This window comes from Diabrotica undecimpunctata, chromosome 5 (assembly GCF_040954645.1).
Source record: "Diabrotica undecimpunctata isolate CICGRU chromosome 5, icDiaUnde3, whole genome shotgun sequence".
NCBI classification, from domain to species: Eukaryota; Metazoa; Arthropoda; class Insecta; order Coleoptera; family Chrysomelidae; genus Diabrotica; species Diabrotica undecimpunctata.
This window is the reverse complement of record NC_092807.1, coordinates 82,095,603-82,167,691: the sequence shown is the minus strand read 5'-3', so window position 1 is coordinate 82,167,691 and position 72,089 is coordinate 82,095,603.

Sequence of the window (72,089 nt, the reverse complement as noted above, 5' to 3'; positions counted from 1 at the left end):
TCAAATTCAACTAACAAATTGCTACCAGAGTCGTGTCTTAACTGAACTTCTGATATTTTAGGTTTGCTAAATGGTGTAGCATTTTTTAATAGATTTACAAAGTTCTTTAAACTTGTTAGTTTGGCTTTATAAGAACCTCTGATTCTTATATTGTTGGCTAAGCTACTCACTTTTACGATTTATGGCAATCTTTCAAAAATAACACTTAAGAATAATAATTAGAAATACCTTGCTAGAATACTAATACTATCTGATTGATAATCTATGGCGTTATACAATCAAAATATGGAAAAATCTGTTTATGGTAATTTAAATTCAAATACACTGTTTGATCAAATCTTAAAGATAACAGAAATGGAACTAACTCACATGTACTGATGGATTTGGATCCTCTAAATGGTAAATCACTCACTCACACTCACAAATACCTATGCTCAGGCTTATATTAGGAGATTTCAATAGTCACAACCCAATGTGGGACTCAACAAATTTTAATACCAAAGACAGACTAATCACCTTTTAAAAACAGCAAACCTGAACATTCCTAATTATGGACGAAAAACCAGACATAATGTACATAATGGTACAACATCGGTAATCGATCTATAGATTTAGTGACGCAAGTCTTTCAATCGCACTTAACTGGGATCCTCTACCCTTGTTATATGAAAGCGATCTTTACCCAATAAAAGTATTTGTATTTTCTAATAACATTTCTCTGAGTACCAACCAGTCCAAAAATGAAACCTGAAAAACACTAATTGGAATAAATACGCTAAGGCCATAAACATTAGCATACGTTCACTAGACTAAAGTTTTGACAACACTGATATAAATGACTATAACTATAAACATTTTTACCAATGTTGTTATATACGCGGTAGAAACACATATGGGAAAAATAAAAAAAATTAATGAAACACAGACCTCTACAATAGTGGAACACAGAATGTCAAAACGCAATGAAGCAATATAAAGTATATTTCAACAAAATGAAAAAACATAATAACGCACTGACATTATTAAATACAAAAAACAGAGAGCATATGCTAGATATATACCAAAAGCTGCTCGAAAAACCAACTGGAGGAAATTTGTTTCAAATATAAATAGTTCAACACCTTTATCTACAGTCTGGGGCAATTGTCGCAGAATATCAGGAAAAAACAATTTTTATTAAGTACCCTTAATTACTTATAATTCTAATTTAATAACAATACCCAACGAAATAGCCAATGCTTTTGCTACATATTTCAAAACAAGCTCCAGCAACAGCAACTATTCCCAAGAGTATATAATACACAAAATCAACACAAAAAAACAACAGCTTGATTGTAAAGATAAGGATAATAATTCCATCAACATCCCTTTAACCTTAGATAAACTTAACTTTGCACTTAATACTACTAAAAACTCTACTCATGGACCTGATAATATACCTTTAATATTATTGGAGGTAATCTTTATTCTGATATGGTACGGACACGTCCAGAGGATGGATAACTCAAGACTCCTAAAAATAATTATGCAATGGATACCACCAAACCGCAGAAATAGAGGAAGACCCAAGAAATATTGGAAAAAGAGAGTAACGAAGGCGATGAGCGCAAGAGATCTGAGAGAGGGCCAATGGGATGATAGAGTGTCATGAAAATTAGGCATCGGAAAACGTCGCAAGACATTTTAAAACAGATATATATATATATATATATATATATATATATATATATATATATATATATATATATATAGTATTCTTGGAGAAAATGCCAGACAACGCTAAATGTGTTCTAAAAATATTCAAAAGGATATGGTTAAATAATATCTTTCCAAGCTGGAGCAACTCAATACCTATTCTCAAACCTAACATTTCACTCACCAATGTAATCTGTAAAGACATGGAAAAAATAGTTAACAAAAGATTGCTGTGGATGTTAGAAGAAAATCACCTACTGGAGTAGATTTCGACAAAACCGAACTACTACTGATGACCTCATTGATTTAGAGTCTGAAATTCTGGAATCTTTTGCGAGCAAACAGAAAACTATTGCAGTGTTCATAGATATTACCAAAGCATTTGATACTACAGGGCGTTATGATATTATCAGAACACTTGATACATGGAGTTTTAGAGGTAATATCATTAATTACATTTCAATTTTTTTTAAACAACGGAATTTTCGAGTAAGAGTTAACCACTGCACATTTTCAAGGAGACATCAAGCAAATGGCATCCCTCAAGAATCTGTAGTAAGTGGCAACGCTATTTTTAATTGCCATGAATAATATTATATCATCAAAATCTAGCTTGGTTCGAGGCAGACTATATGCAGATGATCTGGTGTTAATATTTTCAGGGAAAAACATGTTCTCAGTTCAGCGTTACCTACAAACCGCACTTCATGAACACGAAATCTGGTTGAAGAAAACAGGATTTCAGTTTTCACTTAGCAAATCAAAGTGCTCGTTATTTACAAAAAAACGTGACCCAATTAAAACACAGCTAAAAGTATATAACCAAATCTTACATTTCGCTGATGACATTAAATTTTTAGGAATGATCTTTGATACGAAATTAACATGTAAAAAAACATATACTGCAAATTAAAAAAACGTGCCAAAATGTAATTAATATTACGAAAATTCTCTCTAATAAAAACTATGGAGCTGACTATAACTGCTTAATCCATGTTTGTAAAACCCTAATAAGATCTAAAATAAATTACGTTTCCTTAGTATATGGATCTGCCAAAGAATCTGTATTACATCACCTTGACGTTATTCAAACTACGACATTAAGAATGGCTACAGGAGCATTCCGGACCAGCTCATCAGAAAGTTTGAGAGCAGAAACTGGAGAGGCACTACTTTAATATAGAATTATGTATTAAACTCTCACATATGCATTTGCCGCTAATTCTAATCCGAACAATCCAACTAGAAACAACATATTCACTGATCGTTTTTAAAACTTATATACCGAAAATAGGAATGTGAAATCACCATTCTACGAATGAGTTAGGCAAACTCTTGTGGCTTTACAATTTCCTATACCAAATACCTATTCCAACTTTATAGGAATTCCTTCTCCTTCGACAATAAGCATTCCTCAATCCGACACATCCTTAAATATTTTTAAAAATAACGATACTCCCTACTCCTTAAAAAAAATACCTTCGTAAGAAAACGTACAAAATTTTCTAACTTCAATCATGTATACACATATGCCTCTAAAACATCTACTAACGTTAGGGAAGCTGTCGTTACTCCCAATATTACACTTAAATATAAACTACCATCCTTAAGCTGCATACATACCGGCGACCTATATGCCATTTACCAATCTGTCATAACTCCGGTAATATATCCAAAGCTCATATAATTACCGATTCCCTCAGATCCATCAATACCATTTACCAGCTTTACACAAAAGATTCAATTGCTCTTGTAATTAAAAAAAAACCTAGCTCAGGGAAAAATAGACAAAAACAAATTTTGGTAAAAAATAAATTTTGATGTAAAATATCTTTAACTAAAGTTAGTAGTTAACGAAATAATAAATAAAATAAATATATCAGCAGTATAATTATTAACATGATTTGACAAAATAACAGAATAATAGGATTTTACATTAAAAATTTTATGTTTTATATTAAATTAAAGTCACAATCCAAACATTTTGTTTACAAACCAAATAAGATATAGTTAAACTAAATGACATAACTTTTTGTCAAAGTAACTGTTCGATTATGTCCACCATTTTCTTTAACTCATTTGTCAATATATTCCATAAAAGATCGTCTCATATGAAATAGCATCATTGGTTCTAAAGAAACTGCTGCAGTATTTATTTCTTCAAATAGTTGGTTGCGAATGTTTATGTTAAAATCAAACGGATTAAATTCTGGGCTACGTGGTGGGTATAATGTATAATGGATGAATATATTCTTTTGGCTACATATCCAAATCTTATGGTATACTGTGGAACTACATCTTATTTGTCGCAGAGGTTAACTAATGTAATAAACTGTGATGTATCTCGTTCATTGTTTACTTATATACAAATGGAATAACTTATCGATGATATTACTTATTTATATGATTACGTTATAGCTTACGAGTAACTATAATTACATTTCGAACAAATGGACTATTATTATTTACTAACGAACTAATATTATGGTGAACTAAATTGCCTGTGTAATGAATAATAAGTATTTTTTTGAGATTTTTTGTGAATAAAATAATTACATCAATATCTTACCACATTGCCAAGGAATATGACTACCACGACCAATTCAACGTTTAGAAAAGTTGTATTTAAGTATGTTCTCACCGCCTTCTCTCTAGAATGTGGAGGTATACCATCTTGCATAAACCACATATTTTGAGTTTTCAGCATTTTACAATAGAGAAAAAGTACTACAACGCCCGTATAGAAACTTAAGAAGCGATAGAAAAGGGAAATTGTAAACATAATGACGGCCAACGTCTGAATACGGACACGGTACCTAAAGAAGAAGGTGAAGAATCTTTTCTCCAATAAGACATTAAGCAGCCATAACAAAGCATTTTGTCATGTAACATTATCATCTTTGAGTTGTTTTAATAAGAATAAACTATGAATTATGCTTATCTACAGATATTCAGTGCTTTACAGCACAAATATTATTGTGCAGCTGACTTATAAAATGCGATTATCTCGAAAACAGTTAAATTTTGAGGTTATTAACAGATATACATTTTCTTTGTAAAAATAAAGTATTTTTAATATTTTTTAACACAAAAAGAGCTAACTTAAAGAACAAAAAAGTTAAGCGCAAATTTATGCAACACATGTGATATATATGTGGCGCGATCTACCACACACATTAAAATATGTATAAAATTATCATTTATCCTACTCATACGCATCCAATTATAAATTTTTATCTAAAACTATTGACAAACGTAAAAGTTATAGCGAAAAATAAAATTTTAAATTTCCACCTTAAAACACCCTGTATCTTTCTTAATATCAACATTTTATTAAAGCAAGTTGGCTTAAATCGTAATATTTTAAAGAGCAAAATCTACAGTTTCCATTTGTACAATTACTTAAGGACCACCCTGTATAGGTCATCACGAAGAGATAGAGTATAAAATTTCATATATATACAAGCGACTATGGTAAGTTTAAAAACAAAAAATTGTAATATTAATGTTACTTTAATCTATGGCTGCGAGTTAAGAATAATATTATATTATGAGTTTTTGAGTACCTTATTACAGGAGGAGACTTTGAATTGAACCAACAAAGACGCAATCACTAAAATTTTCAAAACGAATAATTTCAAAAAGCACTTCTAAAATAAAGAAAGGTAAAGAAGTTGGACTTGATGATATACATAAAGCGGTGTGGATAGGTTGTCAACATATGCAGCGGAAACAAGAGATGAAATATTGCTTACAAAAATATTGATGAGAATTACAAAAATAAAAGAATTAAGAACCATAAGAGGAATTTCTCTAAGATGTAGAATAAGGATTGCAACATCACAAGAGCTGGGATGATGCAATAACTAGTACCATGCCCTACATGGGGAAAAAGAAGAAGCAGTATATGAATTATTATATACATGCATATCGCGATATACCCTAGTAATATTGATGCAATAAATCTGTAAAATAAAAAATTGCACACGTACTTTTGTTTAGAATAACAAGCCAATTTGTATGACTTAGTACATTGGAAATTCCACAATATCGAACGTAAAGTATCTTGCTATGTATATGGGAGACAACTATAAGTAAACAAAAATGGTTCAGTGGAAACTTACGCTAAATATAGTAGATTGAAGGACGAAAATCGACTATCTTTGAAGATAAAATTAAATAAAATAATATTCTACTTGAAAGAGCTTATATTTACCCAATGAGCAGAAGTATGAGAAGCACCAAAAAAACTCCAACATTAAAAGTACTGAAGTTGCGAAAAACAACCCGAAATATAACTTCGCCTAGACTGCATGACCTGCCTCGAACAAAAGAAAAACTGTTACGGTAGAAAATAATATGTGATTTTTGTTTAATATTAGATAATTTTTATTAGACTTTCATAGACCGATTTGATTTACTTTCATTAAAAATATACATTCAAGAAGCACCAAGCTTAGATGTGACAACTTGCAAAGTATTGTAATAATATACAATGAAAGAATAGAAATATCAACAAAATGTTTTCAACGCAATCTGCAACACTAGCTATTATAAAGATTCACAGATTATTCTAATACCAAAGCTGAAAAAAACGTAACAAAAACTAACATTGTATGGGACTATAAGTTTCTTGCAAATTGTATTAATGATATTTGAAAAAATGTCGAAATTGCTGTCTCCAATAGGAAATAAACTTAGTCTAGACCATTAACTCGAACTCAAGACAAAGTATTACCCAGTTGAACAGAGACTGGAAAAAATCCTGCCTATTACCAAAACGTGGATGCAAGTCACACCTTCGATAAGATTTTGCACGGAAAGCTACTTTAAAATAGAAGTTACCTACTACTTTCGCATATGACATCGCAATGCTAACTTATATTCAAGCCCCACAAAACATAAAAAAATGCAACAAGTGGTATAGATAGTTCAAACACTCCTGACCATGGAGCTGCGCGAAGGCGGAGTCAAATTCACGTAAAGGCAGAGAGGTTCTATTGTAAGTGGAATTATACAGTGCATAATACAATGCGTTTCGCATGGAAGTGGGGACTAAACCAAATTTCGTCTACTGCGCCGTGGTCAGGAGTGCTTGCACGATCTCTACCAAGTTACAGCACTAAATAAAATGAAAGAATAAATACGTACCTACTCCAATACACTTGCGAGACAATTGTTAGACAATAATAGTAACGATCAAAACATTTTAAACCAGTTGACCTAATAGACAGATTTGTTTAAATGAAATCTTTTTAAATAATAGTTTAATAATTGATTCCTATAAATTAGTGCCAGAGTAGTTTCAAGTAGTGCCAAGTAACGAAACGAGATTCTTCAGCCGCCCAAAACTCTAAATATTATGTAGAATACAAAAAAAAAATAAAAATTACATAGTAAAATAAAACACAGTTAATAATATACAAGCAATAAAGTTATTTAAATAATCAGTGTAAACTGATTATTTATTTTAAATTTATTCTAAAACACACTTTTGAATAGAAGGAAAATTATATATAATTGAAGATATGAAATATTAGTTTTTATATTTGAAAAATTATTGTTAACATAATATTTATTTTTAACTTAACATAATATCACATTTTTAGATAGTCGGTATATCAGTGTTTTCACTATTTGTTTATAAAAAGTACGAATTATGAAAATAGGTTAGCACAGAAAATAGTACCAACAAAATATTATATCCATTACTGTATATATTTACGCATGAGTTGCACAAGTCACCCTTACAATAACAATCTTCGACAATAACACTTCTTTTGGCATTATTCAAAATATAACAAGTCTCTTCGTATGCGTCTGTAATAACTCTATAATCATCGAACCATTCCTTGCCAATTTGGTTTTTAAACGCAAACGTTTGTCTGGCACACCCTCTTTCAATACCGCCTATCACTTCCCCAACAGATCCTCTCAAAATTGTTTTTCTGCAAAACGTAGAGTTGCCACAATTCTTAATAAAACCACTAGTACCATCGAAATGTTTGCAAAGTTTATGCCGGTATTGTTCCCATGGATTGTCGGTGATAGCCACTATAGCGCACTCATAACACTGTATTAATATTACGCTTTTTGGTAAACAAACAACGAACCATAATAAACATGAGAATTTCATGACGAGTTTATACAGATACCTGTTAATAATAAATAAACGATACTATAATAGACAGTGGCGATGATTGTTATAAACTTATCGAAATACCAAATTTACCAGTGGCGTGACATCAAATACACTATTATGTAAAAAATAATTCGCAAGTGCGCAAATACAACCAGTTTATATGATTTCTAATGGTGATAATATTTTAATGATATTTAAATGATAACAGATTTAAAACTTAAAAGAAGTTATTTATTTGGGACATGCATTTATTAACTTATTTTGTATTTTATTTACTTAAATAAATTACATTATAGTGCACTAAAACCATTCTCTCTGATATTGCTATTTTACTTTCCTTTTTTAAATTTTTGAATAACCTCTTTATGTCAAATTTTATATTTTCGATCGATAATACCTAAGATTCTTACTTATTTTTAAAAGCTATATTTACTTTGATACCTGTTGCTATGCTATATTTTATAATATAACCGTTACTGTACTCATAACTGTGAATTCTATGCTTTTCTCTGTTTGTTTCTGTATTTTTTATTTGCTTATCTTATAATAATGTTATTCCTGTTAACGTGTTATATACAGCTTTGTAACGTAAACTGAACCTGGATTTGAAGAAAGATGCCCAGAAATTAGGTATTATTGGGGTAACAAAAAAATTCACCCAAGGGGAAGGTTAGTCTTTAAACTTAGGTTGGTGAAAGATATCTAGGTTCAGATACATTCACTACGCAACCGGCAGTCAGGTATTTTGAAGGACACAACGGCGAGCTTTGGGACATGGGTCCCAAAAGGTCATCCTCGTTCCACGTCAAAAACGTAGAAGTAAAAAAAAATGAAGAAGTGAATTGTACCAACTGAAATGGAAATAGACAAAATTTGATACTACATAAAAGCAAAAAAAAGCGAGAACTAATCTTTTCTTCGAAAGACGAGAAAAACTCAATATCTTATATATTAGAAGATTGGTTTAAAAAAGAAAAAAAAAATATGACAAGTATGCTTAACCCCTCTTTCAAACCAATTTACATATATAGCCAAAAAAATCAAGAAACAATTAAAATTACCTTATATGGTCGTTGCAAGAGAAAAGAAGATAGTTAGAGAAAGTAAACAATACAAAATCTTACATACGGGCTGTATTTATTTTTAGCTGAATCATCAATTTAACTGGACATGTTAATTTACATCTTACAAAAAAAATGCCCATTACAAATTGATACCTTTTTACATTTTTTGTAAAAATATTTTTGTTAAAGATGGTCTTAATAAGAGAGAATATTTTAAATGATTAAAAAATTTAGTGCTGTATATAAAAACAAAGATTATTCAAACATTTAAACAATTTAAGGGATGTATCTCTTCAAAAAACCCTAGCACTACACATGTACTGCATACATGTAAAGAAAAATATGTTTCCTTTTTCATCGTTTTCCCATCAGAAAATATTCAGCATTGTAACTGAAACTGTCCTGACAGATTATATAAAAAAAGTAAAGCTCGCGATGAACTTGTGCTTTCGCCATCATTAAAAATGAACTAATATTTTACAATAAATTGAAACTTAATTTCTTGCTGGTACATTTGACGTTCAAAGATGCTTTCAAATAACCAAGCATTGCTTGTACCGGGATGTTACAAGTTTTTACGGCCTAACTCGTGGACCGCCACCTGATTTCCCCAAGATCTAAGCAGGGAATGATTTTGTTTCGCCGGTAAAAATTCCCTCAGCTCGCAAAGTGAAGAGTCTCGCCTTTTAAACTTAAATAGCCTGATTGGCGCTGTATGTTGATATCATGCCAATTTTGATTGAAAACCAATTTTCAAAGTTTACATAGGCGGAACCGAGAATAAACAAATTAAAAAGAGATACGGAAAATAAACATCTTGGTAGCGTTAACTAACAAATATGAACCAACACATATTAATTTTATTTGTGAGACGCAATTCTTACAGAGAAAGTGATTGACTCAAAGTTTTTGAAAATAAACATTTAAGTTTTGTTTATTCTTGTTCAAATAGACACTAAAGTGTTTTTCTTCAAAGATCTTTTAAAACGACAATTAAAACCTTATACAGAATAGGATTTGAAATACTTGCATTTAAACTTCATAAAGAATTGAACAAAAAAAAAATGCTGCAACTTTATACAACAATCTATAAAGATTTAGTTAAACAGATAACCCCACTTAGATAAAAAATAATCAACTACAATATAACACAACACCGGAAAAAAAATACGAATTCTTCCCAAATAATAGCCAATAAATAAGAGACAATAAAAATTCACAGTTAGTATTTTAAGCATTGAAAATTGACAAACACCACTTACAATCTCAACGGCATACTTATTTCCAGATCATGGGCTTAAAAAAGAAAATTCTGAAGCATTATTCGATATTTTGAGAAACAGATTTCCAGTTGCTTTCGACTATAACGCTATATATGGGTAGGAATTACGACTGATTACATAATAGATAAAACTATCTATCATTGTTTAACATAATTCAAAGTCCAATAACTAGCCTACTTAAAGAAACCAAGTGTCCGATTTATTTGATTTTAGTGATACTAAATCTATTATTGGCTAAGTATATTAAGTGCAAAATCTTGCTTCGTTCTGAAAAGTCTCTGAAATAAACATATTAGTAATAAAATTGAAATGATCTCTATAATCTAATACCAATAAAAGAAACTAGACATAGCCCTTGGAAAGGTTCAAAATACCAAACCCCAAAGCAAATAATCGAATCCTTCTGATGGAAAACGAAAAGTGTATTAAAAGAAACAGCATTTGGATTTGCCAAACACCAAAAAAATATTTTCACAGCACATAATCAATACAAATTCCTGAATTTACTGAATGATTATGTGAATAGTTGATTAAGTTATTGATTATATCTGGATATACATACTCCATTTTGGTGGATCAATCAAGAGATCTTTGTTGTATTTTTTTTATTTAAAATCTTTTTATATTAGTTTTCTGTCCCATGGCTTGCATTCCAAACATAATAAATCTTACAGGTCTTAAAGGCCTATTAGATAAACTATTGGCTAGGTTATCTTAATTATTCACAAAACTACTGGTGGACAAATTACAACCAATCAAAAGCACCTAGTACCTATTTAATAAGCTTTCTTAAGTAGAAAGTAGGAACAGGTAGAAATACCCAAAAACGGGGGGGGGGGTGACAAAATAATAATCAATAAAGATTTGGAGTAGGAAATGTATTAAGTAAAAAAAGAATTAATAAAGTCCATTCCATATTTCGAAGGCTTCTAACTTGTTGGAAGCCTTCGAAATGTGGACCTTGCGAAGAATGTTCCGCATACCATGGACAGATAGGGTGAGAAACGAGGAAGTCCTAAGAAGAGCAAATACTGAGAGAGAATTGCTCAGCTTGATCAAGGCACGAAAGATTGGATACCTGGGCCACATCCTGAAAGGGGAAAGATTGAGGGCAAGAGAGGAGTAGATCGCAAAAAAATGTCGTGGCTGCGAAATATAAAGAACTGGACAGGCGTAACTAACACTGGCGAACTTTTGCATGCCGCAAAAGACAGACGTCTGACCTTAAGATAATTCGCCAACGCACTATAGGTGCACGGCACCATAAGAAGAAGATTCCATATTTATCATAGAATATTTAAAACACTTATCATTTAAGATATTGCGAATGGTAAGCAGTACCATGACTCACACCTACAGTAAAGTACAAGCACAGTCTATGAAGACCGAGTGATTTAACATTTTTTTACTACTTTGTATTGTCTTTAAATATTATTCTTTAAGCTAATAAAAGTGCAAACTTTTGTTTTCTTAGGTATTGTCCTACATGACCAAATTCTGAATATCCGATTTGTTTGTTGTTGGTTTTTTTTAACAATTTGCAAATAAATTTTCATTAAAAAATATGTGTTGATGAAATTCCCTCTATATTATGATAGACATAATTTTCTAGTTTTTGGGTCAGATATTTAAAATTGCACTTTCGTGCCAGTACTATCCAATAGTATCCAATTTAAGCAGAGTAGAATGTGCAAAGAACGCTGACGTTTAAAGGCCATTTTTTTCATGTTTATAAAACGGTGGCGTTTAAAGGTAATATACATATTTTTACATTTTTTTTTTCATGATTGTAAGGCTGTTTCGGAATTTTTAAATAAATCGTTATATAATCGTCGCAATAATCACACAGTTATTATCACAAAGCATTTACAACACAGATAGACATTGGTATGGGTTTCCTTATGGAGCTGTGCAAAAATTTGTAATATAAATATCTATTTAATGATTAACATCCGTGCTACGTCCGGTAGGAAGTAATAACATTGATAGTATGAACACAATTCTTACAGGACCAACCATACTTTAATCGGAAGTGAAATATGTCATGAGACATCTCATCCTAAAAATGACAAGACAATATATGCTAGAGCAGTGGTGCTCAAAGAGTCGATCGCGATCGACCAGTCGATCGCCAAAGTTTTTGAAGTCGATCGCGATTCACGGAGAAAATACTCTTCACCCGAAAGTTGCGATAATGCCGATTTGGCATATCAACATTCATAGATAAATTATGAAATGGGAGTGTACTGTATCAACATTGTATTGCTGTTAGTCAAGCATTAATCATTCATTACTAAGTTATTACTAGTAAAACATTTTAGTAATATATTATTTACATTAATTTTTGAAACTCGATATGAGTGCCGCGAAAAAGAGCAAAACATATCATTTAATAATGCGTGGGAAGAAAAATTCCAGATAAGTGTGTTTGTCGGTCTTTCGTTGCTCTGCCCAACGCGGAAATTTAGAACGGCATTATAAAACTTTGCATAAAAACTATGAAAATGATTTTCCGCAAAACAGTTTATTTAGAAAACGGAAAGTACTAGACTTGAAAAGTAGTTTGAAGACGGAACAATCAATGTTCACTAGGCCTGTTAAACAATCAGTAGCTGCAACAATTGCGTCGTTCAAAATTTCTTATATATTGGCATATCATAAAAAACCATTTGAAGGTGGAGAGGTAGTGAAGAAAGCATTCATTGAGGCTACGAATATATTATTTGAGGACTTCAAAAATAAAACAGATATTATGTCTGCCATCAAAGAAGTCCGAGAGTATCGAAATCATGGGCAAAGATTTGGAAAGCCAAGTTAAAAGTGATATTATGAAGTGTATGTACTTTTCTTTGCAATTTGACGAGTCAACCGATATGACTGATACCGCCCAATTGTGTATTTTCTAACATGTTGGCTAAAGAACTGTTAACAGTGCTGCCTCTGAAAGACAAAACTCGCGGAGAAGGTATATACAACGTTTTTATAAATTTTGTGAAACAATACGAGCTACCGATTTACAAACTCTTGTGTATTACAACATATGGTGCACCATCCATGACTGGCGTTAACAATGGATTTGTTGCATTATGTCGAGCTAACGATGACTTTCCATCGTTTTTTCATTTCATTGCATCATTCACCAGCAAGTTTTGTGTTTCAAAATTTTGACAGTGAAGATGACAACAAAAATTGCGAATTCAATCAGAGCGCAAAGCTTGCAACGGCGCCTTTTTAAAGCGCAATTAGAAGCTAGCGACTCTCTGGAACACACTGATTTACTTCTGCACACAGATGTGAGGTGGTTGAGGCGTGGAAAATTTTTAGATAGGTTCCAGGAGTTACTTCCCAAAATAATTTCTTTTTTAGAAGAACGAGGAGACGACACTCATCTACTTCAAAACAAAAAATAGCTCCGTGGTCTGGCTTTTCTAACAGATTTAACAAATCATTTGAACCTCCGAATCATTAATTAATCAAATAATTAATTAATTAATTAAATAATTTATTAATTTTGAACTACAAGGTAAAAATAAAACAATTATCGATATGATGAGCGCAATACATTCTTTTGTCAACAAATTGAAATTATTGCTACTACTACTACTTGTCGGTTTATAACTTTCTCTGCCGTTTTCCGACTTCCAATCGCCACTTAGATCGGTTGTTCCATAGATCTTCTTCTATGGCCCTCTCTCTCAGTTCTTTATTTATTCCTTCGCTCCAACTTTTTCTCGGTCTACCTCGTTTTCTCTTTCCTTCTGGTTGCCACTTTAGTATTTCTTTTGGCATTCGTTGTTCGTCCATTCTTTGTATGTGTCCGAACCAGATAAGTTGTTTTGTTGTTAGGTCATCTGTGATTGTTCGTTTGATTCCCATTATTTCTCTAATGCGTTCGTTGGTAATCCTTTCTCTTCTAGATCTTCCTGCGGCTCTTCTCCAAAAATCCATTTCCGTCGCTTTCAGCGTTGACAGTGTTCTTTCTTTCAGTGGCCATACCTCACAACTGTATAAAGTGATACTTTTACTATAATCTCATATATCCTCTTTTTATTTTCTTTGCTGACGGATTGGTCCCATAAAATGGTGTTTAGCATTGTGATGGCTTTTCTCCCTGACGTATTTCTCTCTCTTATGGCTTTGTCTAATGTTCTATCTTATGAAATAGTGATACCTAGGTATTTGTAGTCACAGCAGTGCTTTATCGTAGTGTTATTGTCTAATATGAGATATTTTTGTTCTGCTCCAATGCATAGGTATTCGGTTTTCTTTTTATTTACTTTTAGACCCCATATATCATACTCTTCAATTAATTTTCGTGCCATATAGCTTAAATCGTTATAATCTTGAGCCATTATTACTTGATCGTCTGCAAAGTTAAGCGTATATACCATAGTATTGGTGAGCGGTATCCCCATTGTCCTGCATTTTTGTTTCCATCTCTTTAAAGCACTTTCGAGGTATATTTTAAATAAAGTGGGAGACAAGCAACATCCTTGCTTTAATCCTTTTGATGTTATAAATCCTGTTGTTATTTGTGTATTGAAATTATTGATTAAGTAAATTAGCAGAAAGGATTTAAACAACTTTCCATCGTGGAAAAAAGTTAGCCGCTGATTTGAATTATGTTTATTACGAGACGGAGCTGCAATTACTTCATAGCGAGTTTGAAAGACGCTACGCTAATTTTAAAAAAACTGACAGATATTGTAACATTCATGTCTAATCCATTTTCTTGTCAAGACGTGGAAAAAATAGCCTCCGAAATATCCGTTACGTTCAATATGGAGATCATTTTCGTCCAAAATAAGGTATTGAAAATAATTTTGGATATACACCTTAAATCCGTCTTTAAGACAAGTAGCTTACAAGACACCATACTACACCATTCCCAAACGAAGATAAACGGGATAAACTTACGACGCAAAAAGAGAATAGATGATTTTTGAGATTACTTAATCAGGATATTTTATTTAAGCTAAAATTTTCCAAATATGCTATGCAAATGTCGATGATACAAGTTTTATAATTTAGTTGCATATAATGCTAATTATATTTATCTATTTACTTACTTCCTTCTAGTGGGCAAAAAATCGTAATCTACGTCTATGTTTTGTGAATAAGGTTTTTCCACAGAATAATTATTTTCTATCTACAGGTCTTGGAAGAATACTACAAATGTAGGGAATAACTTACATAGCATTAGACGTAAATATTATAAAAATTTTATTTATTAATTATTTTATCAACCTTGAGTTTAAATTGAATCAATGAAACAATTATTTTTACGTTTTCTATATTTAGAAAGGGGCCATATGACCGGCTCGAACTGTTTGGTTTCTAAGTAATAGTTATTATTGTTTAATATGACATTGTGTATCAGGTACAACAGCTACGTCGCTGATATATATTTTTACGAAATAATACCATTAAATAAAATAAATAAAATGTAAAATTTATTATGAATAACTGATAAAGTGTGTGGTTTCTATGGTTACCGATTAACGCAGAAACAACAATTCTGACGTAATTATCAAGGATAGAAGATAAGTGTAGATAATATATATCGTTTTTTACAGGGTTTGCTTAAATTTAAACTTATCTAACAGATTGTCAGAGAACAAGTCGCTGCATTAGAACAAAAAAGTTTGGTTTTCCATTATGTTGTTTTTCAAACATTAACGTTTACTTCGTGCATACTTTTCAATTCATTCAGAAACTTTTACATTACTATAAAACTAGTTTTTTTGTTTTATTATTTTACTAAAACATTCAGTGGACATAGACTACTGCTGCATCAGAATTATTAGTGCAGAAGTAGCTTATCTGGACTTACGCTAGTTCTACACTAACAATATTCTTCATTTTTACAAAAACACGCAGTTGCTATTTAAGTAAAGCCGAATGAAGAAATGAATAAATAAATTACTACGGTTTATAAAAATACAAATATTTTACAAAATATACAATTTTACAAAATAAATTATAAAAACAGTGATTTCTTTAATTAAGTTCCCTTATGACTTTAAATTCAAATAGAAGTCATTAGTATAAAGAAATTAGAGATAAGTCCTCTAATTTCTTTATACTAATAGGTAAACTTTTAGCATTCAACATTTGCAGGTCACTATGTACTGAAAAAGTTTTTCTTCTTGTCCTACGCTCAGTATTATTTCTGATAAAATCCACATCATTATAATTGTATTTTATAAAAACAGCATTGGGGTGATCGGACTCAACCATTATAACAGGTACCACTTGACCTTTTCTTCATTTTCATTTTTGTCCATTTCGTTATACCTAAGTATGTTTTCTGAATTCAACAAAATCGTAAAAGTCATCCATTGCAGTAACATTGTATGGAATCTTTCTACATGCTGTTCATGCAATAAGATACCATTGACTTGGCACGTATATAGCAACATTTTTTAAAGCCCTCTCAACATTACTATGTATACTATCACCTTCGTTTTGGGTTTGTCTCTTTTCCAAGAAAACGTGGAAAATTTTAATTTTATGTTTAGCAGCTAGATCTTTATAAATTACGACAGCATTTCTGTTGGGATTTTGTCCCCCTCAGTTATCAAAAAAAAAACTCATTTCTTATTTTCCTTCCAGAGCCTTTTTTTATGAAGATCATAAATACTCAGATTGTAAACATAAAGCTTTCTACGATAATACAACTGAGATACATCTAAATGGGGCGTTTGAAGAACCTGTTGCATATTAAAAACTGCTGCAAGATAGCACATAATTTTCACATCTCTTCTTTGATTTTTATTTTGTTTATCTTGCAATCATCGTCTTCAATTAAATCTTTCATTTCATTCCTCTCTGCTTCATTGCTGTTTTTATGTTTTTCGCGTATGTCACACAAATCCTTTTTTGGTGGTTTGAAGAATTCAAGGTTAAAATTTGTGTTGAATAAAGATATATACATTGACAACTTCGCGAATTGTTAAATATTTTTATTTATACAGTCTTCTTTATATAAATCATACATTTTTGTAATATTTAGATTTTAATCTAAATATTGCCTCTGTGAATTTTTTTGGCAATAACTGTTTCTAGCCTCGGAAACATATTGAAATGATCCATCACTGACTGTTTTATTTTGTCAGATAATTTTGTAGCACAGTCATCTCTTGCTCTTTGATCTTCGCCAACTGTATTCAGTATTTTATCTCTTTTGGAAAATGCAGTTTTTTCCATTTGACTTGAAAGACACAATGTATTCAGAAAAAAACATTTTACAAACTCTTTCCTTCTTTTCAGAAGTACAAAGATAATAGAAATAAGACATAGACCTGAGTGATTGTTTTCGACTACTACCTGTCGACGTTTCTTCATCATTCTTATCGTCAACACATTCATCATCAGTGCAGTCATCAGTTTTATAATTCCTTCACTCGAGCGCATAATAGGCTTCTCCTCTACATTATTTCTAATAAAATCCTAAGGTATAGGCCAATAGCAAAAATTACTATTTGATAAAAAAAGGTAATTATAAAAGTAACCTACATAACCTAAAACGTAAGTTAATAAAATTAAACTATTTGTTGTGACAGTACTTATAATTATTTGAATTATCAAACAGGAAAAAAGATTGATTTTTAGAGTACAATTTTTACTCTTAATTTTGAGATATAAATATCACAAACTAACCTATGTTTACCAAAACTAGACTATTAGTTTTATAGTGCTGCCACGATCTGGTGAGTGTAGCACTAGTCTATCTCCAGATATGCTAGGTATGCACTCAGTATATTTGATTTAAATTAACTCAGATGAGAAAAAATACTAATAATTGTTGACATACACTACTTCTGCACCAACGAAATTAAGATAATGGACATAAAGTACTTCAGTATTAGTTGAAATGCTTCAATAATTTTAAACTTGGACTTGGACCAACTCTGGAAAACGTGCAAGAACAATATTAAACTAAATATTCTATTTAAATGGGATTGAACCACAATAATTATTTATAATGAAAATTATATTTTATACGCCAAACAACGCCCCATTTTATTTTCACTACAATCAATTGTGGCTTAATTCTACACCCATCCTATCCTTAAACAAAATATTTAGCTTAGACATACCACAAAGTGTGTGAGTGTGAGTTTTTACTCGAAGAAAAAATGCTGCATGTAAACTTATGCAGCAAGGAAAGGAAATCAACAAAATTATAAAGATCTTAAAAGATAAGAGAAGTACTTACATAGAAGGAACAAGCGAGTTTTTAAAAATGGAATATTGGAATAACTTGAGATGTCAAAAACGCAAAAGCAATAAAAAAATTCTATAAATCTTTAATAATGCAATAAAAGAGTTAAAACCAAGGCAGATAATATATAAGAATAAGGAGAGATGGATAGTCATTCCTTCTCGATGCAAAAGAGAACGTATTAGATAGGTAGATGGAACATTTTAAAGTTTTTTTTTTTTAATTTTTTTTAGTATTCAGGTACGATAAAATAATAGCAAATGCTTGAAATGAAGAACAAATCCCGATTAAAAGGTATAATAATAATATAAAAGAGGAATAAAAGAGTAAAATTGTTTGTCCGTTACACAAAAAGGGTGATCAATTAAAACACAGAAACTATACAGATATAACACTTTTTAAAGCGGCATATAAAATATTTTCGAGTATCCTATATGATTGCCCACGTTTGCATTTATAGGGGCTTTTTGACTCACCATATTTTTGTACTGAGGCAGATACTGGAAAAAACCAACAAATTCAATATTAATACCTACCACCTACTTCATTGATTTTAAATCAGCCTATGATAGTGTGCTACAAAGTAAATTGTATCAAGACATAGACCAATTCTGCATTCCTGATAAACTAATAAGACTGGTAAGGGCTGCAATAAAGTAAAGTTATTTGCAAAGTAGAAATACAGGGTGAATAATCACAACTTTTTAAAACGCATGTCGGACTGTGGTAGAGAGATACGCCGAGGTGCCTTCTTGTCAAGATAGTATTGTAAAAGGGGGTTAAAGACGCCAGACATGCGAAAGACAGCATATGAAATATTTTTGACAAATATTCACAGATTAAGATCTACGTAAATAATTTAAACCTAACTGCTCATATAACAAACTGGAAGAAATATACACAGCCCTTTCTCAAATACCTAAAAAAACATAGGCCCCCAAATAAAGAAATAAAAACGAAAATGGTAGTATAAACACAACTAACAGAGTCAGAAACTGCCTTAACTTTACTGTTAGTAACTCTAACAAATTCACATGCTTAGGTTCCGTGATGACTAATAACTCCATAACCGAAATAATCAAACGGAGAATAATTCTGGCGAATATCTATTTTAGACTGCGTAAACACATGAATAGTAGAAATCATGAATGTGTTGCTTGTGTGAGTCCATTTCAAAAGGTAAAAGAAATAATAAGTTAGACTTACTCACAATCAATTTAATTTAACTAATCGGACGACCGGTTTCGCTTTCTATAATATGCAAAGCATCTTCAGGTCACGATACAAAGTTAAAATGCTGAAAATAATAATCCCATATTAGGGTGTTGTCTAATAAAGATAAAAACAAAGATAAAAACATAGGTAGGTGATATAAATTATATAAATTACAGTAATTATGCCAATATTACATGTCTGTGGTTTTATAAATGAATAAAAAGTTTAAGCAGACAAGGTACGACCCACAAATTGGTAACATAGTCTATTAAACTGTAATGAATTAATAAATAAACCAATATTACTTACATGCCGGTACTCTATTAGTTGGTGGTTGAAAGAACATGGTTCAAACTATCTTGGATTGTAGATTGGAGAGCTCAGGTCAACTATTGTAATTATTTAACCATAAACGGGGAAGTTCTTGAGGAGACAGATTGTATGATCTTGAATGGATGTACAGATTGTGTGGGTGTGCAATAGTATAATCGTATAATCTTGATTAATTGATTAATCAAGATTATACTATTGCACACCCACACAATCTGTACATCCATTCAAGATCATACAATCTGTCTCCTCAAGAACTTCCCCGTTTATGGTTAAATAATTACAATAGTTGACCTGAGCTCTCCAATCTACAATCCAAGATAGTTTGAACCATGTTCTTTCAACCACCAACTAATAGAGTACCGGCATGTAAGTAATATTGGTTTATTTATTAATTCATTACAGTTTAATAGACTATGTTACCAATTTGTGGGTCGTACCTTGTCTGCTTAAACTTTTTATTCATTTATAAAACCACAGACATGTAATATTGGCATAATTACTGTAATTTATATAATTTATATCACCTACCTATGTTTTTATCTTTGTTTTTATCTTTATTAGACAACACCCTAATATGGGATTATTATTTTCAGCATTTTAACTTTGTATCGTGACCTGAAGATGCTTTGCATATTATAGAAAGCGAAACCGGTCGTCCGATTAGTTAAATTAAATTGATTGTGAGTAAGTCTAACTTATTATTTCTTTTACCTTTTGAATAGTAGAAACTTAAGCCAGCAATTAAAAATATTATTATACACAACACTTATACCAGTGCTTACATAGGAATCGGAAACACGGACCATCTCCAAGACAGATGAAAACTTCTTACTTATATTTGAATGAACAATCTTAACCTTCCGTGAACAGGATTTGGTCTGTGAGACGGGCCGCTTTGAGTTTTTACGATTATATCCAAATCATTGGTTTGTATTTTCGCCAAAGTCAGTAGGTGCCTGATTCAACTGTCTGTTTTTAATGTTGAAGTTTGAGTTTTCAGTGTAAGGTATTTATACAATTATCGGCAAGTTTTGTCTCAGAGACCGATGTTAGGTTTGGTGTTATTTAATCCGTCTGAATAAGGGAGTAACATTAATTTGTTTTATTGATAAAAAGCAAAGTGTTTGTTTATTTTTAATTATTATATAGGTTTTCTTGTAGTGCTGTTTCATTTGATTCTTTTTTGTATGTAATAATTATGCCGAAATTGCTTTGTTGTTTCATTTCACACTTTTACTATCAGAAAATGGCTACGTGCAGTTATGAAGCTGAACAAGAGAGACTTAGATGACTTTTTGAGAAGTTTTATCTGATGCAGCAGAATATAGTGATTCCAGCTTAGATGTCGACCACTTAGAAGTTTCTGTTTTAGCAGTTAGGAGAACGACCCGTAAACCTTGTTTCATGTGACGTGACGGTGCAAACCCATGCTGACAATTTAGTAACCAATTGCCAGGAGTAAAAGGTGAAGGTAGGCACAAGAAAGCAGCAATGGAAATATGGAGCTTGTTTTTCATAAATGATATGTTAGAAAAAATAGCATTTTACGCAAACCGACATATAAAATTAAATTAATACTCTGAATCCAACAGGACAGTAAGGCTAACAGATGTAGATGAATTGAAAGCCTTATGAAGATTACTCTATACTGCGGACTTCGTTCCGTTTCAGAACTAACAGTATGAGCACAGAAATTTTTCAGTTAACCATGCTTATAGAAATAATTAAACGATTACTTTAGAATTTTCATTTCGACAATACTACCTCAAGATCAGAGAGGCAATCTATACATAAACTGGCTGCCATCAGACAACTGTTTGATAAGTTTAACGCAAATTTACGTAAATGGGCATTTAGAAGTCGGTGCTGATTATACCTATATACCATCCAAACTAAAGAGGTATGACTTGAAGATATACTCTATAGCTGACGCTTAAATGTTTGATACGACAAAAATGAGGTAAATGTTGGAAAACAGTTAACTGTGCCGTATGAGCAGAAGACGTCTAATATTTCCCTAGTACCAAAATTATGTCAACTGATATGGGAAACCAAACGTAACGTAATAATGGATACTTTTTTGACAAGCACTCTTTTAGTGGATAAACTTCTTAACCATCATGGACTCACGATAATTTGAACTCTTGCTGTAAAAACAATCCTCAAATTTCAGCTGAAATGAAAATGAACGGCCTGAAAAATTATTCATACATTCCAAGAAAAAGTAGAAATACAGTTATTCTCTCCACAATGCACCGTGATGATGAAATAGATATGGAGGCCGGCAAACCAGATATAATATATGATTATAACAAGACGAACGGAGGTGTGGACATAATCGACAAATTAAGTGCAGCTTATAACTGTGCACGAATCACAAGACAGTTGGCCGATGGTGATTTTCTATATATTTCTAAATATAGCTGGTACCAACTCATTTGTTATATTTGTCAATGATTCAACAAAAAAAATAGTACAACGAAGAAATTTTCTAAAGAATCTTGGATACCAGATAGTTGAAGCACACGTGAGAAAGCGCACTAAGCTTACCGGTGTACCACGAACAATAAAACTCAGAAATAAGAAAATATATAACATTATCGAGGTCAAAGAGGAGCCTTCAAGAGCTAATACAAATGGCCGATGTTTCGTTTGTTCCCGTAAAAAAGCAGGATGACTAGATTCGCATGCCATCTTTGTAAACATTTCACATACTTAGAACATGTGACTTCCTTCTGTGAAAATTTCCAATAATTTTCTTATTTGTTTTTTATTACTAATACTATTGAGAACTTGTTTGGTATTGTTATCCAAATAACTATGGTATAACCATGGCCGGTTTGTTATAATTAAATTTGAGTTTAAATGTTTTTATTTTATTTGGTTTTTTGGTAATGTTTAATAATAGTATTATAAATTAAAAATAGGTATTATTCTTGTTTAATTTGACTTCTTTAAGGATTAAACAAAATCCCTTTCTTGAGAATGTGTCAATGAAAACATAGTTTTATGTCGAAGACATAAAACTCTCACTGAAGCTAACATCAGTAAGGTGCGTTCATTACAGAGACAATGGCATGGTATCCTCATAATGCATTTATTTTACGTGGCGATGATAATATAATACCAACCTATGGTCCGATCGAGGGTCGGCGCCTCGTTATGAACGCACGCTTAGAGACATCGGTCTCTAAGACCGATGTTAGCTTTAATGTTCAGAAAACCTATGTTAGATTTAGTGGCATATGTGAAAACGGTATTTAGAGGAGCATCAACTATGAGATATACCACAAATACAAATTTTTTGTTAATTATTACTGTCATTTTTCAAATAACCAAAAATCTTCAAAACAAAAAGTTCTTTTTTAAATATGTTAAAAATTTAATCTTTTTCTATATTTGTTTTAGAGTTCTGCGGTAATTTCTTTAAGCGCCTTGTCCTCCAAGAGCATTAGAGACCAGTCTCATTATCTTTAATTTTTCCGCAGCTGACCTAAATAATGTCGTGGCGCTGACTCCACACCACTGGTGGAGGTTCATGAGCCAGGATATTCTTTTATTGTTCCCCGAATAATTACATGTATTATATTCATCATTTCTTATCAGGTATTCAAATAACTTAAATTTTTTCCTTTCACGGTATTCGTAACCTCCCTTTTTTATTTAGATGCTATAAAAACTGGTTTATTCACCTCTCTGTCCATCCACGATATCCTCAACATTTCGCGGTAGGTCAGGATCTCGAAAGTCTTGATTATTTATATATTGTTTTAGTCAGAGTGCATGCTTTTGATGATGATCTGCCTTGCCCTTTTTGCAATTTGATTTCCTGAGATAAGTCCCACTTTTAAATCATTCAAGAGGCCAAATATTTGCATGATTTCATTCTCTACACTATTTCTCTATTTATCCTGATATCAAACAGATTGTTAGCTATATTTTGGTTTTTGCTGATGACTATCCAATTGGTTTGCCTATTACCTTTGAAACGTATGTATCATTAGCATATCGTAAGTTGTTGATGACCCCTCCGTTGGCAAGTGTACCTTTTGTTTTGTCTTTCACGGCTTCTTTGAAAAATATTTCTGGAAAATAAATTAAACGGAAGCTGTCTTCCTCTCATAATAGGAACTGCTTTTTACGTCTGGCATTTAAGTCCACTGTCAGCTGTCTTATTCTAGTACAAACCGGCTATTATCCCAACGTTCCATCCATCCAATTCATGTAATATCATAAGCAGCAATTAAATTCTCATGTTTAACAGTGTCAAAATATTTCTAGTAGTTAACAAAGTAGTCAAATACATTAAAATTTACATCTCGACATCTCTGTCTAAGAACGTGGATGGCAAACCGAAACAACTATGAGTCAAAATGAGATTTGCGAGTGTTGAGTGATTATTTTTAGAAACAACTTTAGCAGATGACTCATTAAACTAACTGTTCTGTATTGTCTGTCACGAATATTGATTTAATACTAGAGCGATCATTTTGACCGGCTTCTGTTCTTGATCATCTTTATTACTTATTCATAGATATTCTATATATTTGATAATTTATAACGTTTCCTAGATTTATTTGAGAATTACAATTATTTCTCTTTTACAGGTACTTAGTGTAATTACTTTTTGAGATATGTTAATCTCTGCCTAAAAGCACCGGATGCAATCATTTTGGCCGCTTCCTATTTTTGATCCTGTGTATTACTTATTCATATTTATTTTACAAAATTAATAAAGCAGGACGTTCCTAGATCTGTTCGATAATTACAATTTCTGCTCAGGGAAAAAACTTAGTACGTTCTGCTCTCGATTACATACAGATTGAACAAATTTAAAACGGAACATAAAATTTAATATATGTCTGTTTGAACTGCATTTGAAATAGTGGACCAATATAAAACTTGGACAAAAATAAATCCATACCCGGTGATAGACATTGTATAAAATATCGTTCAACTATCTGTCTCCTTTAAAGGAAAGAGGAGCTTGCCTAATAGTCGGAGAGATAGAGCCGAAATTTTGAACTGATCAGTAATATGACATTTCTCTATTGGAATATATTCATTGTAACTGGGTTAAGACTTTGCCTTACAGGCGGACGCCCCTCGTGGTACAGGGGGTGGCTATACAGGGATGAAGTTGTAATTTTTTTCGGAAAAATTAACGATCGATAATATGGCTGAAAATTTGCCCAGAGTAAGATCTTGGTATAACTAGACGAAATCCCAAAGGGCGGACGCGAGAGTGGATACATAAGGGGTGGCGGACAGGGATGAAATTGCAATTTTTTGGGGAAAAATTAACGATAAGTAATATGTCCGCCATTTTCATGGCTCATTATTTATCCCCTAAAAACTCTAAATCCAAAAGAGCGGACAGCTGGGTTGGTACAGAGAGCCATAAAACGGGGTCAAATGTACCACTTGCCTGCGCATTTTAGGTCTCGGTAACAATTTTCAAACTGATTTTATTATGATATTTTTATACCGATTGATTTGAAAATTTGTATGCTCACTTCTGTTACTATTCTGAGAAGCGTCAAGTAGAGTTTTCCTCAAAATTTTCCAAAAAAATTTCCGTAAATGAAAATTTTCGTAATTTTTTGAGGTAAAATCTAATTTGTAGAATCCTTTCGATTTTCTGTCAGTTATACCATGAATTTTTCCAAAAATTTCCAAACGATTTTTCTTATAAGAAAAAAAAAATTAGAAAAACTTTAAAAATTTCGTCATTTTTCTCACTCTCACTGATGTCATCACATTCATCATCTTCGTCACTTTCACTTTCAATAATATCACATTCATTATCTGCTTCATTTTCAATCACTACTTCTCGAATTGATTCTGGCATCTGAGGTCCACTAAACCATTTGAATTTATATGTTTCATCTTCAAACTCCCAACCATGTTCTTCAACAATCAATTCTGTTGGTACTTTTTTATGAGCATTTGTCCAAATATTTAAAATATAATGGGCTCGCAGTAGATGTTGGTGTAATTCATCTTGACATGGTGGTAAGCCTAAAGCATCGAAATTTTTTGTTTTTTTTTAAAGGCTCGTTCATATCATGCAACTTATACTGCCGGTTAAATAGTGAAAATCTGACATCGTTTACTTTTCTTTTTGGAATTGTTCTCGTCAGTCCTGTTCCATATAAGTGACATATGAAAGTTTCTAAGGTTTCAAAAACTTCATTACAATCGAAGTCAGTTTCACCAAGTTGGATAAAAGCATCTTGATACTTATTACATTTAGCGCATGCGTCTAGAATTACTGATCTAAATGGAACGCGCATCATTATTATTTTAATATTTTAAAATAATAATGATGCAAAATTAATGTCCAAACAGAATTTGTAAAATTATAATTAACTAATGAAAAAAACATTCAATCAATTTGAAAGTTAAAAAAAATATTGAAAATATCTAAGTACAAAGTAAATTTCAAAACTTAAAAAATTGATAATTCCACTATTAAATTAATTTTGATTAATAATTATTTGTAAAATGTTAAAGGAATTCTACAAATTGAATTTTACCTATTGATAAATAGAAATAATATATTTTGTATTTGATTATTAATGTAATAATAAATCAAATTTTTCTTATATCTGAACAACCATTATTTATGCAATATAAATTTAAAAAATGTTAAAGGAATTCTACAAATTGAATTTTACCTATTGATAAATAGAAATAATATATTTTGTATTTGATTATTAATGTAATAATAAATCAAATTTTTCTTATATCTGAACAACCATTATTTATGCAATATAAATTTAAAAACCTTTTTATTGTAATAAAAAATAAGTAAAATTACTATTTGTTATACCAAAAATATTTTAGTTAACATTATAAAATTACTTTAATTTAACAAAAAATATCAAATATCAAACATTTATTCAATTAAAAATTAATTCGTAATATATTTATATTTAAGAAAAAAATGTGATTTGTAAAGTAAATATGACTTTAGTTTGAAAAAAAAACATTATCATAATATCATTTTAAAACTACAAAATATTCTATAAAAGATTCAGACGATGACGTAGAGTTTTATCAAATGTTTTAGAAAAGTTTTTCTAATTTTTTTTTCTTATCGGAAAAATCGTTTGAAAATTTTTGGAAAAAAATCATGGTATAACTTACAGAAAATCGAAAGGATTCTATAAATTAGATTTTACCTCAAAAAATTACGAAAATTTTCATTCACGGAAATTTTTTTGGAAAATTTTGAGGAAAACTCTACTTGACGCTTCTCAGAATAGTAACAGAAGTGAGCATACAAATTATCAAATCAATCGGTATAAAAATATCATAATAAAATCAGTTTGAAAATTGTTACCGAGACCTAAAATGCGCAGGCAAGTGGTACATTTGACCCCGTTTTATGGCTCTCTGTACCAACCCAGCTGTCCGCCCTTTTGTATTTAGAGTTTTTAGGGGCTAAATAATGAGCCATGAAAATGGCGGACATATTACTTATCGTTAATTTTTCCCCAAAAAATTGCAATTTCACCCCTGTCCGCCACCCCTTATGTATCCACTCTCGCGTCCGCCCTTTGGGATTTCGTCTGGTTATACCAAGATCTTACTCTGGGCAAATTTTCAGCCATATTATCAATCGTTAATTTTTCTGAAAAAAATTACAACTTCATCCTTGTATAGCCACCCCCTGTACCACGAAGGGCGTCCGCCTGTAAGGCAAAGTCTTAACCCAGTTACAATGAATATATTCCAATAGAGAAATGTCATATTACTGATCAGTTCAAAATTTCGGCTCTATCTCTTGGACTATAAGGAAGCGATAAGTGGTTTGACAGCATAATAACTGCTTGTGTAGTCTAGTTTTCACGGTGATTCTAGGCAACCTATTTGGGTGGAGTTTTGACTTGTTCTTGAATGAATTCAGAATCCAGCAGCTCGCTGAAGTATTGGATTTTTATAATATAATTATTTGACAACCTTTTATTGGCCAACCACCTAGAGCGGAGTTGAGCCGAAATACATTGATTTCGTATGTTCCGTATTAAATTCGTTCAATCTGTATACCGACAAAATATCAACAAAAATAGCCAAATACATACAAAAAGGAATAACACCAGCTTTCAGAACAAACAACAACTAAGGCAAATATATTAAGAATAAAAAGAGTCAAACGAAAAAGCACTTACACAGTGGTGTATACACACTTAGTAAATTTGTCAGATAAGGGATCTCAAGTAGAGTTATGCGATGAAGATGTATCTGACAATGAAGATTATGAGTATGTGCCTGATAAAGTTGATCAAGGACATTCATTGGGTAGCGATTCTGAAGATGCAGTTGACATTAAAAAGCTGCCCAGTACTTGTACCTTAACTTCAAATGCAGTTTCCAATACCATAGAAAGGATTACCAACTTAGTAAGAGCAATTCGCTGAAGAAATTTAGGGAATCCCTCCATCGACACTATAGTATGAGAGTTACTTGACAACAACGCTAGACCACCAGGTTAGCAACTATATTATATTAGTAGCTTCTATTTATGTATTTACTTATACAATATTTTTATGAGTATATACCTGCCTACTAACCTATCCTAACCTAACCTAACGTAACCTAACCTACCTAGTAATGTATCTCGTTCATTTTAGGAAGACGTACCAGTCAAAATGTTCACAAGGAAGCTGCTGAACTCGCGTTAGGCTAAGAGAAGCATTATTGGAGATTCTGCAGCTAGTGCATGGCTGATGTTGATTAATTAACACATACTTTTTAACATAAAATTATTTACTGTTCCTAAAGGTAGAAGGCAAATCAAAGATGAAAATTGGCAAATTTCGATTGAAGAAGTCGAAGCATTTATATCCTTACTCTATACTAGGGTAGCTTATGGAGCACAAAATGTGTCCAAAATTTTTTTAAGAGACAATATTTATAAACCAATTGACATAAATAATAAGCTTTATTTGTTTTGATATGAGAAGTACTAGTACTGACCGACTATCAACAGAAAAATTTGCACTTGCAAATAATATATGTATATACGGGTATATAGAAGAATTGTGTATTGTGTTATATACCTGGCGAAAATATATCTATCGACGAACAGCATTTTTCCACGAGGGCAAGATGCTGATTTACCAGTACATGGCGACTAAACCCGAGAAGGTTAAAATTAAATTCTGGCTTGCAGCTGATGTTCACTCCAACTATTTATTGAACGGATTTCCTTACCTGGAAAGATGAGCACCGACCAGCTATTCAAATTTTTAGAGAACATGTAGTTAGCTGTCTAAGAAGGCCATTTATAAATTAAGGAATAACTGGCATAACAGATAATTTCTTTATGTCCGTAAAGTTGAAAAGAAAATACGAAAAAAGGCTACCAGCATTATTTGAACAATAAACCAAGCAAGAAAGGATATTCGCCTTTAATTAATAGAAAAAGATGGAGTTGTACCAAATAAAAGTTCACAATTCTCTACGTTTAAATAATATTAAAATAGGCACAGATAAAAATAAGAAACCAGAAACCATTGCTTACTCCTATTCATTCCTTGAGCCCTTATCAGGACGTGGTGTCACTCTAAATATTATTGGCTTGCTGCCTCCATTGGCTGCGATCCTGTGCTATATGGGCGGCTTTATGTAGGGATTTTCCCACCAGGGTCTTCACTTGATCTGCCCTTCAACCTTTCGTTCTACTACCAATAGTTCCATGGTTCACGCTCTTCTAACTATGTGGCTAAAGTAAATATGAAACTCTTCCAGAATTCACCGGTTGGTCCTATGTTCTGTCCAGGATACGCGTAGAATTCTACTATAGGCCCACATTTCGAAGGCTTCGATCTTATTCCTATCGATTTTTTTGATAGTGCATGTTTCAGCTGCGTATGTAGCACTGAGAAAAATAAGGACACTGACCAACCTGAGATTAGTATTTCTTGTTATTGTTTGGTCTTATCATATTTTATTCAGTTTAGCTGTTGCGGTTCGGGCCATTGTTGAATCGCCATTGTTGAATATCAGGGAGCACAAGTATATAAATATGTCTACCACTTCAAAATTCGCCACTTGGTGTATGAGCAGTAGATTATTATTTGCGCTGTCTACGATCATTCTTTTTGTTTTTGTGGTGTTGATCTGAAGTCCGAATTCTTCGCTTACTTGGCTTAGCCGTTTAGTGATGGTAATCATTTCAACTTCAATCGCTGCTAGTATAAGTGTATCATTTGCGTATCGCAAGTTGCTGATTGTTCTGTCATCTAAAGTGATTTCTCTATTCCATTCGTCTAGCACTTTTCTTATTATATATTCAGAATATATTATGTTGTAAAATAATGGTGATAGTATGCAGCCCTGTCTAGTTGCTTTCTTTGTTTTAATTGTATCTGAATACATTCCGTCTATTTTAAATTTGGCTAGGTTTTTGTCATACAGATTTCTTATAACGTTAACTACATAGTCTGGTACTCCCATATTTTTCATTATACTTCAGAGGGGATCCTCTTTTACTGAATTGGAAGCCTTTGCGTAATCTACGTAATGTTGACTTCTACGTATGTTGTGTTCTCTCGGTTTTTGTATTATCTGTCTGGTAAATGTATTTGCTTCCATATTTCTTTTCCTGGTGCGAATCCGCATTGTTCTTCGGCTATCTCTGGAAGTAGAAAGCTTTTTAGCCATTCATTGATTATATAGCAGGACTTAGCTTGTACACGGAATAAGGGAAATAGGTTCGTAATTGCTGCATACGGTTAGTGATCCTTTTTTATGGATAGGGATAAAAGTTGATTCGCACCACTCATCAGTCCATTTACGTTGTTGGTAGTACCTACGTTATTTATATTATGTTGCACATATCCAGTATTACACTTATGCCAATCTTGCCCATTGCTTTTAGAGTCTCTGCTGGTACGCCATCAAACCCTGAGGATTTGTTGTTTCTTAGTTGGTTGAGAGCCTTCTCTACTTCTGCTAGTAACAATATTGGTTCTGCCTCTCTAATTGTACGTTTCTTGTATTCTGAGACTACATCTGCAACTTTTGAAGTGTCTTTATACAGTTTTGAGCAGTAATTTTTTCATGTGTCTGTAATGCTCTCTAGTCGGATTTTACTTCTCCATTATGATCTTGAATGGCTTGAAGTTGTGACTTGAACTCTCAGGTCAAATATTTGACTTTTTTAAATAGTTCATGACTTTGATTGAGGTTTGCATGTTGCTCTAGTCGTTGACACACGTTATTTGTATGGATATTTTTAACTATGGTGCACAAACCTTTTATTCTCCTGTTCAATTCCACTATTTCTTAAGTGTGGCTCCTTGTTTTTTCTTTCACTAATTTTAAGGTTTCCCTGACATCCAAATTTTGTTCTTTTGGGTTTTACGCGGTGTGCACTCTTTTTCCGCTAAATATACCCAGCTTTTGATTTTATTCCACGTTTTATTTATGTCTTCTAATATTTGTGGCTTTTCTTTGTTTATAAGTTTCATCTGAATTTTTTTTGTAATATTTATCCTTGTTGTTTTGTGTGATGGATTTTTCTAGTTGTATGTAGTTTGAGCCTGCAGTTCATTTTTAGCAGTTTATGATCTGATCCACAGTATGCTCTAAGCATAGCATTAACATTTAATACTAAGTTTTTCCATCTTTTCCGCACGAATACGTAGTCGATTTGATTTTTATGTTCTTTATTTCGACTAGTCCATGTTGAAAGCCTTCTTGGATGGTGTTTATAAAGTGTATTTGTTATCACTAGATGTTTTTACTGGCAAACTGTAGTAGACGTTCTCCTTGCTGATTTCTAATTTCCAAGACAAATGACGCGACAATATCTCTTAAATGTGCTTTATTTTCAGTATTTCTGACCTTGGCATTTAAGTCTCTCATAATAATATACTGGCTCTTTTTGGGAGATTTTCTTCAAGATGTTTTCTATATTGTTGTAAATGTAGTCAATGTCTTTATTTGAGGCATCTGTTGGGCATACATACCTAAATAAAATGAAAATGCTATCGTTTATTGTTTAATATTACCTGATATATTTCGAGATTCCATTATTAGTATGCATGGCTACTCCATTGTATCCTGTGTTTTCAGATCTGAAAGATAGTGGGATTTTTTGTTTTAAAATATCTTTGATGTCTTCAGTGTGTTTCTGCTAGAATACAAATGTATATATTTTGTATTTTAAGCTCTTTCTCTACTATGTGAAGTTTTCCAAATTGAAGAAGAACTCTGACGTTCCGTTTCCCTATATTCATCAATTTTCTTCTTTGAAACTTCTGTATTTGGCGTTTTATTCCAATCGCCCATTTACCACGAGTGCCTGGTTCGCATGGTCTAACTTCTTTTTGTGTTATGCTATTCACTCACTTGGAGTGTACTCTTGGGAAGATAAAATCAGGTAGTTTCCCTATACCTGCATGATCGCAGTGTTACGGCCGGTTGAACCATTATGTGATATTTGATCGGGAGTGTCTGTTATCAAACCAAGAGCAGAACTCATTTCACTCCAAGCCTGATACAATAATGACATAGCTGTTGCCCTATGTCATGCCCTCATTTAGCTTATTAAGTAAGACCTTATTGACAGCTATACTACATATTTGTAGGACATTTACCTATCAGCCAGTGGAACATGCCGTGTCGGGGTTAAGGTCCTCGCTCGTCCGTCTTCCAGGAAGTACAGAAGAGCCCCTTTACACAATCACACAAAATACGGACTAGACGTTGTATATCAGATGATCAAAAATATGGCCTGTGTTTTATGTTCTTATTGCTTTCAACTTATATGCTTTTTAATTAAACTATTTATAACAAATTAGTAACATTTACAGTTATTAATTAAAAAAAAAAGGATCTCCTTACTTGAAGAGGCTCCTACACGCTATGTAAACAAACAAATTACGTATTATTTTTTATTTTTGGATAGATTTTAATTTTAATTGGAGCTAATAAAAAAAAAATAAGATGGCCGTTACAACTTTTTTGTATTATTTAAGATGTGGCAGGAATAAATGCTTCTATATACGTAAGTTACTGGCAGTCAAATCTAGGCAAAATTTTTTACTTAATTAGCAGAAAAATTGCTACAAGATCATATGATTCAGGGCTGGACAACTTTAACTGGTACAAATTCAAGGGGTACAACAAAACAATCAAATAATAAACGTAGGAAATGCCAAACAGGAAACTGCAACGAAAATAAAACATGTGAAATTTGTCACGTACGTAAAAATTTGTGTGTGGTCTTGTATACGAAAAATTTAAAAATTTTGCTACTATATAAATTGTGTTTAATAATTTAAAAATTTGTTTAAATTAACTAAATATGTCTTTTATTGACAGGTACTCAATATAGATGTATTTAAGTGACAAAGATTACAAAAACGGCAATTTTTAGGAATTATTATTTATATCTTATATATGCAGCTAAACACGTTTAATAGAAATAAGATATGTCTATTTTATCCAAGCGTTGTCGGATATCCAGCATTTTTGTCTATAATTATCTATTCTTAAATTATTTTTAATCACTAACCTCCACAATGGACGTTAATATTTAACTCCAAGTGTCTTCAATGCTTTTCTCAATTATTATTTTCTGAATGCTGTCCAAACTTAAATTAAATTCGATTTGTACTTCTGCTCTTAATGTTGGGCCAGAGAGCATTCTTTCATCTATATTTTAAATTTTTTAAGGCTTTGTGTACTTTTTCAAGTTAATTCTTTATGTTACAGCTAACTGGGAATAGTCGGTGATAATGTCGGGTTCTGGATAGGCTTCTACGTTTAATATAGTATTCCAAAAACTTTTATTAATAATTGTGCAATTTATGATTCCGAAGATCTATTATTAAACATCTATTGTATTACAATTTGATACAAAATTGTATCAAATGGAATTCTCGTTCGAACCTCCGAACAGTCAACATATCAACAATTAGAGATAATTGATATTTAATATTAGCTTGTTAGTTTGGCAAAAAAACAAGCAATTCTACTTTACTTACTCCCAAACTCTAATATTGAAGGTTATCTTAATGCAGTAACTTGTATAGTGGATCCCAGAAAAATACATTCTATTTCTAAAATTATTAACGATCGTATTTGTATCTTCATTACCAGTAAACAGACAGTCAATGAGTTTCTAGCAAACGACAATGGTCAATGAGTTTCTAGCAAACATGGGGTTGTAGTAATTAATCAAGAACGGTTTGAAGCCCGAAGACTGATAACTCCAAATGAACTATTGATTATTTCCAACGTATGTCCAAGTATTTCGCACAGTATTATAGAAGAACAACTGAAAAATTTAAGTATATATCTGATAACTCCAATTGACTTTCTCAGGATAGGGACTTTAAATTCAGCAGTCAAGCATATCTTGAGTTTCCGACGATACAATTTTATAGCGCCAACTAACTTAGACAAATTACCCGATTCTATGATAATTAACCATGAGGATAACAACTGTGGAATTTTATATTCCAACGAAACTCAATCTTGCTACTTATGTAAGCAGCAAGGAAATTTTGCATTTCAATGTCCCAATAAAAATAATCAGAGTCCTTTAAACAATATCCAAAATACTTTTCATCTAAATTCTTTACAGGAAATACACCAATCAGCTCTTTTTTCGAAAATTTCTAAATAAGCATACTCTGATAATCAGACTCAAATGGATACCTGAAATCAAGATACATCCTCATCCCAGCACCATAAACGAAACGTATCTGAAATAATATCCAATAATATTTCATATAATATAGAAGCCAAGAAGCAAAAAACCAAAAATTCAACAAGAAAACAACAGAAACCTAGTAGAAGATCGTACCAAATGCAATAGTCAATTCTTCAAAGAAAACTCCAACAATGAATACTTAACTTATTGACTTCTTTGAAAATGCTCTCCTCTCAGTGTCACCAGAACTTACTCGGAAGGTATCGAAGGATTGGTAGACTTTCTAAAGGAAATACATCCTATATTAAGTCAAAGATATCTTAAATCCTGTTGTTCTAGAATTAAAAACAAAATTACAAAACAACAAATTTTAAGTAATATTTCTACCGTTCAATGGAACCTAAATGGGTACCATACCCATTTAGAAGATCTTAAAATTCTTATAAATAAATTTCATCCACACATCCTATGTTTGCAAGAAAGAGTTTTCAAAGGAAATTCGTGTCACAATCTTAAAAACTATACACCATTTTTTAAGAATAGAATAACTGTTAGTGGAGATGTAGCTATCTATATCCATAAATCATTCGAAGTTGACTTAATCCCTTTAAAAACTAATCTTGAAGCAACAACCATAATTCTTAAAGGACCTCAAAAAGTAAGTATCTGTAATCTGTATATCCAACCTGGCCAAGATTCATCTAAAAATGACGTAGTTAATCTTTTTGAATCGATTCCTCAATCTCATATAATAGTAGTTGATTTCAAAGCTCATAATTTGTTATGAGGAGCTAAAAAAGTGGACTCTCTAGGCCGTAAAATTGAACAAATTGCATTAGAACTTAATATAAATATTCTCAATAACGGACGCATAACCAGATTTAATACTACAGTTGATGAGTCTCCACTAGGTTTATCTCTTTGCGATCATTCTGTACAGCCATCATTATCTTGAAAAGTTATGTTTTATTTATATGGAACTGATAATTTTCCTATATTAATATCTAATAATAACCACAGGCCCTTATTTATCCCATTGATAAATGGTCATTAAAAAATGGCAATTGGCCTCTTTACTCTTCCATAATTTCAGAATTTATATTGAGCTTAATATGTCCTTTTGATGAAGAGGCGGAAATTGACTTTAAAGTATCGAGTTTAGTCCAATGCATAGCATCTGCTGCACATAAATCTATTGGTTTTGTAGTTCTTCCAAGAAATCATAATCCAGTCCCCTGATGTTATACTGAATATGAAAAAGCTACAAAAGATTTCAAAAGAGCCTTCTTCAAGCTTAACAGATACCCAATCTTAAAAAATAAATTGGAATTTAATAGATTACGGGCTTACTGCAGATATGTCCTAAAGGAGAGTAAAAAAGGAGCCTGAAAAAAATTTATATCTTCCATAACCTCATCTACTCTTACTATAGATGTTTGGAAAATGGTCAACAGAATGTATGGAAATAAATCTTTGAATGCTATTCACTACCTAGAACAAGAGACTAAAACGTACTCATCAAAAGAGGAGATAGCTGCACAAAAAATAGTCGAGTGACGAAAACTTACCAATAAATTTTTTAAATCATAAAAATCGGGCATATCAATAAGAGACAGACAAACCAACAGAAGTATACGCGAACAATGCAAAATTCAAAATATTAACAGGTGGATAAAAACTAGAATAAAAAACTGAAATGAACATGTAAACCGAATGGGACCAGGTAGATTAGCGAACATCTGTAAAAACAACAAGCCGTATAGTAGAAACCCGTTGTAAGGCCGCCAAAAAGGTGGAAAGATAATGTACAATCAACAACGACTGAAACAAAATAAGACGCAGACAAACAGGAGTAATCCTAGTCGCACAAAGAAGAAGAAGAAGAAGAAAAAAACTTCACACACCAGTTCAACTTTAAATGTAAAATATATAATGGATGAGCTCCACGAATCTCTTAACCTATCAAAGAATTCAAGCCATGGACCTGACAACATCCCAATCATATTTCTTAAAACTTTACCTTCTAAGGGGAAGCAGTATCTACTAGACCTTTACAATTTTATTTTGACAAAAAATGTCTTTCCTGTTGATTGGTGTAAATCTATCATAATTCCCGTACTTTAAAATGTTAAAAGTAAATCGAGTCTAGAATACTACAGACCCATCACTTTAACATGTTCCGTGTGTAAACTACTCGAGAAAATGGTCAATAATAGATTATTGTGGCACCTAGAAGAAAATAAAGTTTAGAAAATCTAGGTCTACTACTGATAACATAGTAGACATAGAGTCTGTAGTACATGAATCATTTGGCTGTGGGCAGGACTGTTTAGCTGTTTTCTTCGATATAACTCACGACTATGACACAATTTGGAGACACGATATTTTAAATACCTTGCCAAGCTGGTCAATTCAAGGAAACACCTTGCATTTGATCCGAAACTTTCACATGAAGCGACACACCTAGTGTTAAATAACAATTCTATTGAATATGTAAAATCTATTTATTTTCTTGGCATGAAATTGGATAATCGTTTAACTTAGAAAGAACATGTGCACTTTCTTCGACAATCTACACAAAACGGACTAAATCTGCTAAGAAATATAGCTCGCAAGCAATAGGGCGCGGACTTTAAAACACTAATGACTTTATACAGATCCCTAAATCGTTTAAAACTTGATTATGAAGAAGTTGCGTACAACTCGGCAAAAACTTCAATACTAAATATTCTCGATCCAGTTTATAATTCCGCAATAAGCATAGCACAGCAGGCTATTACACAAGCAATATTAATAGCATTTACTGTGAATCTAGGGAGCCTTCACTTCAGCTTAGAACGGAATATTTAACTCTTTCATATGCTACAAGGGTGGTGGCAAATCCAACCATTCCTGTTTTCAGAAACACTTTTACTGACAAATTTTTCTCAACGTTTCAGTCAAGATAAAGATTCACCATTCTATCATCGTATCAGTACAATTCTAAACCTCCTGTACCTCCTATATACACACTTACAAATTCTGATAATCTTCCACCATAGACAATAGCTCTCCCAAAGTGCGATATCAGTCTTACATAATTTAAAAAATCTGATACTTTATCATACTTCTTTAAAACCAAAGCCTTAGAGAAGTTAAATAGTCATAACAAGTCCATTCACATTTATACTCATGCGTCAAAATCGGAAAATGGAGTGGGTGCTGCATTTGTAACAACCAGTGAAAAACGGTCATTTTAACTACCTAAGCAATTCACTATATTCTCTGCTGAACTATTTGCCATTATTTAAGCATTAAATTCGTCAATAAAAATAACATTATTAGTAGCCTAATAATTAGTGATTAATTGAGTTCATTATCCTCATTAGACACTTTTTACTGAACACCCTATTTTAAATTTAATTAAGTCGGAACTCATGATATGCCAAATCAATCATCGAACTGTTCAGTTGTTTTAGACCCCTTTACATTGTGGAATAAAAGGAAATGAAAGAGCCGACAACGTTGCAAAACAAACAAATGAGAAACCAATTTCATTGTCAATGTATACTTGTCACCACCTTGATGTCAAACAATATTTTAAAAAGAAAATAATGAACAAATGGCAGGAAACCTGCCTCAAATTGTAACCTTAGGACCATAAAACAAACTGTCCTACTATGGAAGCAACCTATGAAAAGAAGAAATCAAGTTATCATCGCCAGACTACGACTAGGACACACCAAGATTACACACGATTTACTACTACAGAAGCAACACAAACCTTTGTGTTATGTGTGTGCTAATGATCTAATAGTACATCACTCATTAGTGGAATATCCGTTGTACGCATTTGAAAGACAACATGAACGTTACCTACAACAATAAAAAAACATTATATGTGAACATAGTGACCATAATCGTACCATACCTTTTTTTGGTTTCCTCAGGACTAATCAACAAAATCTAATGGTATTTTTTGTTTTTTTTTATACTTATTTTATCTGTAAAATTGACCATCGCTAATTACCCTTGAGGTTGAATCAGTTTCAAATAAAAAAAAAATTATCAAATGATCTTCTCTCTCGTTGGGTATTTCCAAACCATAATTCCCTACAATATTCTTCGAAATTCACAATGAAACTGAATGAAGTTTGCTAAATACCATAAATTACCAAAAAATTTTAATCAAAAAATTCGTTATAAAAGGTATATTAATATCAAACCTCATCGTGCTACATCACAGAACGTTTTTGGAATAACTATCCATCATCACTGATATCCTAAAATAAGTATTATCACTTTATCTAAAGCAAACGTAAAAGTTTGAGCAAGGTTATAACAAAAATATGGTTTACTACTTACTAAATTTACCTACTTAAAGCCACTAAATACATAGGTAAAAGCCCTAAATATAATTGAATTTATTTTAGATTATATGTTTAATATTAAAAAAGTACGATGTTTAAGTTATAAACGGAATTAGCTTCATGGCAACACTGACTATGACTCCACTTTTGTTGCTAGTCCTTAGACGAAGTGCCTCTGAGGACTTGTTGATAGTAACTAATCAAAATGACATATTAGGACGGAAGTCTGAACTAAGCAATTAATGTAACCGAAGGTATGTGTCTAAATATGACTATGGACAACATTGTGTATAAGTAAATATGTTAAAGTTTGATAAATTATAACAGTAGCAACCATCAATACTTAACTAAACTTCAAAAAACTCTACTTTCCTAAATTATACAATTCTTCTTCTTAGTCGTTGACCTGATGCAGGTATCGTGATATCATGAAGCTATTAGCTAAATTTCCCAATGTTCCTCCACGTTTTTATACACTAGGTGTTATTAAAGGTAGATTAAAGTCAGATAAAAGATTTGATTATAGGTAGGCAACCATCTATATACATATCCAAAGGGTTAAGAGCTAAAAAATATAAATTGTAGGGTACTATATGTTTTTATTTTAATATTTGATTCCTGGAGTTTGGAAAGCTGATATGTCCAAGATGCTATGTGACGTCCTCTCGTGGGAGTCACTATCCGGGTAGCTTTTAGACAGTCAGAGACAGAGTTCAAAATAAAAATAAAACTTTATTGTCTTCCTTAAATTAAATTGACAAAAATCTTATGTACATATTTACAATTTGGTTTAGTCTTCTCAGTACCTGGCCTAATTATTCAAATTAAGTTTGACCTTGTCATATGGAACCAGTCTTATCGGCAAGCGAGTGTGTATTTGAAATTTTACGGTAACGTTGTATCGATTTAATAACAGCGGACGATAGGTACAAAGAAAGGAAAGGAACTCAACACGTCCCTTAAGTGATTCGGGTTAATAGGACACTCCTCGACAGACTCAACACGACTGCTTCAGAGTACGGGTAGTGAAAAGCTCAACATGCTTTTCGGGTAAAGACGGTATGGGACGGAAACAACTTTTGAACTCAACACGTCCACAAGCCGGGGTAGGGAAGAAGAGAACCTTCAGTCAACACCTGTCGATTCTGTCTCTGTGAGGAAATGTTGCCGTTTATATAGCGGAGCTTTGCCCTTTCTACTGTCGATACACTCCTACTTCATGGGTTGGTTCGCGCGCACGCTGGTTTAACGGTGATGGCTTGGACTCATCGTTACACCCCCTCTTCCTGGGAAAAAAAAATTTTGGAACAAAATTTTTTTTTATTTTTATTCCTTGCCAGGTACTTGGTTACCCTAAAAAAAATTTACAATACATCGAAATAAAAATTGTCCGCCCTAAAAAAAATATAAATATCGTCTTCTTAAACAAAAAATCGTCTTCCTCTCTCTTAAAAAAAAACGTCTTCCTTCGTGGGGCTTCAATTATTGGTTTTTATCCTCAGCACCTGGTTCGGGAGTCTCAGTCTGTATTTTTTTCCTTTATGCTGCGGCGGAACTACTGAGAGCAGCGGGATTGACACTGGAATTGACTGGACTTTCTGAATTTTTGTGATGCCCATGGTTGGTTCATCGAAAAGGTTCTTGAATTTGGAAATAGCCTTTATCAGGGGCTCGCAGCCTTTGCCCGGGGTGTTAGGTTTTGGTGTGTTCCCTAATGGTGATATTAATTCTAGAATGGTGTATGGTGGCGGCGTAACTGTGCCGTCCATTTCTATGTCACTGTAATATATTTCTAATGTGTCTGACATTGTATTTGAAGGTAACTGTAAACTGTATTAAAATATATTGTCACTACTTGGTGTTGACTGTAAGTGCTTGGAATGATTAAGGAGTAGGGAAATCGGTAAATGCGGGTTTTAGGTCTTTGATATGAGCTGTTATTGTACGGTTTTTATCGTCGTGTTTTAATTTGAATATTACATTAGAACACACTTTTGTTATAGTATATGGGCCTGAAAATTTCGGTGCTAATTTGGCGTTAAAATTTTTGGCGGCATTTGAGAGTTGGTATTCCCTTTTCATGACTTTGTCGTTTATTGTGGGTTTCCACTCTCTTCGTCGTAAGTTGTAGTAATGGCTTTGAGTTGTAAAAGCTTTTGCCAGGTTTGTACGTACTAATTCGAATGTTTCTCGTAGTTTATGCCATTTTATGTTTTGATCGGTATGTTGTGTGTCGTTTGGGGTGTTTACGACTTTACTTGGAATTTCTAGTTCGTGTCCAAAGTTCAAGAAGGCTGGGGAGAAACCCGTTGAATCGTGTTTAGCTGTATTATATGCGAATAGTAGTTCTGGAAGGCCCGTGTCCCATTTCTTATGGTTATTATCGCAGAACTGAGCTATCATTGTTTTGATTACTCTGTTTGTTCTTTCTACTGGATTATTCTGGGGAGAATATGGCGGAATGTTTCTTTTAGAAATCTGGAATTCGTCTAGCAACTTTCGTACTTCCCTGTTATCGTATGTTCTTGCGTTGTCTGATATTAGTTCTTTGGGTGATCCGAATCTCATAATGATTTTATCTTTTAAGTTCTGACAGACTGATTTTGCCGTTGCTGTTCTGATCGGTATGGCTTCGACCCCTTTTGAAAAGGTGTCCTGGAATGTCATTATATATTTGTTTCCTTTGCTGGATGTTGGAAGGGGTCCTATGATGTCGGTTGAAACGGTGTGCCATGGATGTGGCGGAATTTGTGTAGATTGCATGCGGCCTGGAGTTAAGCTTTGTTGCGGCTTAAATTGCTGACAGTTCTTGCAGTTCGGGTTATTGTTTTGGCTATTCCTAGATGTCCTGCGGTCGGTTGCTCGTGGTTTTCTGCCAGGAGTTGTTCTCTGTTGTCTCTTGTGGTTTGGGTTGCATAGTTTCCAGAAGTTGGATACCTCTGTCTCTTTTAAATCGTATTTGTCCCAGAAGTGTCGATAGAGAAGTCCATCTTTGATAGAGTAGTCTGGAAATAGTTGCGGATTTGTCTGGATTTTATTTAAAGCTTTATTGTACCATTCGTCGGGTTCTACATCTTCTACGTTTATTATGCAAACCAGATCTACTGGTTCTCTAGAGAGCGCGTCGGCCAGGACGTTCTGGGAGCCCTTTCTGTAAATGACATCGAAGTCAAATTGTTGCAGCAGCATTGCCCATCTAGCTATTCTACCTGTAGGGTTTTCCATTGTTTGTAAGTATCGTAGACTTTGATGATCTGTGATAATTGAAAATGGGTATCCTTCGATGTAGGGTTTCATCTTTTCTATACCGAAGATGATCGCTAGTAGTTCTTTTTCTGTAACGCTGTAATTTTTTTCGGCATTTGTTAGGGTTCGACTTGCGTAAGCGATGACTTGTTCCTGTCCTTCGTCGTTTGTTTGTACTAAAGCTACTCCTAAACCGTGGTTCGAAGCGTCAGATTGTAAAAAAAAATCTTTTCTGGAAGTCCGGGCAGATCAGTATTGGAGCTTGTGTCAGTAGTAATTTTATTTTGTTAAATGCTTCCTCTTGGTCTCTGTCCCAAGTCCAATGTTGTTTTTTCTTTAGTAGCTTTGTTAAAGGGGCTGCAGTTCGTGAAAAATCTTTTATAAATCTCCTATACCATGAGATGATGCCCAAAAATCGGCGTAGTTGTTTAACGGTTTTTGGTGCGGGATATTCGACTATAGCTTTTGTCTTGTTGTCGTCCACTTTTATTCCCGTTTTATTTACTACATGGCCTAAATAATTTATCTCTTCTTTGCAGAATTTACATTTGTCTATATTAATTCGTAGTTTGGCCTGCTGTAGTCTGTGAAGTACTTCTTTTAAGTTTTCCATATGTTCCTCGAACGTTTTCCCCAGTACTATTATGTCGTCTAAATAGGCGAATGCATGTGGTTCCATTTCTGGGCCGATTACTGTATCTAGTAATCGTTGAAAAGTAGCGGAGGCGGCGTGTAATCCGAATGGAAGTACTTTGAACTGGAATAGTCCTTTTCCTGGTGCTATGAAAGCGGTCAAGGGTTTGCTTGCTTCGGAAAGTGGTACTTGCCAATATCCATTTTTTAGATCTAACGTGGTAAAATATTTTGCAGATTTTAACTTTTCTAGGATATGATTGATGTACGGTAATGGGTAGGCATCTTTTTCTGAGATGTCGTTGATTTTCCTAAAATCGATGCAAAATCTGTATCCGTTGTTATCCTTCTTTTTTACTAGGACGATGGAACTGTACGGGCTATTAGATTTTTCTATCACGTTCTCTTCTAGCATCTTATCTATCTCATCGTTTATGATCTTCTGCATTGCCGGGCTTCGGGGCCTGTATCTTTGTTTGATCGGTGTATTATGCTTGAGTTTTATTGTATGTTCGGTTAGATGTGTTGTTCCTTTAATTTGTTTAAATTTCTCCAATTCTGTTAGTAACAATTCCTGTAATTGTTTTTTTTCGGTATTGTTTAGTGTAGTACTGATGTCGAGCTGCTCTCGTTTCGGACTGTTCGTGAATTCCGGTATGTATGACGGAATATCTTCGGTCTGGTCGTCGACCGCGGTATCGGTCGGTAGTTCGGTATATCTTCGGTCTGGTTGTCGACCGCGGTATCGGTCGGTAGTCGGTATATTTTCGATCTGGTCTCCGACCGCGGTATCGGTCGGTAGTCGGTAGGTCGTTTTGTTATATATTTTGCTTCTCTGTTGGAGCGGATATCTTGCGGTTGGTGTTTCGTTGACCCTGGAATTGGTCGGTATTCGGTTATTGTCTGCATTGTACGATCTGGATCCGTGTTCTGTCCTGGTTGGGTATTGTTCTCTCCTTCTTACGCGATTTCCATTTAAGATGTCTGACAAATCAATGCCCCATCTTGTTATTTCATGCATTCCCAGTACTACTTCTGAAGCTAGGTTTGGTAAAAAATGTAGCTTGGCTTTTCTCCAAACGTTGTCTATGGAACATTTTGCTGTAAAACAGATTTCTATGTTGCTGTTTTTTCCATCTGCCAGCGTGATCTTTAAAGCTTTTCTCTCGCTTTTTGTTCCACATTGTTCCAATATTTTTTTACCTTTTTGTCCTATAAACGAATTTTGGGCTCCTGTGTCTATTAGTGCTCTTAACTTTTTGCCGTTGCTGAACGTTATCGTTGTGTGGGGTCGTTGATCTGTAGAGTGTGCGTAGCTGGAGGTTGTTAGGGAGGACTCTAAATGCTGACTGGGTTGCCTCCTTCTTGTCCAGTCCTGTTGGAGTTTTCCGGTCGGCTTCTACATTGGCAGTTATTGGAAGTTGTTCCTCGGGTTCCGCAATGGCTGCAGAAGAGTACAGCGATAGCTCTGCAGTTTCTTCTATTGTGGCCTCTGCGGCCGCATCTCCAACAACAAGTCTGTCTGTCGAAATTCTGTATTTTGTTATTTCGACTATTTGCCTGTGTCCAGTCACACCTTGTATTGTTTCTGTTACATATCTCTTTTTGGACCATATCATATTCTTCCGCTAGTCTGATGATGTCCTGTGTTGACGATACGTCTTGCCTCTTTATATACAACTTGTAGTTCGGGTTCATATTGGTGTATATCCTGTTTAGTTCTTCTTGGTGATTGAATTCACCATGTCTTCTGATCATTGTTTGAATATCAATGATGTAGTCTTTTACACCTTCGTTGTTTCGTTGGAGTCGGTTCCGGATTTGAGCTTCCAGAGATTGCGTGAGAACGGAGGAAACGAAGAAATGGCGGAAATCTTGTTCGAAGTCTTTTAATTCGTTCCAATATTTATTATTGTTTCTGTACCATAGTAATGCTTTCCCGTTTAATGTTCCTGGTAGAGCTTGTAAAACGTGGGTGTCTTGTAGGCCGTAAGCTGTCTGGAGTTCTTTCAACCGTTCTATGAATTCTATTGGGTCTCTTGAACCGTCAAAGTGTAACCCCCATTTGCGTACTATTTCCATCTTTCTTTGTCTGTCTTCCATCTGGTTTTCTTCTATTTCCTCTGCCTTGATGATCGCAACTAATCTCGCTCTTAGCTCGCTGAAATTCCCTTCCGTCGGCTGTTCTCTGTTTGTTAATTCGGCTATAAGTTCGTCTTTCTTTAATAGGTACACCCAACTAACCTTCGACGTTTCCGGAGCGTCTGTCATTTTTGAACTGTGAATCACCCTGTCTTTGATTAAAATTTGAAACGTAGTACTGTCTCATGAAAATAAAATTCGGAATTCGGTCGGTATTATTGTTTAAAACGTATTTTTCTGCTCGGGCGCCATTTGTGACGTCCTCTCGTGGGAGTCACTATCCGGGTAGCTTTTAGACAGGCAGAGACAGAGTTCAAAATAAAAATAAAACTTTATTGTCTTCCTTAAATTAAATTGACAAAAATCTTATGTACATATTTACAATTTGGTTTAGTCTTCTCAGTACCTGGCCTAATTATTCAAATTAAGTTTGACCTTGTCATATGGAACCAGTCTTATCGGCAAGCGAGTGTGTATTTGAAATTTTACGGTAACGTTGTATCGATTTAATAACAGCGGACGATAGGTACAAAGAAAGGAAAGGAACTCAACACGTCCCTTAAGTGATTCGGGTTAATAGGACACTCCTCGACAGACTCAACACGACTGCTTCAGAGTACGGGTAGTGAAAAGCTCAACACGCTTTTCGGGTAAAGACGGTATGGGACGGAAACAACTTGTGAACTCAACACGTCCACAAGCCGGGGTAGGGAAGAAGAGAAACTTCAGTCAACACCTGTCGATTCTGTCTCTGTGAGGAAATGTTGCCGTTTATATAGCGGAGCTTTGCCCTTTCTACTGTCGATACACTCCTACTTCATGGGTTGGTTCGCGCGCACGCTGGTTTAACGGTGATGGCTTGGACTCATCGTTACAGCTAGATACTTTATTATAAAAAATTGAGATGATAATAATTGATGTATATGCGGATTTATTAGATATAGAAAGCGAACCGGATAAACAGTGTAATTTGCTGCTGGCGAAATTATGAATAAACATATGCGTTGAGATAAATGCCATTGAACAGTGGTATTAGTCACTTCTAGTCACATAGTTACCTCCGTTTACATTGACTGCTTTGTTCAGACTTCTGTCCTTATATGTTATTTTGATTAGTGGCTATCAATAAGTCCTTAGATACACTTCGTTTAAGCTTCATTATATGTGGCTTCAAACATGTAAATGCAGTAAGTATTAAACAAAATATTTATTAACCTGGTACTCATTTGAGGATAGCACTGCTAATGGAATAGGTATTTCAAAAACCTTTTGTGATAAATAGGGCTTATATTAATACAACTTTTATAAAGAATTTTTTTTTAAATAAAAAAATCTTTCTTTGCCTGCTTTTGCATTTAAATCTCCAATACCAAATTAGGAAAATTTCTGAGGATATTTTTAATTTTAATACTTTTGTGATATCGTGTAAAATGTTTTACTTCGTCGTCAGAAGCATAAGAAGTAAAAGCATAAACCTGTATTAGATTGGCCTCTAAAGGCACTGTATTGATTAATGGCAAGCGCACTTTGTCCAAAATGGGTACGAAACACTATAAATCTCCTTATATTACCAACTACCAGGAACCCCACATAAATTCGGTGTCGCGAATCCTCAAAACCATAATAGTAAGTATCGTGATCTTTTATCCTTTTTTTTTTAATATTAGTTTCTTGTATTTTAAACAACCCACCTATTATTATTGTACCAGTTTTGAAATAAATAATTCTTAATAAAAAAAAATCCAAATTGGTGTTATATAATTTTATACCCAGAAGAAAAACTGGTGGCATGTATAGTAGCTATAACTGATTAAATATCACATATAGAACTACAATAATTAAATTAAAATAGTAGTAATTAAAATAGATATGAGTAGACTAAACAATGTGACGGCTCATTTGGACGTTTTCTTGGCAAAGATGGGATTCTTCCCGCACCTGACTGAGAGCATTTACACAGTGAATGTTCGACTATAAAAAACAGATTGACTACATATTATATATTTATAGTAGTATACAAGTATCTGGCCGTGAGTTGAAACCATATAGAAAAAATTTTTAATATTAATTTTAAGAAAAAAAAGTTTTATTTTTCAAAAAATCTTCGACATGGTCTAACCCGTAAAATGATATTGATGAATATATTTAAAAATATATACAGGGTGTTTCAAAAAAAGATAACACCGTTTCTGAGATAGGTGAAATACTGAAAAAAAATTGTGGTTTGCTTAGTAAAATTTTAGTGAAACGCCATCCGTTTTCATGATAAAGGGCATTGAAGAAAAAAACATTGCATATTGCTTACGATTTTGCCGAAAATACTGGTAACATTGTAATGAAATTTTAAACGAAAATGTTTTGGAAGCTGATAGATTCCATGAATTTGATTTTACATCTGACTTTCATAGAGAACCCTATTTACATGGTTTGTAACTTATTTAAGGGTAAAAAATTATTAATCAAAATTTTAAGTAAACTTAAACATAATACAATTTTACAGCAATAAAGTTATTTTTGTAAAATTCGATATTGTGTACCGTTTTTGGAATATTTTAATTCGAAATTTATGAAGTTATAACCAATGCTAGTATAAAGTAATGACAAAGTTATTAATTTAAAAAAACACAAGAAGAAAACTAAAATAAAGACCAAGAACATAAAATAAAATTCAATTAGAGTAAGTTAGTGTTTAAAAAGTCCTCCGTTTTTACGAACACACAAGTCTATTCTTTTTTCTAAGGAATCCATTAATCTTCTAAACGGTTCAGCTATGATGTCAAGAAAGTGACGTTGAATTATATCTCTAAATTATTGACATGAATATATATATATATATATATATATATATATATATATATATATATATATATATATATATATATATATGTTTTGAGGTTTCCGCGGGAGCTATATGTGCTGTCACTATTTTTCCGGGATTGACTCCGCGTTGTAAAATGCTGGTTTTCTTGAAAACCATTGTTTTGGCGACGTTTCGGCAAGGTCTCACTTGCCATTCTCAAGCCTGGTGGATCTACTTCTCGTCGTTACTCGATTAGTACTGCTCGATTAGTACTAATCGAGTAACGACGAGAAGTAGATCCACCAGGCTTGAGAATGGCAAGTGAGACCTTGCCGAAACGTCGCCAAAACAATGGTTTTCAAGAAAACCAGCATTTTACAACGCGGAGTCAATCCCGGAAAAATAGTGACAGCATATATATATATATATATATATATATATATATATATATATATATATATATATATATATATCTATATATATATATATATATATATATATATATATATATATATATATATATATATATATATATATATATATCGGTAGCATAGACATTTTACTTAACATACGACCAATCTGTGTAGGACAAAGGATTAAAATCGCATAAGCGAGGAGGCCAATGAATATCTCTATCAATCTGTCGATTCGGAAAATAGTTATTCAATTAATTACGACACCTTCTTTCAAAGTACAGGGGACCTCCATCGTAAATAAAAATAAAGATCTTCGCTCGGTTAGCGTTAAATCGTTAAACTATTATTAGCGTTGTTTAAAAAATTAAAGTACATACTATGACTTAAATTTCCAGATAAAATATGATAACGTGTTAATTTGTTATCTAAAGTTGCTGCCCAAACATTACCTTTAAATGAGTGTTGGTAATGTGATACCCTTTTGACTCATCAGAACAGTAGTTTGCATGATGAGAGTTAAACATACGTTGTCGCGTAAAGGTGGCCTCGTCCGTAAAAAGAATATATTTTAAAAAATTTGGATTGAGGACTGTCCTTTCTTGCAATGTTTTACAAAAATCCACTCTAATCCGTAGATCGTCTAGCAAGAGCTCTTGGACTTGTCTGTTATAATAAGGATGTAGATGCTGCTCGTTAAGTATCCGCCAAAAACTTGAAGAAGACTTTCTTTGTCTTGCCATATTCCTTACGCTAACTGTTGGATCTTGATCAAGTAAATTTAAAATAATATTTGTTTTATTAATTGTTCTTGTTCTTCTTGGTCTACCAGAATTTATTTTATTTGGTTTCACATTTCAAGTTTTTTGACAACTTCGTTCAATGGCTCTAAATGTTGTTTTACCTGGTAAGTTTCTTTTACAAAACTTTTCTGCATAACGCTTACACTAGAGTTTCCTAAACACTTGCTCAATATTAATAACATGTCGGTGTATTCAACATTTCAGTACGTTTTGATTAGGAATATCTAATTTGACAAATGACAAAGGTTTAAAAATCTAATTATTGTTGACTTATCGTAATAACAATCAATAAATGTCAGTTTTCCAAGGCAAACGATTATTTTTTATTAGAGATGAGAGGAAATGGAAATAAACTTATTAGAACTTTATCATTACTTAATACTTACTATAATATAACACTTTTAAAAATATAGATAGATTGAATATTATGATTCGAACGAGTACATATCGCTTCGTGAATCAATGTCGAAATTAGCTATTTAACAATGTAAATACCAGTTTCTACAAGTATTTAAAAATCAAACAGTTATTAGTAATAGTTGTGTAAAGTTTTGAATATCGAAAGTGGGCTGTAATTGGATTCAGTAAGAAAATGGTCCTACAAGGACTCGCTTGTCGAAGTATTATCCAAGCAACCAGCAATACTGATATGAATTGTAACTGCTGCCCATCATTTAAGACAAAACAATATCACAAGCATACCAAAAGTAGTTACTTTTCACTACATAAGTAACATCTTAAATGAATGTTCTTCTACAGTTAGCAACACCATGTCTGGAAACAATATCACCAGTAATAATTCAAGTTAATATGCAACTGATACTATGTTAAAACCTATACGGAAATCATATTATTATAATACGAAAAACAATATTAACACTTGCAGAATCAAACTTACTACTACTCCACTACATCAAAGCCATAGGTAACACTGTTAGCCCCAAAAACATACGCTTTGACTAAAGAGTTTCCAATAATCGAATATGCATCTTAACGATCGACTTAACAAATCTTAAACTTGTTAAATATATTGTAAGAGAATATCCTGCCATTATAAGTAACTCTGTTGAATTACCCGTAAGGAGATCATTACCCGCAGCCAAAAGACTCATAATCTCCAACGTTTGCCTATCAATACCTCATAAAACTATAGAAACACACCTTTAACATTTAAGTCTTCAACTTGCGTCACCACCATCATATATAAAAACCAGAATCGCCGGTGATGAATTTAGCTTCATTAATTAATAGTTCCATTCGACAATAATTCGTACAAAATATTTCTTTCCGCTGATAAAATGGCATATTTTCTATGCAAAAAATACATACATGGAGCTAATATTTGTTAAAATCCCTATAGCAATTATCTCATAAATAAACAAACGTACCCAGTGGAACCTGTTCCTACTATCTTAATATCAAAGTTTAACGTACCACCAAACTCGATAAAAAATATGGATTACAAGCAATAGAAAAAAACTGTCGATATTTTCACCACTTCTATTTTCGCAAACAATGGATTTCTTTTACATACCACTGAAATGGTCAAAAACGAACTCGTTCTGACCTCAACGATTCAACCTCCTAAGAAACATACATATCTACTAATATAATAATCAAAGTAATAAAAACGCTTTCACAGGATTCAATCGTGCCTGAAAAGCATAAAACTAAAAAATCCAAGAAAAACACACCCGATCAGTTTAAATTAACTGCGTCCTCTGTTATTATAATCACAAATCTTTATCAAGGTTACCTTTATCAATTTATTCTTCTTAACGGTTGAAAATTTGTTTGCCGTTCCTATCTATCCGTCTATCTAAAGACATAGACGAGGCGATAACTCTCTTTAATAACGGCATTATTATGTCTGCATAAAGTTAAGTAAAAAATAACAATATAGCCCCTCTACAAAAGCAGTAGTATGGTGGAATTCAGAATGTGAACTAACTGTACAACACTGAAAAATGGCTCTCAATAAGGTGTCGAGAAAACAGAAGTCAAGAAAACCTGATCTGTTTCAAAAAGCTCAGACTCAAAGCGAAATATGCCCTTAAAAAGTAAAACAGATTTATGGCAAAATTTTGTTTCTCTTACTAGTGATACTCCACCATCTCAAGTATGGACAAAAATAAGACAAATGAAAAGTCATAAAACTCCCCAAACAATTTCAGCAGTAACACAGAATGGAAATATTAAATTACCAAACAATAGCTCAAATTCTGACTAAAAGTTTTGCATGAAAACTCAGGTCTGAACTGGAAAAGAAGCAAGTCCAAATTACAAGAATATACAAATTCCTTTTTCTGCTCAAATTAGTAGGCACGACCTTGACGATATCAACTTATCTTTTACACAAGAAGTAGTAACACTGGCACCAGCTTCTTGTACAAATTCGGCGTTTGGACCAGTCAATATTTCAATTATATCCTTCAAAAATGTATCTACATAATTTTAATCTCGCAGCACTTCTAAATCTTTGTAACACGATGTAACATACTCAGAAATTTTCCAGTCAATTAAATAAAAAACTTCTACACATAAATGAAACAAATATTTTTAATATATGCATGCTTCCTACTATAGTTCTGAAGATTGGTATTTTACTAAAATTATTCTGAATTGTAAATTAATTATGCAGTAGTAGTACAGTAGTAAGAGTCTTTCGGAAAATACACGCACATATCCCAAAATTTTCTTTTTGCACAATGAGTAACTTTTCAAATTTTCTTTTTGCACAATGAGTAACTTTTCAATACAGTAACGGATGTTACTGTATTGAAAATTAAATAAAATTAAATAAAATTAAATAAAATTAAATAAAATTAAATAAAATTAAATAAAATTAAATAAAATTAAATAAAATTAAACAAAATTAAATAAAATTAAATAAAATTAAATAAAATTAAATAAAATTAAATAAAATTGAATAAAATTAAATAAAATTAAATAAAATTAAATAAAATTAAATAAAATTAAATAAAATTGAATAAAATAAATAAAATTAAATAAAATTAAATAAAATTAAATAAAATTAAATAAAATTGAATAAAATTAAATAAAATTAAATAAAATTAAATAAAATTGAATAAAATTAAATAAAATTAAATAAAATTAAATAAAATTAAATAGAATTAAATAAAATTAAATAAAATTGAATAAAATTAAATAAAATTAAATAAAATTAAATAAAATTAAATAAAATTAAATAAAAAAAAATAAAATAAATAAAGTTTTTATAAACGTGTTAAATAAATATACATTCCGCGATTTTTGCGATTTTTTGTGACTGACGTGAGATCAATAAAATTTATCACTTTCATTGACCGGTCACTATAGAATTTCCATTTTTAGAGCCTAATCTTTAAAACCTATAGTATAAAATTTCGGTTTTGAGTTTTGGTAACAAATGTGAGGTATTTATATCTTTTTTGGGGTTCCAAAATTGACATTCTCAGCTAAATTCAGCTGGTTCGTATGATTTTTAGAAGTCAAATCGAAGAGGAACATATATAAGAGCAATAAATCTAATAATAGAGTATTATTACTAGATTTTTCTCTTTAATACCAACCGCATCTTTCTTTTATTAATTTTAAACGAAATATATTATTCTCTGAATTTATTTGTCTCCTATTTTAGTTTCAAGTTAATTTACGAAGTATTCATAACATCTTTTGGCCTTATCACTATTTAAATAATTTCGTATTACATAAATGTCACATAGTTATTTAATTACGCTGCAATATTGACAATTTAATGTCAGAATAATATCAGTATGTCAGAAAAAATATTCGTCATGATAAAATATGATTACAGAATATGTAATAAATTGCTTTATATTATAATGATAATTTATGTGTTGCGAGCCAATTTAGTAAATTGTTCATGTACATAACTTTCTAATATGGTCTGTATAAAATACTCAAGATTTACCAATAAACATTTAAAATTTTTTTGATCGTGCTAAAATAATAAATATATTCATATTATGTATTATATTATGTATATAGTAATATAGAAAATAATTAATACGTATTAATAAAAACACGCTAAATTTAAATTGTTTCGCTTATATTCTCTTTTTATATATTTCCTATCTATGTCTGCATTGCGCTATTTTTTAAAATATGCCTCCCCCTTTTAAAGTCTGATTTCTTACACTTCTATATTCTGTATTATTAACGAATATTTTGTACAAAAGCTTCGAGATCATCGCATTTTAGAGATCAGCTGCATAAGAATTCCTAGTTGTGACATTTGTGCGTTAAAGCACTGAATATTTGTAGATATAGGTGACGAAACAAAGCACAACCTACCATTTTTCCGCAGCAAGATTAATCGCTGTGAAATTTTTTGCATTCGATTCGGGAAATGACAGGAAAGTTAGTAAATAAAATTCATGCTGGAGATGGTCCTGACAGTGGCATGATTATACCATGTTTGAAATTGTTCTGTTATTTTTTAATTTTTAAATGTAAAATACGGAACGAAAATTTGATATCCTTAAATACTATTAACAATAGTGCAGTGTTGATGCCAATCGACTCAAACCGACGTGAGTAACAAAAAACCTTTATATAAGATATTACAATAGTAAATATAACCTATACAATTCGAATCAAGTTCAACCTACTGGTTTTATCAACTGGTTTTTTGGAACCGTTCGGAACTGATCCACGCCGGTTCTTTGGCCGGTGACAGGACCGGACCTGCAACAACGGGGGAAACAAAATAAAAATGACTTCAATTAACAACATGACTACTTCTACTTCAAATACACCAAAAAATACTCATTCCAATGTAGTAAATACGTTCAAACGTCCAACAGAGGACCAAGCAGTAGTACTCTCCAGTATCGAAGGCATCAAAATTCACAATTACATCGTAGCAATTGGATCACTGGTTGGTCCACGTAACGTCTTGTTTGCATCTAGAATTCCAAACAACAGAATATGTATCTACCTCTCTACCAAAAACATAGTCGATCATTCCTACAAATATATTAATATAAATGAGTCAGAAATAGAGATAAGAAGATTAATCACACCAGCACAACGACTGAATCATTGAAGCAGAATTACAAAAATTAGGCATCACTGCAGTTTCCAAGATGACTTTTCTAAGAGTGCGTATGACAGAAACAGAATATAGCCACGTCCTAAGCTTCAGACGGCAAGTATTTATTTCGCCCCTGGATAATACCTCCATTCCTGACTCCTTCAATGTATTTCACAATAAAACTTATCGTTTATTCCTCTCTATTGATGGACTAAACTGCTTTAAGTGCAAGACTATTGGACATAACGATACAGATTGTCCCATCATAATAACTGCGAACTCCTCAAACGTACCCTCAGAAACCTCTCCAAATACGACACCTGAAACAGACGATAGATATCCTGAAACACAACAAAACATGGAAATGAACGCCAGTATAACTGAAACTATAGAAAACGCAAGTCAACCCTCCTTACCAAAAGAAACAGTATCATCAAATCTAAATAATATTAATAATCCTGCTGAAACTGTAACTCTGCAACCTTCAGTTAATATTAATAAACAACTTACTCAAGTATCTACTCAAGTTAAAAGACAAATCTCATCCTCACCTGACATCGACCAAAATAACCCAGAAACGGACTCACAAATCTTTACTCCTCCTATCACACATAAACTAAAAAAAACCTAAAAAGCAAACTAAAGCCTCTAATGACGACATTATTTGTTCTCTAGAATTGATAAAAGACAAAATTGAAAACCGATCACCCCCATTCATATTAAATTTTAATGAAATATGCGACTTTCTAAAGTTTATTTTTATGAACGAGAGAGTAATTAGCATAATTTTAACTGGTAGCTCCGACCACTCCATGGGCGTGCTCAAGATTAATTGAAAAATTACTTTGAATAATTGTAAAAAATAAATGAATTATTTCAGTGTTATAAAGTGTTATGTGTATGTAAACAAAAGTGACCTCTTTTATCACACACTATATTAGAACTGACTGGCCTACATTAAAAAGGGTTTTAAAAAATTCACATTTTTTTTTAATTTTTAAAAATTACAAAAGAGAAAAAGAGTTTTTAAAACCGTCTAAGGTATGTTAAATAGATGAATAAAAATATTAATATAAAACTTACAGCTACTTGTTACAAATCCAAATCAGATTCAGAAGATGAACTTTCAGAACCAAGATTTATAATAACTGGCTCGATCATTTTATCAGTAATATTGTCCAGCTTCCACATTTTTTCCTCTTTAATAGTGTGATTTACTGCCTTTTCCCAGTTTTCAGGTTTTACATTATTTACGGCCTCCAAAAACAACTGTTTAACATCATGAATTTTAAAAGTGGTATTTTTTCTTGAAACTTCACTCTTTATCTGTGCCCATACCAGTTCAATCGGGTTTAATTCACAATGATATGGTGGGGATCTAAGTACTGTCATTCCACGATTTTTGGCAATTTCATCAATTTTGTATTTTTTAAATTTTTCTTTATGAAGGGCACACAACGAATAAAGTTCCTTTCTTATAGATCCGGGATGGTACGTAATATTTTTTGAACTAAGCCAATTCTGCAAGTCTTTTTTTAACCACTTGGTTGTGGGCAGTCCTTCTATAAGTCTGGAGTGATAACTTGCATTATCCATTACTATTACACAGTTCTTAGGAAGAAGATCTATCATTATTTGTTCGAACCATTCTTGAAAGACATCAGCGTTTATGTCTTCATGGTAGTCACCGGTACGAGTTGATTCAAAAGCTAATAAACCACCTTCAACAAAACCGTCTGAACTGCCAATGTGTACTATTATCAGCCTACGTCCCTTTCCTGATGGTGGGTTTAAACCAGTAGATAAGTTATTTACAAAAGCGTGCCTTTGACTTGTAACAGTTTCATCCTGCCAAAATTTATTTGGTGTATGACCCTCGTTGATCCATGTTTCATCAAGATAAAATATTTTTCTTTTTTGGTTTCTCATTTCCTTTATGGTTCTTAGAAAATGTCTTCTCCATATGACAATATCGCTTCTTTCTAATAAAATAGACTTTCTGGGATTCTTTTTCTAGCGGAAGCCTATTTCTTTTAAAAGTTTCCATAACGTACTTCGACTCATTTCTGGGTAATCCTTATCATCTCTAACTGAGACAAGAACTTTATCCAATGTTGGAAATTCTTGTCTAAAGAAGAATTCATGCACTTTCCGTCGAAGTCCTTCTTTAAAATGATATTCTATTTGAAATTTTAGTTTCCCTGGAGCATTACGTGGCATTTGAAAACTACCACATTTCTCTTCTTTAATAACTCTGTAAATCGTAGATTTCCCAACACCAAGTGTACTGCTAACTAACTCAACGGTCTCATCAACACTTTCACATAAACGTTTGTCTGTAAATGATTTAAAACAATTAAATATTAATGTTTTTTCATTAACTGTTAAAGGACCAATTTTTCGGCGTTTACACGGCACTTCCAAATTTTCCATAACACTAGTATACACAATAAACTGCACCTTGCAACTGAAGTACCTACTTTTAGTGAACTGTTAAGAATTTTGAATACGCCACTTGGGCCTTCCTACAAAATGGAAAAACCCACTATCACATTTTCTGTGGCATAAGTTTAGAAGGTAATTATCTAGTCAATTACTGTCGTAGATTCCTGGAATTAAAGAAATAAATGTTTGATTGTTGAAACCCTTACTTCGCGGAATGCACTCATTTCAGATAAAATAAAACGTTTTATTTTATCTAAAGAATTAAACTTTATTTTGCAAATAGGCAAAGAATTAAACTTTATTTTGCAAAAAGGTAGGTACTTATTAAACTTTTATTGGTTATATATAACCAATAAAATAAACATCTTACATTTCTTGCAAATTCATTAGTACCTGTTAACCTCCATCACTCCGACACTGGCAACCTTATTTAGGGATTAGTAACCCTCACAACTATTGTATTCTATTATGCTCCAACCTTTATACCTGGTGGTCATACTCAATTTAAAATTGTTTTCCTATATACTTCTGTAAACTTGTTGACAAATATCTGTTTTTCATTGAGTCACCCGTATCAACAGTTTGGGGATTTGCATACATAATTTATTGTTTTATTACTCTCTCATACATAAAAATACACTATAGTTAATACTCTTCATGCTAAACATCCTGAAATTATCTCAAAGAACTACCCAAATGAACCTTCCGAATTAACCGATATCCTTAACTTTCTTCATTGTTACTCTCACAACTCTAAATTAAAAAACAACATTACCAGATTAAAAAAAAAATTTAACCCCACTCACACTTTTTCAACGGAAGAGACCGAAAAATCCGATGGGTAAATCACTAATCCTTCAATGGAACCGTAATGGGTATTTCGCTCACCTTGAATCACTCAAACTAATAATTCAAAAATATTCTCCACTAATACTGTGTATACAAGAAACTCACTTCAAAGAGAATTCTATAATAAACCTAAAAAATTATACTCCCTTTCTAAAAAATAGGAGTACAGAACACGCCAGTGGGGGCGTAGCTATCTTTGTCAGAAATGATATTGAAGCTAAGCCTATTAATCTAAATACCAATCTCGAAACCGTTGCAGTTCAGGTGATATACAAAATAAAAATAAACATTTGTAATATATATATATATATATATATATATATATATATATATATATATATATATTCCACACCCACATGAAAGCCAAATACAAGAGGTAACTAATTTACTACATCAGATACAGTTGTTGACAAATATCTGTTTTTCATTGAGTCACCCGTATCAACAGTTTGGGGATTTGCATACATAATTTATTGTTTTATTACTCTCTCATACATAAAAATACACTATAGTTAATACTCTTCATGCTAAACATCCTGAAATTATCTCAAAGAACTACCCAAATGAACCTTCCGAATGAACCGATATCCTTAACTTTCTTCATTGTTACTCTCACAACTCTAAATTAAAAAACAACATTACCAGATTAAAAAAAAAATTTAACCCCACTCACACTTTTTCAACGAAAGAGACCGAAAAATCCGATGGGTAAATCACTAATCCTTCAATGGAACCCTAATGGGTATTTCGCTCACCTTGAATCACTCAAACTAATAATTCAAAAATATTCTCCACTAATACTGTGTATACAAGAAACTCACTTCAAAGAGAATTCTATAATAAACCTAAAAAATTATACTCCCTTTCTAAAAAATAGGAGTACAGAACACGCCAGTGGGGGCGTAGCTATCTTTGTCAGAAATGATTTTGAAGCTAAGCCTATTAATCTAAATACCAATCTCGAAACCGTTGCAGTTCAGGTGATATACAAAATAAAAATAAACATTTGTAATATATATATATATATATATATATATATATATATATATATATATATATATATATATATATATATATATATTCCACACCCACATGAAAGCCAAATACAAGAGGTAACTAATTTACTACATCAGATACAGTCGCCACTAATCTTATTATGGGATACAAACTGCCATAACACCACTTGGGGAAGTTCAAAAACAGACAAATGCGGCAACTTATTACAAAACACAATCAATAATTCAAATCTAATACTTATGAATACTGGGGAACCCACCAGGTTTAATTCGTATAATGGGAATCTTTCATCTATTGATATCTCACTATGCAGTCCATCACTGGCAACTATATTACAATGGAAGACACTAAAATACTTATATGACAGTGATCACTTTCCAATCATAATTGACATCCTAAATGACAAACAAGAAACAACACATCCAATTTACCAGACGTGGAAAATAAAAACCGCTAATTGGGACCTTTTTCAGCAGTATATTGATGAAAAACTATGCAACTTCACATTATTTAGATATATTGACAAAAACATAATGTACATTAAATAATATAATTATATCGGCAGCGCATAAAGCAATCGGTAAAACAAACACTTGTAATAGGATACCGGTACCCTGGTGGAATGAGCAAATTGCCAAATCATTATCTGCAAGCAAACAAGCACTAAATATTCTTAAAAAACATAAAACAGATGCTAATCTCCTGGAATTTAAAAAGCTTAGGGCAAAACCTCGATATTTAATTAAAAAAAGCAAAAGAGCGTCTTGGCATAATTATGTTGCCTCAATAAACCTCTCAACTCCTATCGACACCATCTGGAAAAAGATCCGAAATCTTAAAGGATCAAACAGCTACATCAATATTAATACTCTTTCTTACAATAATAATCTTGTTACCGACAAAAAAAGACATATCTAACTTATTAGCCGATGTGTATCAACTAAATTCTAGTGATAGCAACCTAAACTCAAGTTTCATTAAATACAAAAATCATGAAGAATCCTTTAAAATTTCAATCTATGAGAGCAAATCGCCCCTAAATAAAAACATAACTCAACAATTATTTGATAATTCTCTAAACTGCCTTAAAAATACCACTTCCGGTCCAGATGATATTCCACCTATTTTCTTAAAAAATATTCCAGAATCAGCTAAACCTATCCTCCTAGAACTATTTAACTCAATATTTTTCAATAATATATTTCCCAAGATATGGTGCCATGCAATTATCATCCCAATTCTTAAACCCAACAAACCTAAAGACGATCCCTTGTCATATCGTTCAATCTCCTTGACATGTAGTATGTGTAAACTAATGGAAAAGATTATAAATAACAGACTAGTATGGCATCTAGAAAACTCAATGTTATTGTCCTCCTATCAAAGTGGGTTTCGTAAAGGCAGATCCACTACCGACAACTTAGTATCGCTTGAGTCTGAAATCCATGAAGCATTTCTACACAATCAAAAATTACTAGCTGTCTTTATCGATATCAATAAAGCTTTCGACACTGAATGGAAATATAACATCTTAAAAACACTACAGAAATTTGAAATTGAGGGTCACATACTAGCTTTTATACAAAATTTTTTAACTCATAGACACATTGAAGTAAGAGCTAACGGTTATAACTCTGGTCCACGCTCTCTTGAAAATGGATTCCGCAAAGCTCCATTTTAAGCCCAACATTGTTTCTGATTGCAATAAATAACATCTTGGACGAAATGAGGTTACCGATTAAAGCCAATTTATAGGCAGACGATTTGATTATCTACCACAAAAGCAGAAGTGTGAAATGTGCAGCTGAAGTAATACAGAAGTTTTTACACACGCTGGAAAAATGGTCACTTAAAACTGGTTTTAACTTTTCTCCTGAAAAAACACAGTACATAATATTCGGCAAACGGAAAAATATAAAGAACGTTAATCTAACTTTAAATGGACATATTCTAAAAGAAACAAACGAAATAAATTGCCTGCGGTTAACTCTTTATTGCACCCTAAGCAGGAAAAGTCATATACATACCTTGCAAAAACAAGGTCAACCTAGAATTAATCTCCTGAAAATTCTCTCAAACCGTACGTGGAGAGCAGATACAAGAACCCTATTAAACTTATTAAACTTATACTAATCACTTCTCGTCTCATTTCGTCAAAAGACAGTTTTTAGAAATACTCCTTTTCTCTCTCTCTCTCTCTCTCTCTCTTTCTCTCTCTATATATATATATATATATATATATATATATATATATATATATATATATATATATATATATATATATATATATATATATATATATATATATATATATAATGACAACGGAGTGCAAAAAACTATAGAGGTATAGCACTATGACTCTATAAAATACTTGCAGAAATTATTAGGATAAGATTAATAAAATAATAATTCGTAAGAAGATCAGATATAAGCACAAACAGGACTATTTTCAATAGCAGGAAACAGTGCTACTCTATGCGCGGATAATGTTGTGATACAAGCGAGAACAAAAAAACATTTAGAAAAAGTTTTCCAGAAATTTGAAGAGCAAAGAAGCAAAAAAATACGTATTAATAATACACCAAACAAAAACGCAATATATGTAAATGAGAGGAGACAACAAATAATAACAAATATATCAAAATGAAAGGAGCAGAGACTGTCTGTAGTTTTGAAAAAGTGTCGTAATTTTAATACTTAGGAGTAACCATAACGAACACGAAAAAAGAAGAAAACGAGATAGACAAAAGATTAATGAAGGGAAGCTAACCGGTAGGCTCATTAAATTCATTGCTGAAAGCAAAAAATGTGTCAAGAACAGCTAAACTGCGAGTCTACGAGACACTAATCAGAGCCACAGTGATGTATGCCAGTGAAACGAAAAAAGAAAGTAGATATCTGGGAAAGAAAGGTGCTTAGAAATATCTTCGGAGGAATAAAGATGGCAGAGAATATTTGGAGAAGACAAAGAATAAAGAAATAATGAGGATGTATGAAAAATCAGCAATTACAGCAAAAATACGAGCCCAAAGAGCTAAATGGGTTGGTCACATTATATGAATGCCAGAGAAACGAAATGTTAAAACAATACTGGATGTATTAATAACGAAATGTTGAAAGCAGTAAAGCAAGACTTGTCAGAAAGAGGCGTGAGAAATTGGAGAGAGAAACCAAGGGACCGAACAAAATGGAGGGAAATAACCAAGTTTTTAGAAGCCAGGGGTCTACAATATATATATATATATATATATATATATATATATATATATATATATATATATATATATATATATATATATAGATATATATATATATATATATAGATATATATATATATATATATATATATATATATATATATATATAGATATATATATATATATATATATATATATATATATATATATATATATTTAGTTTTATTCAAATTTATTTAATTTTATTTTACTTTATTTTATTAATTTAGTATATTTTATTTATAGAAATATTTTTAAAACCAAAATTATCTAAATTCGGTAGTTGTTTTAAAAAAGTTTTAAAACAATAAAGCGACATTTTTATAACAAATACTCGATTTATGAAATCAATCTTAGTACAAAATAAGTACAAAAACCGGCGAATCAACCATTCTTGCGTGTAAACCAAATAAATATAAACTAGACTAAAGGTTTAAATTATTTTGCGACATACATCTTACCTTAAAATTACAGTAACCGATATTTTTGTCAATTTTGTGAAAATAATAATGGTATAAATAATTATTATATGTAATTAATATGTAGTAATATATGTAATTAATAATATTAGTATAGTAATATTAATTAAACGTATCGTTTCAAGCACGAACTATGATTGACTCAATAGGTTGATATGCCAGTTAGTAGTTCAGTTTTCATACCTATGCGGCGCTAGAAGTTTCAATCTAAACTCACAGATATTGGAGTTTAGAGCGTTACTACTTATAACTAATGGCAATAGAATCTCGAAATACTTAATACCGTCTGAATGGAGGGATACATTAAACTAGTGAAGTGCTAGTACTTGTTTTTGTACTTTTACTGAGTACATATAAACTGTCCTGACTATAAATAATCGGCCTTGACACAACTTGTTGATGCAATGAACGAGATTTTAGAAGGCGAAGTATTATACTCTTCATCTGACGAAGAGTGGAAACAGCCAGCCCAAGTTGATTCTACGTACTATGACGACACGAAACTGACAGTGCCTCAGTCTGAGAGTATCATTGTTGAAGATATATTATATGTTCTTATCTTATAAGAAGATAGTATTTCGTACTTTTATGTATTTTATCCTTCTGATGTAGAATGTATATTTTGTCAGTGAATAACGACAGCCTATCCGCAGAAAGTTGAGGACGTGGTCGATGAAGCCGAGGTGAAAGTAGACGTGACGGTAGTCAACCACCGTTCAGAGTAGCAGAATATAATTACGATGTTATTTCTTAAATTTCTGTTAGTTCAGAAATTATAGCTCCTAATGGTACACTTTAAAAGATCGAAGCATTATGTAATGCATCTGCTGGTAGAAGAACACATCAAAACGTATTTAAAGATATTTCCGGGCCTACACCATATGCCAAACGCCGTGTCGATGAAATATGTCAGATTGCTTGGCGACTTCTTATTGACGATAAAATTTTAAAACATATCACCGACTTTACTATACAAAAAGTACGCCGAGTTCATTTTTAAACACTTGGTCTCTAACAATAGAAGCTATTATCACAGTTGCATTCTCCTTGTCTACAGCATAAACAAGGAATAATACGAGCAAAATAACAATACCATACATAAAAGTATTATCAGAAAAACTTAAAAGGATAGGAAATAAATTTAACATTTCAACAACATTTATAACAACAAACACGTTGAGATCTATTTTGTCTAAAACCGAACCTAACAATGAACAAGAAAGGACAAAGAATTGCATTTATAATATACCTTGTGAATGCGATCAGTTTTATTTAGTTAAAACATCAAGGCCATTAAATGTTAGAATAAGTGAACATCAATCTTATATTAAAAATAGAGAATTTGATAGATCTCAAATATGTAAACACGCATGGGATAATGAACATAGGGTTCAATGGAATGATTCAAATATAGTCCTAAAAGAAACGGATGATAAAAAGAGAGTGACAAACATGACATGTGTTTGTCTTTTCAAAGACGAATTACATGCTATGATTTTTTTCTGACGGATATTCTCAAGTTACAGTTGATTTCATGTAATCTAATGAACTATCTTATAAGAAAAATCGTCCCAGGAGCGCAACTCAACAATATTGGCAACATCATTTTAAACTCGTCTACTTTAAAATGTATAATGTATGTCTGAATTGTCAATATAAATGAGTCAGATAAAATTAAATTATTAGAAGAATTTTTCACCAAGTAACAAAAAAACAAAATTTGTTTAATTTACTAATGTTTGTATTTTGAAAACGATTTCCGAAGTGGAAATTGAAACGTCAATAAACGTACTTTTACCTTTAATTGTGGCTTATTCCCATTTAAATATTAATTACTTTAAAACGCCACAAGAAAACAGCTTTAAAACAATATGAAGGAATAATAATTAACGGAAGATCTATTATCAACATAAGATTATGCAGATGACACCTTGATTATGGCAAGCTCTGCTGAACAACTCCAATTACTTCTAAACAAACTAAACAGTTTCTGTGAAAAATATGAAAAATATACCAATAAACATACATTTGGGAAATGTACCTATAGAAAGGGTTGATAAATACAAATACATAGGAACCTGGATTTCAGACAATAATGATCAAACAACCGAAATAAGAGCCAAGATAGAAAAATAGCAAGAAATGCGTTTGTAAAAATGAAAAAAATTCTCTGCAGCAAAGACCTTAGATTAGAACTAAGAGTAAGATCACTGAGATGCTATGTGTTTTCGATACTGCAATATGGACTTAAAAGCTGGACATTAAAGCAAGAACACATAAATAAGTTACAGTCCTTTAAAATATGGTGTTACAGGAGGATGTTTAGAATAGTATGGACACAGAAAAAAATAACACGGAAGTATTGAGAGAAATGATGTTAAAAATGAAAAATGATGATGAATAAGAAAGTTACAATATCGGGGACACGTAATGAGGGGAGAGCGATCTGAACTGCTAAGGCTGATAATACAGGGAAAGATAAGAGGAGGAAGGAGTATAGAAAAAAGGAGAGTGTCATGGTTGAAGAATTGAGGGAACTGGTTTAAATGCAGTTATAGCTATAGAACTCTTCAGTGCAGCAGTAGGTAGAGTAAAGATAGTGATGATGATATCCAACCTCCGATCGGCAGACGGCACTTAAAGAAGAAGAATTCATGAAGAAATTTAAGGAGCAACTGTGACATTACTTGTAAATCAATCATTTGGATGCTGTCAATACTCTATATGCGTATGGACATAGCCGCCATACTGTCCGTCACGTCAAAACAAAATTATGTGAAAACAGATGGTAAAATTATTTTGAAAACACCTAATGTCATCAGATGCTATTTGAACAATAAAACTACACAATATGTCAGTAAACAATGTAATATACTTATAGTTGGATTTCGCAAGGTAAAATGTAATATCATCGGTGGCCAAAATACACTTCGGCCTCTCGCAGACTACCACGAACGGTTGCCATGACAGCTAACTCATTAAACCCTACGCGTGTAGTGGCGGCATCACACTTCGCTATGTGTTATTAATTTGTTAGGCGGGTTCACTGTATTCGCCTAAATATTTGTTATTCGTCAGCAAATAACAAATACGCTACTCCACACTTGTGCCGGTGGGCTAAACATACCAAATATTAGTGTTAGGCGTATTTGACAAAACCAAAATAAATCCAGAAATCCCGTTAGCTGTTTCTTTGTCCACTGCATTTCACAGTAGGTACACCACAAATTAAAGCCTAATAGTTGCATATAAACAAACAAATTTGTCAAATTTATGGCTCAAAAATAACAATAATTACAAGTTAGGTTAAGGTAAAAAACGAGAAAACCACGGGTGCGCGCGAAGTGGGGGCAGTCGACACATACATTCGACGTGCAGATTAAAATGTGCCAAAAAAACAGACAAGTGGACGGGTACGCGTATTTGCTATTTGTGTGTTTGCTTATGCATGTGAATAAGGAAAATAACTAAGGAACGTACCCCTACAGTTCGTTTTATGCAGCCGAATATGGCATATACCGAATAACACATCGCGAAGTATGGTGCTACCATAAAAATGACAGATAGGTTTATGTCGTTTTGTTTCTTTAAAACTTGCTCGTACTTAATTAGCTGACGTATGGTAATACTCTCCTTTCCCTTAGCAATAGTTTAGCATTGTGAATTTAAAATATTATAATTTATTAAGACTTAAGTAATGGGAGAACTTTCTTGGAACTACTTTTAATACAGACAATGCTTATCAACTTTTTGAAAGTACCATAAATCATGTCAATAACAAAAATTGGAATGTATTGAGTATGTTAATAAAGAAGTTAATATGTGTCGCCGTACCATACAAATATTACTAATCCAAATAGCGATTGTTCTTTAAGGTATGATTTAAGATTAAAATGTGGTAAAACGAGAATTTACCTTAAATTTCGTGGTGCACCTTGGATGTGTTTGGAATACTTTTTAATGATTTATTACTCTTAGTCATTTTTAACAGATTTTAGTAGATTTCTATTTTTTATGTACATTAAATATAAGTTTGAACTTACTATTTATATTACTCTTATTATTATTTTCTGTTGCCAGTAAGGAAAATTAAATTTAACTCTGATTAAGATTATGTGTTATTATATAATGTGTTTAATAAGGAGTTATTTCAAATCATTTTAATATTCTTTCCAAACTTTACTCGAAATAATGAGTTCACGTAGTTAAATTGAAAGGTACAAAATGGAAGTGATCCACCTGTCAAAGAATATGGCTAATTTATGCTGCCTATTAGTTTCAGTAATAACAAACAATGTGGGGGATGAACATGCATACTAATTGTATGCGGGTCAAAACTAAACTGATGAGCACCATTAGAGGGAATTTGCATACCTAGAAGGGGCCGATCGGTGGAATGGTACCCCCTGCGGATTCTTTCGAAGGCATCACACCGAGAATTTGACCGCGAGGACTGCAGCAGTAATAATGAACATTCCTTTAAATCGAAGACTACAGGATATATAGAGCAGTGGAATCTAACCTTTCGTACACAATGAAATAAATAAAAATATAAATCGTTTTTTTTTTAATGATTTCTTTACAAAAAAGTTCAAAAAGATATATATAAATGAACGTTTATTTAAAATATAAGTAAAGAAATTTTCAAAATTAATTTTTCTTTTACACGCCTAACATAACCAAGAATTTACCGATAATATTATATTCACATAACATAAATCCTAAGGCACCGAACGAAACGTTTAATATGCAGACTCATGCTTTTGATAATTCACAGAAGAAACTAGTGAAGTAACAAGAGTAAAGAAACACTAGGTGATAGATTCGTAATAGGCGGTGATTTTAATGCAAAAAAAAAATCTGGGGCTTGCAACCAACAACAAAAGGACGATAGTTACTAACAGCCACCAAAGGAAACTACATAAAATTTACATCAACCAAAGAACCTGCATATTGGCCGACGAACCCCAATAAAATGTAAGATTTTCTAGACTTATACATATCAAAATCTAGTAACATTAAGCTATTCAAAGTTGAATCGAACTCAGATATGACATCTTATCATAATCTAGTTATCTTAACTATGTATACGATCATACAACAAAAGTCTATTGCTCCAAGACTCTGCAACTATAACACCATATAAGAAGAATTACAGGAAAGAAATAACATGGTAACAAACCTTCAGGTGTCATTAAAAACATCAACTGAGGTGAAAAAGAATGTACGAAAATCTGCCTGGTTGGCTACGCCTTAAAGTAAATCATCTACAAATTAACAAAGAACATTGCCGCAATGACAACGAAACAGAACCCAAAATAAGAAGAACAAATTGAATAAAGCTGCAGAAGTATCAATATCAAAATATACAAAAGCACCTCGAACAATTGCTTTCATCAATTAACAATAAATGCTTAACCTAAAAAGTCACAAGGTACCTAAAAAATACTATTAAGTCAATTCCACCAATTAAAATCGCTGGAAAATGGGCAAAAAATAATAAAGCAAAAGCCAAAGCATTTGGTGAATATTTAGTCAAAATATTCCTAATTTTGTATTAAACCCCAGAAAAACTCTAGAAACTGAAGATATAGGAAGGTTCTTTGACGAGTCAATGCAAATGAAGTTATGAATAGAGAAATTTATACAAAGAGAATTGAAATCATGGATAGGGACCATCATGGAATAAATCGACCCAAAAAAATCTCTTGACTAGGACCTCATAATGAAGGAAGTCTTACAAAAGCTACTTAGTAAGGATACGAGTTGTATCCTGCAAATATTCAATGTTATTTTAAGACTTAGTTATTTTCTGAATATATAAATTGAAAGTAGCAGAAGTAATATTGGTGTAGAAGCCAGGCAAGAGACGTAAAGAAATTACATCATATAGGTCAATCAGTGTATTTCCAATTATATCTAAAATATATGAGAAATAAATTGTTGTTAAAAATACTTTAAATCACCATAGAACAAAACAAAAATCATACCTGATTGCTGTCTGACTAAATTCACTTTGTATTTGAGATGCACACAATGAGAACATAGACCGCGAAACTCGTAAGCGAGACTGGAAACGAATATACACTCCGCGCAGTCGGAAACATAGCACTAGCCAATAATTACATAGAATTCTCATCAACAATTGTAAAATAAATCAACAACGATTTAGAAAATATACGATACTTTTCCGCAATTTTTCTGGATATAAGTCAGGCTTTTGATAAAGTCTCGCACCCAGTACTGAATGTCCGTAGAATGTACTGACCCAGTTTAATCAGGTATACTCCAACGCAGTGTTCTTGGACCTGTTCTTGATTAACTATACACTAAGAATTTCCTAGAAACGTACCTACTGTGTAATTTTCAGTATCACCACTAAATTGCATGAAAATTTAGATTCAGGTTCTACTTACCATCCACTTCACTATTGGACTTGTGCTGTTGGTTGCTTTTTATTTTTTAGTGGTAAAAACTACCCCTAACGTATCTAGCAATAGAGTACCATATTAAAGGAAAAACGAAGAAGTACGCAATCAAATAAAAGTAGGAAAAACAATTTCTGGGAACAAAAATGTGTCCAAGTTGAAAATTTAATTGGTGGTTCTCAGACTACGAAAGTATAGAGAACTATGACCAATCTACAGAAAACCAGTTATAACTCCTTAAGCAACTTAATTTCTATAGAAAAATGGAAAAATCACTATAAAAATTTACTCCAAGAGTCCAGATTGGAATATATGGGGGAGGAATACAGTATGGAGGAACAAACAAATAGTAACATTAATACTATGGTCAACAACAACGAGGTCCGGACTGCGTTAATTAAAATGAAAAACGGGCGATCTCCAGGACTTGACAATATAGTTGTAGAGTTATTTAAAGCAGGAGGTCCACTCCTAATAGAACGAATAACTTTTCTAATGAATCAATTGTGCCAACAAATTAAAGTACCATCTGAATGGAAAACCGCGCACCAAGTGTTCATCTCTAAAAAGAGTAATCGAAAAGATCGTAACTGCTACAGAGAGTTAAGTGTCCTACCTACTTTCGGGAGATTGTTTGGAAAGATAATTAATAGAAAAATACAAGATGATGTAGGACATGTAATTAGCGAACACCAAAGATGAAAAAACAACTAGAGGTTGATACTGAAGTACATCTAGCTTTTATCCACCTAGTAAAGGCATATGATATAGTTCCGAAATTTAAATTGTGACAAGCTTTACAACAAATCGGCATTAGTCTACACCTTTTAGAAATAATCAAAGAGAAGTATACAGGTATAACGCTACCTACCTAAAACTCGGAAATGGACTATCAGAGCCAATAAAAGTAACTTAAGGACTAAGACAAGGATGCAGTATGCCATGTTACGCTTACTATTTAAGTTATATATTTAGGCAGCGCTCCAAAATTGGAAAAACCACTGCCAGGGAATATGAAACCCCATAGCAAATGACTTACTGTTCTCCTTGAACTTTGCGGATAACCAAGTCGTCCTAGCTCAAGATTCTTATGATCTAGAATTTATGATACAGCGTCTATACAGAGAATATGTAAAATGGGGGTTACAAGTCAGCATGAATAAAACAGAATATTCAGTTTGTCAATTCAGATATCTATTATTTAAATGGGAATAAGCCACAATATTTTTTCTGACGGATATTCTCAAGTTAAAGTTTATTTCATGTAATCGAATGAACTATCTTACAAGTAAAGTCGTCCCAGGACCGCAACTCAACAATATTGACAATTTAAAGTCGTCTACTTTAAAATGTATAATGTATGTCTGAATTGTCAATATAAATGAGTCAGATAAAATTAAATTATTAGAAGATTTTTTTACCAAGTAACAAAAAAACAAAATTTGTTTAATTTACTAATGTTTGTATTTTGAGAATGATTTCCGAAGTGGAAATTGAAACGTCAATAAACGTACTTTAATCTTTAATTGTGCTACTGTAATATTAGCATCAGATCAAAATGTAAATACTGCTACGAAAAACATACAAAATGTTCTCAACAAGATCGAACTTTGGCTGAACAAATGGAAAATGAAAGCAAATGAACAATTGAGATTAAAACATCATCAACTGTAATGTCTGAGTAATAAGGAAATCCGTATTAAAAATAAAAAATAAACTTCTAGTCTACAAATCAATCCTAAAACCGGTATGGACATATGAAATAGAACTTTGGGATACTGCCAGTAAGACAAACCTGGAAATCCTCCAAATATTTCAAAATAAGATCGTGCGCATAATCACAGATGCTCCGTGATATATGTGCAATATGCTAATCGAAGAAGACCTAAACATATCATTCATAAAAACCAAAATAACATGTTATAGTAAAGACAAATATAAAGCCAGTAATCATGGCAATGTAGTAGTATGTGAGTGGTACAAAACCACAGGAAAATTGCGACCCTTATAACAATACAAACCAACAGACTTTAATAAAAGATTTAGTTAAATAATAATAATACGTTAAATTGTAGTTTTGTAAACTAATTTTTAAGTAATTTTTCTTCAGAAATATTTCCGCGGTTAGTACAATAAAACCTAAAGCTAAGATTAGTACTATTACAAGAATTAAAAAAAAACTCAACAGTCTCCGTGTTGAACCGTATCGAACCGTCAGACACTCTAGTAAGTTTTGATATCGTTTCACTCTTTACAAACATTTCTATAGACGAAGCTCTAAACATTCTGAAAACTAAATACTGTATCCAGCAGGACATCTTATCTCTCATTACAGATTGTATGTTCAACACTTATTTGATCTTCGAAAATCAATTCTACAGACAAATAAAAGGTGCCCCAATGAGTTCCCTCGCTAATATCTTTATAAAAGACTTCAAGATCTGAAGACTATCCAAATCAGTGTTCAAACTCACACGTTAGCTATGATATGTTGGCGATATAATCGTCATTTGGCCCTATCGCAGGGGTGCTTTGGTGTCTTTTCAAACCCATCTGAATAGTATACATCCTAGTATCCAATTTACGATGGAGATGGAAACTTATTTCTATCGTGTCTCGACGCTATCATAAAAAAACTAATTCAAATTATTTCGTCACTTTGTTTATCAAAAACTTGATGATCATCTACCTTCACAAATCAATTCCGTCATTAATAACTTTGTCTCCAGATCAAAACGTCTTTACGATGATATATATATATATATATATATATATATATATATATATATACATATATATATATATATATATATATATATATATATATATATACATATATATATATATATATACACATATATATATATATATATATATATACATACATATATATATATATATATATATATATATATATATATATACATACATATATATTCGCTTTCCTCAAATTTTGCCTTGCATAATAAGCTGCAATAATGAGTATCTTTGCCCTCTCATGATATGGTCTAACACCGAACTTTCGACATGCTCTTAAGTCTTCTTTGGGATTCGAGTTCTCAGTCTGCCTAGTCCCCACACACTACTACACTGATCACTAACCAATGCATTACTTTTACTGGAAATAGCGGACAGTTCATTTATACCATCGATGGTGACATGGTGTGGGTAAAGGTTGGCGTGCGGGTTAGCGTTAGTTAACGAGAATATTTCTGACTGTAGGATTTTAATTGGCGGAAGAAGCGAATGATATTTTGTTTATCATTCTGCATGTTGAAGGTTAACTTTTGCCTTGTTATTTCTTTTGTTGAGACAATTTGGCCTTTTTTTTAATTTCTATGGGTTCTCGGACAATTCTTGGTTTATCGAAGCGGATGGAGGCTATGGTTCTGGAGTTTTCAAAATAAATTTTGTGACCTGTATGAAGACGGTGTTGACCTAGAGTTGAAATGAAATCGGAATTGCGAACGGACATGGAATTTGTTTGGCCTATACTATATGATCGGAGGCAATCTGCAGAAGGGATTCCATAAAATTGATCAGACAAGAGATGA